Source organism: Pygocentrus nattereri, chromosome 12, assembly GCF_015220715.1.
Source record: "Pygocentrus nattereri isolate fPygNat1 chromosome 12, fPygNat1.pri, whole genome shotgun sequence".
Taxonomy (NCBI): Eukaryota; Metazoa; Chordata; class Actinopteri; order Characiformes; family Serrasalmidae; genus Pygocentrus; species Pygocentrus nattereri.
In genome coordinates, this window is record NC_051222.1 from 9,909,636 (window position 1) to 9,967,259 (window position 57,624).

The 57,624-nt window shown below is 41.8% G+C and overlaps 1 protein-coding gene across 4 annotated transcripts; it reads right to left on the minus strand.

Annotated features, from left to right (window-relative positions):
• Positions 1-32,862: 32,862 nt before the first annotated feature.
• On the minus strand, positions 32,863-51,765 carry LOC108439084 (Golgi apparatus membrane protein TVP23 homolog A). 4 transcript variants are annotated; one of them, XM_037543732.1, is made up of 7 exons: positions 51,588-51,765; positions 50,904-50,983; positions 42,729-42,873; positions 40,706-40,795; positions 39,980-40,102; positions 35,733-35,861; positions 32,863-34,197 (listed from the first exon to the last, which is right to left on the minus strand). In XM_037543732.1, exons 1-7 carry the CDS (start codon positions 51,627-51,629, stop codon positions 34,171-34,173), a joined length of 636 nt encoding a protein of 211 aa, XP_037399629.1. In that variant the 5' UTR covers positions 51,630-51,765; the 3' UTR covers positions 32,863-34,170. The 4 variants fall into 4 exon arrangements, with proteins under 4 accessions (XP_037399629.1, XP_017572768.1, XP_017572770.2 ...); XM_017717279.2 differs by having other exon boundaries at positions 50,904-50,986; XM_017717281.2 differs by lacking the exon at positions 51,588-51,765 and adding an exon at positions 51,092-51,198.
• Between the last annotated feature and the right edge of the window lie 5,859 nt (positions 51,766-57,624).

Consider the following 57,624-nt stretch of genomic DNA (forward strand, 5'->3'; position numbering starts at 1 on the left):
CCTCTTTCCCTCCCTCTTTCCCTCTCTCCCTCCTTCCCTCCCTCTTTCCCTCCCTCCCTCTCTCCCTCTTTCCCTCCCTCCTTCTCTCCCTCCCTCCCTCTCACTCTCCCTCTCTCCCTCCCTCTCAGTCTCCCTCTCCCTCCCTCTCAGTCTCCCTCTCTCTCTCCCTCCCTCTCTCTCAGTCTCCCTCTCTCTCTCTCTCCCTCTCTCTCTCTCCTTCTCCCTCTCTCCCTCCCTCTCAGTCTCCCTCTCTCTCTCCCTCCCTCTAAGTCTCCCTCTCCCTCCCTCTCCCTCTCTCCCTCTCAGTCTCCCTCTTTCCCTCTCTCCCTCTCAGTCTCCCTCTTTCCCTCTCTCCCTCTTTCCCTCCCTCTTTCCCTCTCTCCCTCCTTCCCTCCCTCTTTCCCTCCCTCCCTCTCTCCCTCCCAGTCTCCCTCTCTCTCTCCCTCCCTCTCTCCCTCTCTCTCAGTCTCCCTCTCTCTCTCCCTCTCTCTCTCTCTCTCTCTCTCTCTCTCTCTCTCCCTCCCTCTCTCTCCTTCTCCCTCTCTCCCTCCCTCTCAGTCTCCCTCTCTCTCTCCCTCCCTCTAAGTCTCCCACTCCCTCCTTCTCTCTCTGCCTCCCTTTCTCTCCCTCTCTGTGCCTCTCTCCCCCTTTCTCCCTCCCTCTCCCTCTTTCCCTCCCTCTTTCCCTCTCTCCCTCCTTCCCTCCCTCTTTCCCTCCCTCCCTCTCTCCCTCCCTCCCTCTCTCCCTCTCTCCCTCCCTCCTTCTCTCCTTCCGTCCCACCCTCCTTCTCTCCCTCCATCCCTCTCTCCCTCCCTCCTACCCTCCCTCCCACCCTCTCCCTCTCTCTCTCCCTCCCTCTCAGTCTCCCTGACTCTCTCTCCCTCCCTCTCAGTCTCCCTCTCCCTCCCTCTCTCTCTCTTTCTCTCCCTCTCTCTCCCTCTCCCTCTCTCTCTCTCCCTCCCTCTCTCCCTGCCTCTTAGTCTCCCTCTCTCTCTCCCTCCCTCTCTCTCGCTCTCCCTCTCTCCCTCCCTCTTAATCTCAGTCTCCCTGACTCTCTCTCCCTCCCTCTCCCTCTCTCTCCCGTTCCCTCCCTCTCTCTCTCTCTTTCTCTCCCTCTCTCTCTCTCTCCCTCCCTCTCAGTCTCCCTCTCTCTCCCTCCCTCTCTCTCGCTCTCCCTCTCTCTCGCTCTCCCTCTCTCCCTCCCTCTGTCTCCCTCTCCCTCCCTCTCTCTCCCCTACCCTCCCTCCCTCCCTCTCTCTCTCTCTCTCTCTTTCTCTCCCTCTCTCTCCCTCCCTCCCTCTCCCTGCCTCTCAGTCTCCCTCTCTCTCTCCCTCCCTCTCTCTCGCTCTCCCTCTCTCCCTCCATCTCAGTCTCCCTGACTCTCTCTCTCTCCCTCTCTTCCTCAGTCAGGGCTCTGTCTCTCTTTCTCTCCCTCCCTCTCTCCTTCCCCCCTCTCTCTCTTCCTCCCTCTCTCCCTTTCAGTCTCCCTCCCTCTCTTTCTCCCTCTCTCTCTCCCTGCCTCTCTCCCTGCCTCTCCCTCCCTCCCTCTCTCTCTCTCTCTCCCCCTCTCAGTGTCCCTCTCCCTCTCTCTCTCCCTCCATTTCTCCCTCTCTCCCTCCCTGCCGGCCTCTCTCCCCCTCTCTACCTCCCTCCCTGCCTCTCTCCCTCTCTCTCCCTCCCTCCCTCTCTTTCCCTCTCTCCCCCTCACCCCACCTCTCTCTCTCTCTCTCTCTCTCTCTCTCCCTGCCTCTCTTCCTGCCTCCCTCTCTCCCTTTCTCTCTCCCTATCTCTCCCTCCCTCCCTCTCTCTCCCTCCCTCTCTCCCTCTTTCTTCCTCCCTCGCTCCCTCTCTCTATTTTTGTCTTATTCCTCTCTCTTTTTTATCTCCCTCCCTCGCTTTCTCTCTCTTTCTCCTCTTTCTCTTCTCACTCTTGCTTACCCTCTTTCTCTCTCATATTCTTTCTTGTTCTTTCTCACTCTCTATCTGTCTCTATTTCTCTGTCTTTCTCTTCCTTCTCTCTCGCTCTCTAGCTCTCAATCTCTTTTGCTCTTCCTCTTTCTCTCTGTCTCTTATTCTCTTCTCTGTCTTGCTTTTTTTGACTCTCTCTCTATCTTATTATCTTTTTCTCTATCTCTCTACCTCTGTATTTCTCCCTTGTGGGGTCTCTCCTTTGACTCTTCTATTACTGTAGTCAAACACTGCTCTGTCCACACCAGCCACAAGTCCCCATAATGTTATCCTGTTTTCCATCATTTTGGGGATGTCTGGTCCCAACAAAGCACTAAATACAAACACCCACACACAGGCTTGTATTCCTAGGACTTTTTCCATTGCCTTCAGCATTACAGCCAGAGAGCACTGCTGATCCACACACTTAACCCCCACCTAACCTCAACCTCAGCCACCCTTTGGGCCCTTTTACATCTGTTACTCCTTCACTGTTTATATGGTGTTGAAATAGGCTAACAGAAGACCAGTATGGACCACTCAACAACCCCACAATGTTATCCTGTCCTCCAATCTGGGGACACTTTGTCCACCCAGAGCCGAATGCACGTCCACACTCACGCATGCATTGCAGGCTCAAATAATCATGAATCCCATAAACATTTCCGTGCACTCGGTGAGCGTGTGGAAAGTGTGCAAAGTATCGGAACGTAAAGCAGCACAGTAAATCAGAATCGCTCGACGCCCCAGTAAACAAATCATCTTCCAGCGCGACGTTGCAAGCGATAAGCCTTGCAGCATGGTTTGAGGGAGCAAAATAGTTCAATCAACCGTATCCCGTCTGTCTGAGTGATCACAGTCGAATCAGCCTACTCCGTTTGAGCTGATAATTGGTGGTTTACTGATATGACTCACACGCTCCCAGCTGTGTAGTGTAAGTCTCAAGATATGCTCGAGAGTGATTCCCCAAATCATACAATTAAGCTAGTTTAGATTCCTAATTGCTTAATCAGATGTAATGAGATCAATCAGCACTTCGGGGACAAAAAGAGCCACGTGCAGCATGTGCACCTCTCTTTCCTTCTGTCTGCAGAGCCAGACCAGAGACACCGGCAGTGTCACCTACGCGCATGTTTCATCAAGGTCAAATTATAGATGCATGTCATGGATCTGCCACTGTGCTCTTACAGGACAAAACAAACAAGAGTATAAATCAGGTGGATTGGCTCACTGCAATTGTCTGATTAGATGTTAGGAATTCAGCCCATAAAAACAATAATAAAGTACATACAATATGAAATATGCTTTCTCTGAGAGGACTGTGGAAGGGTATTGTACTGTCATGGATCTGAGGCTATGCTATGATGGAGAGCCCTGATGTTGTTTTTCATTGTTTGTATGATTGCATGTCTACTGAACAACATCACCTGAGTTAGAATTACAGATCGCAAAGTAATTAATTACTAGAGCATCACATGAAACCAAGGAGTCAATTCGAATAAATATATGCTATGTACGTATGTAAATATACACTAATGATTGAGTTCAGGTGTATAAAATCAAGCACATGGCTGTGCAATCTTCAATGGCCATGAAATAGGTCATACTCAAGAGCACAAAGACTTTAACGTGGCATTATCAAAGGATGCCCGTGTATATTCTGCCTTGCTAGAGCTGCCCTAGACAACAGTAAGTGCTAAGTGCTTGATTTTAGACACTGCAACTGGACTCTTGGATAGTGGAAACATTCTTTGGAGGGATGAATCAGACTGATGGACAAATCTGGGTTTGGTGGAAGCCAGGAGAACACTATATACTGGAATTCATGGTGATGACACTAAAGTTTGGTGGAGGAGGGATAATGCGCTGGGGCTGTTTTTCAGGGTTTGGACCCCTTAGTTCCAGTGAAGGGTGATGGTAATGCTACAGCGCACAAAGACATTTTAGACAAGCTTCCAAATTTGTGGCAACAGTTTGTTGAAGGCCCTTCCTTGTTCCTACACACCAAGCAAGGTCCATAAAGACATGGTTTGACTAGTTTGGTATGAAAGAACTCCAGTGGCCTGCACAGATCCCTGATCTCAATCCCACTGAACACCCTTGGGATGAACCGTGAGCCAGACCTTCTTGTCCAACATCAGTGCTTGACCTCATTAATGCACTTTTAACTGAACTTTTAGATGCTGTTTTAGCTGTAAAGGGTGGAGGCAAATCCATATTAATGCCTATGGTTTTGGAATGGGATGTCCATGAAGGTGATCTACATGTGATGGTCCACATATTTGCCATGACTGGCTCACATCAAGCAATAGGTACACCTAGTGTGGCACTTCAAAATGGCAACACTTTGGGCCAGTTTTGTGGATTATGTCTTGGTCTAAACCACAGTGTCATTGGTGCTTTAACATTAAAATCCCTTTTAGTCTAGGATTAGGCTTAATCTAGGTCTGAAAAACCAGCTCTTAATGCACTTGCATATCAATCTGAAATAGATAACATGAATAATGTAGAATGTCTTGTATTCCCAGTTGTGTGATCATTACTGGTCTTACAACCTTAGTCAGGTTTCGGTGGTCCTGACAAACTAACAGAAAAATCTACATTCCCCCTGTTCATGCCTTATTGTTTGATTCCAGAGAAATGAATGATTGACCAGATTCCATCATGGTGTCAGTGTCTGTTAGGCAGTGTCACAGCCTTGAGATAAATCTTGATGTCAGATTGCTGACCTGGAAACTTTCCAGTGTAAGCTCCCATTTTCTAATCCTGCTAAAACATATGGGGGAATAACATTTCTGCATGATTTCACCCTGTAAATCAGCACAATTTATTTTTAAGCCAATTCAAAGCTGACATCGTCCTTCACTGCATGTGAGCGTGTTCATAATTTGCTGCAAATGTGTCAAGGCTCAGTGAACTCTCCTCTGTATGAGCCAATATAGGGACATTTTTGAGACTATTTTTACAAATAGGGAAGGTGCATGACAAGTAATTACAGCTTCAAAACAGGTCTTACCAGGTGTCTGACTGCTGTGCAAATCAAGTGGCAGCGGGACCGCTTTGTGATTCTCAAGTCAGAGCGTGTACCTTCAAAACCGTAATGGTTCAAAACACAACCATTCTCACAGATCTTCAAATGGGATTCGCGGATTGACCTGTGCACTCACAGCAACGCACATCAAACATTTGATACTGCCGTCTGCTGTTTAATACCTGATTGTGATGCATTACGCCACTGCAAATTCTACAAATCATACATGTGTACCAAACATAGAAGCCAAAATCCCCAGTTCTGAGGAAAGCAGCCCCTGCTATTTTATATCTGAGTGCATAACAACACCCCTCACTGCATAAACTACCATCACTGCACGTCATGAGCCATGAATTACATGACATTTTACCACAGAAACGGCTCTCTTGAACTTATCCCATCTAATTACAGCAAAGTCAGAACATAATTTTGTACTAATTTTCCATCCGTTCACATTTTAGTCAATTATTATCTTACATAACATTGTAAACTAGTAGTAGTCTAGTATACTAGACAATCATGCGATTATGTTCTATAATTCCATCAGAGAGCCATCATGATTTCCACTTCAGTTTTTGTACAGTACATTTACATTTATGGCATTTGGCTGACGCTCTTATCCAGAGCGACTTACAATTTGATCATTTAACACAGGTAGGCCAAGGTGGTGTTAGGAGTCTTGCCCAAGGACCCTTATTGGTATAGTGTAGGGTGTTTTGCCCAGGTGGGGATTGAACCCCAGTCTACAGTGTAGAAGGCAGAGGTGTTAACCACCACACTAACCAACCACCACAGTACAACAGTACAACACCACAGTGACACAGTATAATTTTAGGCGTAGCTTTTCTATAAAAGCCCTAATTTAACCAGTAGTAACAACCACTTCCATTGAACCTACAAAGATTAAATGGAATTACTTACCACAGTACCTACAAAATCCCACATAATCACTGTTATTCCACTTACCAGGTGAAAGTTTGACTATTCTTATATCTACGTATCTTATATAGATAAGAATTTTGAAGAAATATACATAAATAAGCACCTGGTTGATTTCAAATCACAGCATTGACAGCTAGATAGCTAGATAGTAGGCATTCCCTAAAGAAAATGTAGAGTGATTACACAGCTTTAGTAGTTCCCAGGTGGTTGCTAGTGTGTTGGCAAACAGCTACTATTGTATTTTAGATGGTTGCAAAGGTGTGGAAAATTGGTGGTATCCCAGATGTTTGCAAGGGTCTTGCTAGGTGGTTGCTACATTATCTCAGGTGGTTGCTATCGTGTTGCTAGCAACCAAGTAGCGACACCCTAGAAACCTATTGGAATTTAATAGCAAGCACCTAGCAACACCCAGGTTGGAAGTGTGTTGCTAAGTGGTTGTTATGGTATCCCAGGTGGTTGCTAGGATGTTGCTAGGTGGTTGCTATGGTCAGACTGAACATTCTGGAGTTTGAATGGTTTTGATAACTGTGGGAAGAGTTAGTCTGCAGTGGTACTACCCTTTAATTTACCTTTTGCTGCAATGAGGTCTTACTAAATTACTTAAAATGTCGAAAGGCTCAATTAAGAGCGCCTCTGGCATTAACATTAGCACAAAAACTGTCCACCAGGACGTTCATGGCATGGATTTCCATGACCAAACAGTTGCTTCCAAGCCCTATATCACCATGCACAATGCCAAGTGTCGGATGGAGTGGTGTAAAACATGCCACCACTGGACTCTGGAGCAGTGGAAACGTATTCTGTGGAGTGATGAATCACACTTCTCTATCTGTCAGTCTGATGGACGAGTCTGGGTTTGGCGATGCACAATATTACCTGTCTTACTGTAAAGTTTGGTGTAGGAGGGATAATGATATGGGGTTCTCTTCAGGGGCTGAATAGAAAAAGAGAGAACAAAAAGCTAGAACCCTTAGTTCCAGTGAAGGGAAATCTTAATGTTTCAGCTCAACAAGACATTTTGAGCAATTTTACGCTTCCATTCTTGTGGGAACAGTTCGGGGAAGACTCTTTTCTGTTCCAGCATGACTGAGGCCCAGTGCACAAAATAAGATATGTAAAGGCCTGGCTGAGTGAGTTTGGTGTGGAAGAACTTGACTGGCCCTCACAGAGCCCTGACCTCAACCCCATACAACACCTTTGGGATGAAATATAACGGAGACTGAGAGCCAGGCCCTCTCGTCCAACATCAGTGTCTGACCTCACAAATGCTCTTCTGGATCAATGGACTAAAATTCCCACTCTACAAAATCTTGTAGAAAGCTTTCCAGAAGAGTGGAAGCTGTTAGAGCTGCAAAGGGACCAACTCCATATTAAGGCCTATGGATTTAGAATGGGATGATATAAAAGCTCCAGTAGATGAAATTTGATTTCTGGCAGAATTATCATTTTCACGCACTAATTTATTCCTTCATTACATAGCCTGCCCTTTTCATTGTATGAGCTCCACTTCCTCTACATTAGCCTTTGTTATACGAGCTCATGTTCTCATATTCATACATAACCTCAGCACATACATACACTCTTTTATCTCTGAGTGCTCAGCAACGTTACTGATATTATTGCCATAACTCTTCAGACAGAAAACAGAGCTCTGTCCATAAACCTCTCTCCATGAAAGCTGATAGAACGAACCACCCTTGATATTTCTGCAAGCCCCACCAGGCTGTTGTACTGATGAAAGCTCAGAGGAAAGTCATCTTCTTTTACAGGTTCACGAACAATGTTTTACTGAACATCCACCGCCAGTCGAAATGGCCTTTGGAAAGAAAGGAATATGAAAGGTTCCTTTGGTTGATGCTGATTAAAAATGTATAAAGAGGAAGAACGCTTTGTGAAAAGATGATTAGACTGTCCACGGCAGGTTTGTGGAGAAATATCTTTTTTTTTTTCCTCAGCTGACTCTTTTTATAATGAGAATGGTGCACGAACCCATGCAAAAAAGTAATACAGTGAAAATACATTGCCTTTGGAGCGCGATGCCAAAGTCAGAGACCAGCCTTCATTTATTTAAATGCTATTAAATATGTTATTAAGTGATTCCTTTTTGAGGATATGTTTCTGAGGAAATTACATATAAGATAGTCCACTTTGTGCAAGGAAGGGGAAATCAAAGGTAAACAAGTAGCAAAACAAGATAGTCCAAAGCTGGAGCACAAAATAATTGATAAAAAGCTACAGGAAAAAATGGGGCTCCTAACAACCACCTGGAACACCTGGTAGACACCTAAACTGTCTCCATCAGATCAACAGCACTTTTTGTTTTTGCTTCAGATGTGAAAGAAATCCACAGTTGCAAATAAAACAAAGAAGCTGCTGGACTTCTCAGAACACTGGACTGACCACCCCAGAGTCCAGACCTCAACATCACTGAATGTGTTTATTTGGATGGAGAGAAGAAGGAAATACAACCAACTTCTTGGACTGAACTTACAGGTGTGGCTGCAGATTTCTTAAGAAATCTAAAAGTGAGTCTCCTGAAAAGAATGGAACCTGTAATAAAGGTGAAGAATGGATGGACTTAATATTTAAAAATGACATTATTATTTAGTTGTTGAGGTCTCTGTATGATTTTCTGTAAAATAAAATATTTTTTCCCGCATATTTTGGAAAATGAATCATTTGTACCTTTGGCTGTTTTGGCCGGAAATGAATGAAATAAAGTCTCCGGGTTGCTTTTGGTCTCAGTGGACGTTTGTAAAGCTTTCGTGTATATAACACATAACAATACGTTTAATTTTCATAGTTAGAAGACAATTCATAATAGTATTTCTAAAGAGCACTGTCTTTAGAGTTCTTAAAGTAATACACATTTTATTTGCCACTAAAAAAGGAATCTATTAATTTGAAAATGTGGTCAGCCGCCACAACAGGAAGCTAAAGCTTACATGCAACAATTCAAACGTAGATACTTATATTGATATCTCATTCTTTACATGTCAGTGTTAACATAAAAAAGCCATAATATTATTGTCAGGAATAATAATGTATAATAACAATAATATAACAAACTTCAAAACAATGGGTTCTAACAGCACACCATGTGGCTATGAGGGACAGGGATGTAGCCTCACTTCCTGTTGTTTTACTGGGGGACTCTAGTTTGGACTAATTCAGTACATTGGTCCATACAATAGTTCATGTCTGACAGCTCTTAATGCAACTCAGCTACATCTCATAACCCCCAAAATCATCTTGCAATTCAAAAGAAGTGCCCCACCCTGTCCCCCCCACACTGAAATCAGTGGAAATAACACCTTTGGTTTGGTATTTATTTATGGTAGGGCTGGGAAATTATGAAAATAGATATATTACGTCACAATATGCTGTTCTGAGCATGTCATGGTTAACACCAATACATAAAAACACTGAAAAAACTGCATGATTGATTATGAAGAGAGCATAATTCATTCTGTTTAGTTGGATTTGGAGCAGCACAGTGTGTGACATGTTCTGCTGAGCCTCAGGGTCTTGAATCATACTTGTATTTAAACTCTGCAAGTATTGCAGTACACCTCTTGTTTCAATTGTTAAGTTTAGGATAGAAAAAAGGGTTAAATTCTTGACGCGTCCAGTGGAAAATTGGCCAAACAGTAGTTGTTTTTCACTGTGGTTTCTATGACATAGCTAAGTGAGTTCTCCTATTGGTCAGGACTTCAGGAGCTGAAGAGAAGGCCTAACATGTTAGATTTACCATCAGTATAATCACAAAGTGACAGAGGAATAAACTAATCATGTTTAGTCTCCAATAGATGGGACCAACTTTGTAAGAAAATCCACCTCTCTAGGCCTTCTGGAGCTTCTAGATACTCCAGCTGCAGACTTTTATCAGCAGATTTATACCAGCCTCTCTGAAAGTCACTGTGAAATGGCAGAAGTGTGTCAGAAGCTTGTCAGAAGCTTCAAGTAAAACATAGAACGTCTTTTAGATGCTTATCCTTGTTTCATTTAGAATTGCATTTTTTAATCGTCCATTCCACCTTAAATGGTAACATTCTGATTGTAACTTCAGTCTCAACAGAACGCGTTCATGTGAATCCATCTTCCATTATGTTAGAGCTAATAAATGACTAGAATCCTGAGGATGCTAGCACAAGTTAGCATTATCTTTAAGATGTTTTTTTTCCCATGTTTTGAATGAATTTTGACATTATTCGGTCAAATTGAAGGCCTAGCTCTAACAGACTTGGTCATGGACCATCACTGGAAATGCTCGATTCATCAATTTTGGTAAATGTTCTTTTTTTTTATGAAAATAAAAATAGAAAAAAAAAAAAAATTAAAAATACTTCTACCAGTATATGACATTTTTGCCATACCGCCCAGCTCTAATCTACATTGAAGGAAAAAGCGTTAAATTCTTGAAATGTCCAGCGAAAAACCGGCCGATCAGTAGTTGTTTTCCCCGTGGTGTCTGTATTGACATAGCTAAGTGGGCTCTCCTATTGGCTAGGACTTCAGGAGCTGAAGAGAAGGCCTAAGGTGTTAGATTGGGGACTTCCACAGTTTTTCATGTTTCATCATTTGGCCAACCTAAAAAAGAAATGATGCAAACGTAACACGGACGCTGTGAATGTTCTAAGCCCTTCTCCTTTAGTAGGGCTCCTCATAAAGCTTTAAAGAAACCGCAGGAAGCAGAAGGAACCCCCTATTCGTCCGTGACGAAAGCACCGCGTGTGGGCGTATGTGTGCATGTGCAGGCGTGGGTGTGCGTGGCTGTCCGTGAACGTGTGTGTGCGAGTCTGAGAAGAGAGAGAAAGAGAGAGAGTGTGTGTGTGGGTGTCTGGTTCTAAGTTCTGTGCTGCTTCAAAAGCCCCGAAGTATGTTTAATTCACAGTCATTAAAATAAAGAATGTTTTATTTACAGTGCCGGTATCATGGATGTGAATATGTGCTCTGAAAATGTAACGCTCATGAAAATCACACGCGCGCTGCCCACACGCGAGCCTCGCTCTACGGGCCATTTTCCGTGCCCAAGTATAAGGCACACAATCCAAGATTAGCTCCAGCGAATGGTATCTGTAGTAGTGTCGACGGAGTGGTGAAGAAACTGACCCGAGCCAGCTTTGTACCTTTCTCCGAGACGCAAGTTCAGCCCAGCCATGACTTGGAGGAGCTGTATTATGTAATAAATCAGTGAAGGCCTATTACGCAACGCCGCTGAGATTGAAAACCAACAAATGAATTTTAATTACGTTTCTTTTGAAGAGAGGGTGATCTATTCACACACACACACACACACACACACACACACACACACATACACACAAGCACGCAGCCTCTGCTTAGTTTTGCAAACTCATATGTGATGACCCATGTGTAACACTAATGAGTACCAGAAAGACCCCCACACACAAATAAAGAACCCCATTACGATGACCTCATGTTACGCAACTAATTCATCACACAGTGTCGGCGATTACGAAACCAGCCTTTCGGGTTCTTTCATCTTAAACGCAGATGAAACGAAGGAAGGAAAACCGGTAAGCAAATTGTGTGAGGAGCGCTAAATAAATGAACAAAGGAGCGAGTGAATGAATGAAGGAGAAAAAGGAAGCGAGGCTTGCCTCAGTGTTCCGACAAAAAAGGGAAAAAAAAATGATGTGGGAAATTTCTGTCTCCATGGAAACCCACTTTTCAGAGTGTCACCACTTTTGTTATCAAACAGGCCTCGCTGCATTACATAAAACACACCCATGCTTACACGTCCATCCTTCTATACAAAACGCAACGGCGTGAAAATGTGTGCACACATGATTATACCCATATGGGAGCTCATGCGATTACGCGCGCCGCCACGCTAAACTTAATCGTACATAGCAGCCTGGCTCGCTCACGCACACAGGTGCACACACACACACATCCAGTGCACATTAATATCAGCGTACAGGCTTAATCCTCAGTGACAGTACACCGTCTCAAAACAGAGGTTGGCTTATTTTGGTCCCAAACTGACCTACACTGAGCGTAACGCATGACCACTGTGGCATGTACTACCATTGTGTTACTAATGGACTTGTTTATGCAATAGCAGTGCAATGAGGTGATGATGCAGATATGCACTCGTGGTCGGACGTTTCTATACACTCATAGACATGAATCCCTGCTGAAAAAACCATAGAAACCAAGTGTTTTTCAGTTCATATGGTTTTATAATGTGTTTTGGCTTTTTTTAATGGGTTGATACCACAATGTAAAGGATCCTAATGGTTTAACAGGTGACCAGAGGCTGATCCTAAGTGCATTTGCTGGTTTCCTAACGTGTTATAAAGACGTTTAACAGGGAACTAGAGATCTCTGTCGCTATCATTCGGTCAATTCCAATTAGAAAGCAAAACTGACTACCTTAGGTTTTAATCCTAATAATTTCCAATGGCCCTTTTTAACAGGGACGTCAATTTTGGGCTTTCAGTGTTTACTTTGGGCAAGAATGTGGTCCACAAGTCATCTGAAATATAAACATGGTCATAATTTGCATACAGAGTCAAAAATACACATACACACACTTGGATTATTAATTCAGTGGTGCTGAAAGTTCCGAAATGTCTTGACATGCCAAGGTCAAGGCTTCTTAACTTTCTGTTAGCGGGCATAACTGACCACAGCTGGTAGCTTCTCTGTGCCCACATAAAAGTGGTTTCTTTAGCAGCCTGAATTGGATTGACCAACACACAGTGCAATGGGAAAGTCTTAGGAGCTTGGTGCATATCTGGGAAAGATGATCGATGATTTACCAAAGTCAAGAAAGTCTCTTGGAGCCATTTCTAGACAACAGAAGATTCCAACATCATCAGTTCAAACGACAGGAAGGAGTAGCTACTTTGCCAAGATCTGGAGGAAGACACAAAATGTCACCCTCAGCTGAGAGGAAAATGGTTTGGATGGTCAGGAACAACCCAAGAACTATCAAGGCACAGGGCTACCATGAGTGGGAAGCTGCTGGAACACCAGTCAAGTGAGATTAACTTCCCCATAGAATGAGAAGCTGCCATCCAAGAAAGAAGTCCTTGCTCCACAAATGACACCTTCAAGCTTGCAGCTGAAAAGGCTTTATGACCAGATGAGACAAATATTCCATTAATGACCAGATGTATGTTTGGAGGAGTAAAGGTGAGGCATTCAACCCCAAGAATACTGCACATGCTGTAAAGCATGGTGGTGCTAGTATAATGCTCTGGCCAAATGCTTGTGGCCAGTGGAACTTCATTGCACAAAGTGGATGGAATAACGAAGAAGGACTACTTCGGAATTCTTCAGCATAACCTTAAACAGTTCAAACTTGGACACAATTGTACCAACAGGACAATGACGCCAAACTCATATATCAAAGCTGGTTGTGGAATGGATAAAGCCTGTGGAACAGATAAAGTCCTGACTTCAGCCTTATAGAAAATATATGGACTCATGGAATATATGGACTCATATATGGAATATATGGCTTAAAAGTCAGTTCTGTGCCAGGAAACCAACAAATGTAACTGAACTCCACGAATTCCGCCAAGAAAAGTGGTCAAATATCCAACCAGAATTCTTCCAGAAGCTTGCTGATGGCTACCAAAAGCATCAAGGACAGGTACATTTTCCTCAAAGACATTTAAGCAAATATTAAATACGCTGTATGTACTTTTTTTAACCTGTATCTATATTGATTTCAGAAAACCCAAAAACCCAAATTCTCACTGTGTCCACTTAGTGTCCACTCTATTCCATCATCCTACTTTGTTGGTCCGCATTGTAGAGGCAGTTGCTCATTGCTGCACAGCTTGTCAGTCATTCTCTAGTCTTTCATCAGTGGTCACAGGACGCTGCCCACAGGACGCTGTTGGCTGGATATAACTCCAGCAGCACTGCTGTGTCTGATCCACTCAGACCAGCGCAGCACACACTAACACACCACCACCACCACCACATCAAGTGCTGAGAATGATCCACCACCCAAATAGTACCTGCTCTGTAAGTGCAGAACTACAACATGCACCTATGTAGTAAGTGGAGCTGATAAAATGGACAATGAGTGTAGAAACAAGGAGGTGCTCATAACGTTATGCCTGATTGGTGTATATATGTACATGTACACATACCGAATACACTGAGGAGTGCTCACTTTGTTCCCTCAAACATTTCACGAATCTCAGAGCTGAATTTTCCGCTGAGAGTTACTTTGGTCACACATAAAACTCATTTATGAGTCATCGTCTACTGATTTATTTAAACGAGTCATTATTAGACAGCAATTTCTTTAAGCAAGCTAGCACGCTTGGCTGTAGCAGATGCAATTCATCACCGATTCGGAGCACTGAGGATGGCATAATGATTCCCAATTGTGTAATTTTTCAACTTACTAGCATAGACAACAACTTCAAAACCCCAGCAAGATAAAAGTCTCAAGGAGCAACCAAAGCTTTCTGTGATAGAACTCAACAGTGCCTCGATCAGCATCTGAAACACAGCGAAACTCAGAGTCTTTGATGCCAGAACCACACAAAGACAAGAGGAAAAGCTACAGAGGGCACGAGGGACGAATCCAATATTCTCTTCAAATGTCTTCGTTGGTGCCTGTGGGACTCAACAACACATTCTGAAAGATTCACTTGTCTGCTAATGTGGTCAAGAAGTGAATTACACATGTAAAGCTGCGTCAGAGATTGTAACTGGCTTACTGAAATGACTGAATCGTGCCACGCTCATTTCCATAACCATCTTTGATAAACATGCTGCAGAGGCAGAGCAACGTGGCGGCGAGACTTTTACTGCCTGCTTGCTCTATTACTGCCCTCTTGTTCAATATGACTCCCAAGATCCAACAGCTGCCCCAACAAAATGATACTTCTAAAGCAAGACCATATTAACCCATTGGGCTGAGGAGTCCTGGGGTCACCTGTCTGGCCACTAGGGGTCACTACAAGCAGGACTGCAAATGGAATCATATTAAAATGAACTGAAAAAAAAATTTGGTAACCCTTTACTGTAGGGTGCTGTTCATAAGGCTACATGACACGTACATAAGCTTGTCAAGACAACTGACATAACCCTACATAAATGTTTATAAATACTTATTCCAATAGGCATAATTCTCTATAAAGGGTACGTTTGCCAATTTTCATCAAAGTTAGTTAAAGTAGCCTTTATGAGAGATGATGCCTGTTGGAACAAGCATTTATAAACAGTTATGTAGGGTTATGTCAGCTGCCATTGCAAGCTTGTGTAGGTGTCATGTAGTCTTATGAATAGCACCCTAGAGTAAAAGATTTGTATTTTCAAAATATCCATCAACCGTACAACTTGCATATAATTAACATAATACAGTACATAGTTTCTGCCCTGCTAGATCTGCCCTAGACAACTGTAAGTGCTATTATCAGTGGCTGAACAGCTGCACACAAGTCTAAGATCACTATGTGCAATGCCAAGTGTCGGCTAGAGTGGTGTAAAGCACACTACCACTGGATTCTGGAGCAGTAGACACATGTTGTGTGGAGTAATGAATTATACCTCACTATCTGACAGTCTGATGAATGAATCTGGGTTTGGAGGATGTCAGGTGAATAGTACTTACTGTAATGCATAGTGCCAACAGTAAAGTTTGGTGGAGGAGAGATAATGGGCTGGGGCAGTTTTCCGGGGTTTGAGTTAGGCCCCTTTGTTTTGATTGGTAGTCAGTTTGAGCGAACTAAAATGCAACTAAAATGTGCTAAAGCATACTTTAAAACTCATTACTTTAAAAATATTTCTAAAAATTACACACAAGTAGATGACAATGTAATATACATTTGTTGCAGTATCAGCACATTAAGGAGTGGATTTCCCCACAGCACAGTAAAGTATAATTTAAGTGTGTTGCTTCAAAAATATTTTCCAAAAAAAATATACACCGATCAGGCATTATGACCACCTCATTGTTTCTACACTCATTGTCTATTTTATCAGCTCCTCTTACTGTATAGCTGCACTTTCTAGTTCTACATTTACAGACTGTAGTCCATCTGTTTCTCTGATACTCTGTTAGCCCCCTTTTACCCTGTTCTTCAGTGGTCAGGACCCTCGCAAAACAGGTACTATTAGGGTGGTGTATCGTTCTCAGCACTGCACTGCAGTAACACTGACGTGATGGTGGTGTGTTAGTGTGTGCTGTGCTGGTATGAGTGGATCAGACGCAGCAGTGCTGCTGGAGTTTTTAAACACCTCAGTGTCTCTGGTGAACTGAGAATATGCCACCAACCAAAAATATCCAGCCAACAGCGTCCTGTGACCACTAGGACTAGAGGATGACCAACACAAACTGTGCAGCAGCAGATGAGCTGTCGTCTCTGACTTTACATCTACAAGGTGGACTGAGGTAGGAATATCTAATAGAGTGGACAGTGAGTGGACAGCTCTGCTGTGTCTGATCTACTTGCACCAGCAAGTTACACACTAACACACCACCACCACGTCAGTGTTACTGCAGTGCCAAGAATGATCCACCACTCAAATAGTACCTCCTCTGTGAGGATCCATGGGGGTCCTGAGCACTGAAGAACAGGGTAACAGAGTATCAGAGAAACAGATGGACTACAGTCTGTAACTGTAGAACTACAAAGTGCAGCTATACAGTAAGTGGAGCTGATAAACTGGACAATGAGTGTAGAAACAAGGAGGTGGTCATAATGTTACACCTGATCGGTGTAGAAAAGTATATATTAAATGTCATTTTCAATTTCATAATTTAATACACAATATTCAAGTAAACTATTGGTGTTATTTCAAAATCAAGCAAAATGTGCATTTTCCTGATATGGATCCTTTAAATAGCAATGCTTTGGTGATATTAGGGTGTTTTTATTCAGTACTTCAATCAGCATTTCTCTTTCATAATGAATATGTAGGTGCTGCTGTGATAGAGATCTCAAGATAGAGTAACCTCAATGCCCTAGAAGACCTGAAAGTAAAGTTTACACATTTTAAAAAACTTAGTTCAGTTGTTGAGAAGTAAACAGTCTTCTAGAAATCTGCTGAGTCTTTACAGTGGTGGTGAAAGGAATCAGGGGTTGTCTACAGTTTAGAGTATTTATATGTAATGCTGCTTATGATAAACTAGTGGTTAGTCTGAAAAAAAAATCTGCAAAGCTTTTCTTTGGGGTCCATTTTTCCTTATAATGTCTGTCATGAAGCCACCTGGCGTGAATACATGAATACACTCTCACAAAACTTTGTCTCAGACGTCAGGCTGCATATTCATAACCATTTCATGCATTAAACTCTTCAGACATCTGGCTCCCATCAACGCAACTGTGAACAATTCTGTCTCTAGAATGGAGCATTTCACCCCAAACCCCTCTGAATGGCTTTGTTTACACCTTGTTATACAGTAATGTTGAAAAATCTGAAGAATTCCCCATTTTAACAGAATAGAGGGTGCAAAGTTCTCAAACTTCAGCCGCACCACTACCTTGATAAATACTGAAGGATGCCACCTGACAGCTTTGGGCCACCGCGAAGCTCACAACAGTGCTGGAAAAAGCTTGTTAAATCGGCCCCTCAGACCGAATCGTTGAGGTGTGGGACACTGACTCGAATGATTTACAGCCTCCAAATTCGCGGCGAAAAAGGAGGTGAGGACAGTGGCATTTATAACAGTCAGCCCGTTCATTAAGATTAGCCACAGACATTGTTCTATCGGTCAGTGATTTATTAGGCAATACATGTGTGTGTGTCGGGGGGGGGGGTGGTGGTGGTGGTGGGGGGTGCATGTGAAGAGGGCTGGTGCAGTTATGTGCTTGGTATGAGAGCATGCATCTATAGTGAGTTAGGGCCAAATAGAATTTACCAAGTTTTTCCTTCAATTTCACATTTGTTCGATCAGCAAAGACCCTCCTGGTATTTATTAAGCCTTAAACTGCAGGCTTATTATCATTATTAATAGTAGTAGTAGTATTAGTTTTATTATACTTAATATTTATTATTTAGCAAATACTATGGAAATTATGCTTGGATTGTTAGAAGCAGGAAATGCAACCAACTTGTAAGACTGAATTTTGTAGATGTGAAAAATCCAATAATAAACAACAAAATCCTGTTTAGTTGTTGAAGCTTCTGTGTAAAATCTATTGATTAGGTTTTCTGCTTTTATTCATGATGCTAAATGGAGCAACTTAAATGTTTTAATGGCTGTTTTGACAAAGAAAAGACAATGAAAGGTGGTCAATATTTGCACAGTGCTTTAGTTATGTTGGTCAACATACAGACGCATGCAGTTTAATAGGTTAAATAATGGAAACGTTGGCCATTATTGCAAAATGCAAAACTTGCAAAACTGCATACCTAAATCCACGCTTATTTCAATCTGAGGCCTCATCCACATGTATTCCAGATATTTTTATAAACAGGTTTTTTCACTCCGTTTTCCATAAAAGACCTCATCCAATCCAGCAGCACTTCTGAACATCTTTACGTCCACACAACAATGCAAAATGACCTGAAAATGCTCGCATGAGCATACCAGCCCAACAGGGGGCGATGATACACCACAAAATTTGATGTCCTACATCTCAAGAAGAACATGTGCATGCGCTGCGAAGCTAAAGCAGAGATTTTCTCAAATGTGACATCTTACAAAAACTGTAGACTTTGCCCTGCAGGCCATCAGATCGATTCCTGCCAGAAAACAAAAGCTTAAACTAGTGAAAGAAAACCTGCTGTTTGCTGTGCCATGACTACATTGTCGTCTCTGAAACATCAACATGCTTTTCACCCCATTTAAATTCTGGATTTATGTAGAATCTTTTGTTGTCATAAAGGGTCAGAAAGCACATAAACTATCATCAGGAGATTGCGAAGAAAATTGGAAAAAAAAAATTTTAAGTTTTTTTAAAAATTAAAAAAATTTGGGAAGAAAATTGGAAAAAAAATAAAAGCACATAAGTCTATCTGAGGTTACTATAAAGGTCCAGCCCAATGTTTAGGTCTCAAATAGAAAAAAAATCAACACTATACTGATGAAGATATGATGACAATAGTAGATCATTCACTCACATCTTTCAACTCGTTTGCAAATCAGATTCATCCACTCAGGGAAGGGGTCTGAAGAACAATCCATTACAAAGTGCATGTTGCGTGCAATTACACATTTCCACCAGGGAGGTCTCCAAATCCCAAAATCTTGCATAGTGTAGCTTGAACATCAGTACACAAGCTTCCATTCCTTGCTAGCTACATTAGCCTTGCAGCCCCAATGAAAAGCTAAAGAAACAGCCTTCAGACTCCAAACATGTCTTTGGCTGTTCAGCTACTTTAAGAGTAAGAGGAAAATTGTATAACCTTGATTCTTGCCCAGATCATCGCCGTAGGTGTGTAAATGCATGCATAACTATGTAAGTGTGTCTCTGGGTTTGGTGAGCTGAGTGTGACCTAGTAGCTGCAGGATGTTGGTGCAGGTTTTGTGGAGCTCTGTGCAGCTGTGCTGGTCAATGTGGAGTGCCTGAGCTTTGCTCTGCTGCTCCTCTTCCAACACACTCTTATTCTGAGCTGGCGTCTGGAGCAACGCGTGGGCCTCACACACACGCTGACGCAACACACACATGGTGTCCTGGATACAACGCACCTCCGCCAACAGCCTGGGAGAGGAAAGCAGCACACACACGCAAACTGATTAACACATTCAGATCACTTAACAATTACACTGCTATTCACTCTCATCCATGGTAGCGATTCCACACCTATATATAGAGATATATATATATATATATATATACACACTGACTGGCCACTGCCTTTAGTCCACCTATGTTTCTATCAGCTCCACTTACCATATAGGAGCACTTTGCACTGCTGTGTCTGATCCTCTCAGAGGATCAGTGCTGCTGGAGTCCACTCACTGTCCACTTTATTAGACACTCCTACCTTGTTGGTCCACCTTGTAGATGTAAAGTCAGAGACAATAGCTCAGCTGCTGCTGCACAGTTTGTATTGGTCATCCTCTAATCCTTCATCAGTGGTCACAGGATGTGGTGGTTTTTGGTTGGTGGACTACTCTCAATCCAGCAATTACAATGTGACAGTGTCTGATCCACTTGCACCAGCACAACACACACCAACACACCACCACCACGTCAGTGTCACTGCAGTGCTGAGAATGACCCACCACCCAAATAATACTTGCATTATGAGGGTCCATGGGGGTCCTGACCACTGAAGAACAGGGCAACAAAGTATGAATAGCAACAGATTACGAGATGTGAGATTATTACAAGACAGTGAGGCAAAACTTTGAGGAAATAACTCATAATTATTTTGAGAAAACAAGTCTTTCTTGAAAATTCTAAGAAATTCTGAGCCTTTACTTCTCCATAATAAGCCATTATTTCAAAAATGTAAGACAGTATTTTAACACAGTAGGTCTATCGTCTAAGAAAAAATCAAAAGTCAAAATTTGAGAAAATGAGCCCTCATTTTGACATACCACTGACCAGAAAGAGAAAAAGGACATATTTTTCTTCTCTAGCTGCTGAGAATGGCCTTCTATACCTTAAGACTGTTTCCTTGTTTGGTCGGAATACAAACCTGGCTCTGTGCAGATAAGATGAGGTTCCCCAGGTACTGAGCATGAAGCCCATCCCTCCTATGCAACCCATCCAAAGCCCCTAGCAACCACACCACTTTCAGCTGAGCGGATTTTTGTGGTTTTCCCTTCAAGCACAGTGGCTAAACATCATATATGTAATTCTTTTTGACTGCCAGTATATGCCTGTGTCTGTGTAAGAAAAACTGCCGACATACCATCACGTTACACAGTTCGATTGCACACAAGGGTGGCGCATGTTTGTAATGTACCCAGTGTGTGGCGGCTTGCAGCCGAGCTCCACTCAGGGTCTCTTGGCGCTCTCTCTCGCAGCCGTCTCTGCTCCACTCGGAGCTGGATCTGCCTCTCCTTCAATGCTGCCTCCAGCTGGGCGATGCTTCTCTCTGTCTCGCACATCTCTTTCAATGTCTGAGCAACAAAGCCAAACAAAGCTGTGCTCGACACGTAACAACAAATACACATCAAATTCACACACGTGTGCTGCGTCAGGCACAAACAACAAAATCTGTCCCCTTTCTCAATTCACACCTTGGCAAATACAGGCTCGCAGAAGATGCTATGTATGTGGACAAAACTATTGGGACACCTACACATCCCATTCTAAATCCATAGGCCTTAATATGGAGCTGTTCCCATTTTGCGGCTGTAACATCTTCCACTCTTCTGGGAAGCTTTCTACAAGATTTTGTAGAAATGGCCTGTCAAGTTTTTCCACACCAAACTCACTCAGCCGGGCCTTTATGGACCTTGCTTTGTGCACTGAGACACAGTCACTCTGAAACAGAAAAGAGTCTTCCCCATCTCCCTAACTCCGACAAAGTTTGAAGCACAGAATTGTCCAAAATGTTGTGGTTCTGCTGAAGCATTAAGAATTCTCTACGCCAACCCCTGACAAACAACCCCATCATCCCTCCTCCACCAAGCATTAGAGTTTGAGAGCACAAGATACTGAAGCATGATTTATCTGGCACGTTTTCACTGCTCCAGAGTCCAATGCTGGCACTTTACAACACTCCAGACAACACTTGGCATTTCACACAGTGATCATAGGCTTGTGTGTAGCTGCTCGGCTATGGAAACCCATTTCGTGATTCGGTTCTTTTGCTGATGTTGCGTCCAGAGGTAGTTTGAAACACCCTTCAGTACTTGACAGTCTGCTACTTCATGGGTGAGCTGCTGTTGCTCCTAGGCAGTCACACTCCACTTCACAAGTGTAACACTTACTGTTGACTAGGGCAGATCTAGCAAGACAGACATTTCATGAACTGACTTGTGGTGGCATCTCATGATAGTGCCACATTTAAAGCCACTCAGGTCTTCAAGACGACCCATTCTGAGCCACACAGAACACACAACAGACATGTACACACATCTCTATGATATACAAACCCACTCACATACCTTACTGAGCTGCTGCTGGAGAGCGTTCCTGTTGTAGGTAGTCTGAGAGCTGTGGGCGATCAAGGTAGTGTTAACCCGGCCATACTGCCCACGTTTCCCCCGCTGTGACTCTAACGCCCGCTCCGCTTCATCCTGCAGGCCGTGCACCGCCCCCCTCTCCACACAACAGCGTTTGAGCTTATCCTCTAAGTGCTGACCCCACCATTGGAGCTCCAACTCACTAGAGAGAGAGAGACAGGCAAAGCAGATTGGGTACTCCTCTAGGATGAAACTACCTTCATAAAGGGTTTATGAGTGCTGTAAAATTTTATTAATTAGGTCATGAGCACCTTAGCATTAAAAAGCAGTTACATCTAGAAAAAAAGTGACCTAGTTTGCATAATAGTGAGCTCACGTTCATTTAAAGCTTAAAACAAATCTCACTATCATTCATTATACATAATATTACACATATTTACATTATATAATATACATCACGAATATTATATTTATAATATATTCAGAACATTACATAATACATAGCTTCAAATATCCTTCTTCTTCTGCTTATATTATTATTATTATTATTATTATTATTATCGTCTTAGTCCAACTTTGCATTGTAATTTTTGGAACGAATAAATTATATCAAGTTAAGCCATCATGGAAATATCAAATAGATCCTCAACTGGCAGCAGAACATGTGGGGCAAGGGTCTCAAGCTCAAATTACCTGGGTCCACTAGCCAGGTAGTGTTCCCCAAGGGGGTCTGATTGTTTCCATTGTTTTGTAACACTTGAATGAAATAGTTACATTTAATAGTAGGATCGAAAGGGACTCTTATTATGAAAACACTGGTGCTTCTGCTGAATGAAGTTTTTGCGAGTGTTGGCGAAATGGAGAGCAGTTCATTCTACATTCTCAGTGGATTTATTCATCCATCCTTCCATTTTCTAAGCCGCTTCTCCGTCAGGGTCACGGGGGTGCTGGAGCCTATCCCAGCAGTCATCAGGTGGAAGGCAGGATGCGACCTGTCCAGGGTGTATTGCAGTCCATCGCAGGGCAGACAGACAGACAGACACAGACAGTCACTCACACCTAGGAGCAATTTAGCTGGATGTCTTTGGACTGTGGGAGGAAACCGGAGAACCCGGAGGAAACCCATACAGACACGGGGAGAACATGCAAACTCCACACAGAGAGGACCTAGTCACCCGGCTGGGGAATCGAACCCAGGCCCTCCTTGCTGTGAGGCGACAGCGCTACACACCATGCCCCCGTGCCGCGGATTTATTCGTAGTTCTACGCTGAAAGCCATGATGTCGATCAGGGGTGTTGAATCAACCACTAAAAGGGCCGTATTTAAAAGTCTCAGCTGTGTTTTTATTTCAGTTTTACTTGACATTGTGTCACGACCCAAACTGGCCATTGTTTATTGAAAAACGTCAATTCAAAAATTGCAACAAAATAGGCCCTGAATACTTGAACTATTCAAAGATCATTTTAAACTAAAACATTGTTTTATATAAAACAACAGGCTGTATTAGTAACAGATACCTGTTGAACTTCTTTAATGTCCTCCAGAGGTCCTTTTCTTAAAATGCATTTGCTTGAAATAGACACCAGGCATCTTTTATTCCTGCATAGTCTGAGCGCACACTGTGTTGCAGTGCATGCTGGGAACTGTAGTGCAGCTCATGGTGAAACAGGCTAATATTAATAGAAAATTTCAATCATTTCACGGGCTGAATAGGAATGTGATCATTACTTGCTTTTTGTGATAATAATGATCATCATCTTTTATTACATGATGTCGAGGGATTGTTGGAAATTGGTTAATTTGATACCTTTTATATGATAATATATAATATTCTTTCTATCAGTCATACTCTCTCTCAGGGCCTCTTAGGTCATAGTAGAATGGCATCAAATCCAATTGAAAATTCGCAAGCAAGAAAGGCCGCGAGGACACTCGCACGTCAATTGCACGCGAGAGTAGTTTTCCTCACGCGAGAATGATGAATTGGATTTGACACCATAATCTTAGAATGTTCTGAACTCTTCTGTCTGCAACACAAATGACGCCACCAGTGGACCTACACTTGTCTTTTGAGCTTTTCTATGTAAAGCTGATGGGCCTATTCTGCCTTACAGCACTCACTTACTGTCTTTGCGTTGAAAGGAAGTACATAGTAGGACAGAACCTACTTACAGAACTTCAGAACTACCCAGAAATAATGTGACAGACACCAGGAAACACATTCAGAGCAATTTTGTGTAATAACTTTCTGTTAGGCAGCTTTTAGAGGTCTTAGACTTCAGAGGTCTGGGTCTGTCACCAACGCTGTGAACAATTCTGACTCAATAGAACTGAGCACTTCACATCAAACCACTCTGAATGACTCTGTTTACCTTTTCTTGGTCCTGGTTGTCTCTAGTTTTCCCACAAAGTCGGGACATTTTTGACCTGAAAATGTAGGAAAACACACACACACACACAAACACACACACGACAATGATGGGTTGTCAAGATGTCCGAGGTTTGGAGAGACGCTGAGGGGGGTGCTGCTGTTGTGAAGAATGTGACATCCCTCATCGATTTGGAAAGCCTGCAGCTTATAGCTCAGCTCTTCCTCAAGAGCACAGTGCACCCTTCTGTTAACCCGGATAACACACACACACAAACACACAGAGATACACACACACACACACACACAAACACACACACACAAACACACACACAAACACACAGAGATACACACACACACACACACACACACAAACACACAGAGATACACACACACACACCAATCAGCCAAACTATTGAAACTACCTCCTTGTATCTACATTCATTGTCCATTTTACTGACTCCACTGACCATATAGGAGCACTTTATAGCCCTACAGTTACAGACTTCAAAGGTCAGGACCCCCGTAGTACCCTCACAGAGCAGATATTATTTGGGTGGTGGATCATTCTGCAGTAACATTGACGTGGTGGTGGTGTGTTAGAGTGTGTTGCGCTGGTCTGAGTGGATCAGACACAGCAGTGCTGCTGGAGTTTTTAAATCACCACTGCTGGACTGAGAATCGTCCACCAACCTAAAATATCCAGCCAACAGCGTCCTGTGGGCAGCGTCCTGTGACCACTGATGAAGGACTAGAGGATGACCAACACAAACGGTGCAGCAGCAGATGAGCTGTCGTCGCTGACTTTACATCTACAAGGTGGACCGACAAGGTAGGAGTGTCTAATAGAGTGGACAGTGAGTGGACACAGTGTTTAAAAACTCCAGCAGCGCTGCTGCGTCTGATCCACTCGCACCAGAGCATCACACACGGCAGCGTCACTGCAGTGCTGGGAATAATCCACAGTGTTGTCCTGTACTATGAAGTCCTTCTGAGGATAGCAGGACAAGCACACACACACACACACACACACACACACACACATTCTTAAGAAGTGCATGCTGAATGAAAACTTGAGATTTGGTCAAAATGACAGCAATACAGTCACTCACACAAACACATTGATCATTATCGTCATCTGTAATTTCGAGGTATTGGGTGATTCCATGCCAGCTCACCCGGGACCTCTGGAGTGTCTCTGTAAGCGATTCTCTGTATAATCCATCCAGCAACAAACAGAAAACTATATTTCTTCTCCTAAAAGAACACAGATATTCTGGAGTATTATGAAGGTCAGATTGTGAATACAATGTTTATCTTTATTTATTTTGTTATTTTCTCTTATTGAGCTTGATAGTCAAAATCCCTTCAACCCAAGTTATTCATTTCAAGAGATGGTAACCTGCTTGCATAAAGAATGAGGAAAACTGGAGTAAAATAAACTGGCAGACCACCAAAAATACAAAATTTTTCCCATTCCACTTTAAATGATGCAGCAGTTGTGACGCCTGAGGTAATAAAAACGGTTGCACCATTTAGGGTGGAATGGAAAAATCTAAACGAGAAGCTGGAGAACAGGAATCCAACTTCATTCTGGTGTACTTGCTTGTCTACTGCGATGTACGAGCACCTGCTATTCGGGATGATGGACCACCAGGAAAGGCAAAACTACTATATTTGTCTGTTTTTACATTTATTGAATTACTATTCGTAAAAAGAGCTTTTTAAAATCTGTTGTCCTTGTAGCTGTTAACCCCACCCATTATTAAAGCCATCTGCCTGCTGCCTGAGAATTCCCTTTGAAGAAGTGCTTGAGAAACGTTAACGCCAGAATCTGGGCTTATTCTATGGTGACTGTCGGTGCCAATGTGTGTGTTCATGTATGTTGGGATATTCATCTCCGCATTTAACCCATTCGTGAAGTGAAACACCACACACACTAGGGGGCAGTGAGCATACTTGCCCGGAGCAGTGGGCAGCCCAATCCGCAGTGCCCAAGGAGCTGTTGGGGATTAGGTGTCTTGCTCAAGGACACCTCAGTCATGTGCTGTCGGCTCTGGGGATTGAACCGGCGTCCTTCCGGTCACAAGGCTGGTTCTCCAACCTCCAGCCCACGACTGCCCCCTTGATATGTACCTTGTCTAATTATTTTATGACTGGCAATGTTGTAAGCCCATTTCTTTGTGTAAGGAAACTTTTTTTAGGAAAAGTAATGGTTTAGATTAATCAACTAATCGGTAAAATTGGTTGACTAATCGGAATAATAGTCAATGGATTAATCGACAGAAAAATAGTCGTCAGGGGCAGCCCTAGAGGACACTGTGGAGAAATTTTATCTGTGCCTTATTGTGCATCACACTGTAAAGTACAATTGCGGGGAAACACTGTGAGCATTGATGTTGGGGGGTGCAGCTAACTTGACAGTAAGCAAACGTATCAGTGGACAAGGCATAATAAGGTGGATTGCTAGCTATTGCACTCTTGTAAATGAAGTTAATCGCTTATAGTAGCATCCTGCAACAGGTTGCTAACACAAGTAGGAAGTAGCGTCTAGCTATGCTATACATGGTAACAAGTGCTGTTAACACATTTACAAAAGCTTAACTTTTCAGCCGCTGTGGCGGTTGGCCAGTCAGCACAGAGTGGGTGAGCTGACCAATCAGAGCACTCTGGGCTCATCAGGAGGCGGGGCTTAAAGACACAGGAGCTCTAACAGAGTGTTTCGGATTGAGGGTGAATGGCTTGCTGCGAGTTTCCACCAAAAAATGTCAACTCAAAGATCTCTGGATATTCACTGCCATCACAAAATGTCGTGGAGAAATGATTCCAAAAACACCAGAATAAGAAACCATTTTCATCTTGTAGCTCATCTAGTGGGCATTACATAGTGTTGCTTAATTGTGGACCAGATAATGTGAAGGAAATCTAATCCACATCATCTAATCCAAATTGAAATACTTCAACAATATGCTTAAACAGGAAATCAATATCATCAAATAGCAATCCAGTGCCACGATTACTGTACACAAATGTTTCTTTTCTGCTCAGTATTTCCACAAGAACCTCCATCACCGTGCTCGAATTGTGAAATGATTGTGTAGAGCCCTAAAGCACTCTGCTTCATTAAAGTGTGATCGAATACAGTCAAGGGTTTGGAGGATTCTTGGACATGTTCACTAGGGGGCGCTATAGCCTTAAAGTTTCTGGTTTTTATAACATTCTGGTTACAGAGACAGCTGCTTGTTTGGAAGTTAACACAAAGTTCAGGGTTATTTACAAGACAAACATGCTGTCAATAGCTTTTATTCAAATTAGCTTCAAAGAAAACAGACAGCTTTACTTAAACAAGTTTAAAAGAGCTCTAGATGGTTAGCTTTGGCTGCACTCAGCCACAGGCAAGCCAGAAAGGCCTACACAGGCCATTCCACCAAAATCCAAATTACAGTGTTTATGTTATGGTCTGTTTAAATCCAAGGTATTAGTTGAGATAGTAATCAACTGAATATATTCAAAATCATCATTTATAGGATACTTTGTATTGTTTCTAAACTCTAACCCCTAAATTTGCACCTGTAAAAATAATGCTTTTTCAGTGTTTTAATATCTTTTTGTTGTCTTTGAAAGTGAAACAAAGATTTAAAGTTTAATTTTGAAATGTAAAAAAGATGTATTTAAACAGTACTGCCCTACGTTTTCATGTCACTATCAAAACACAGGGGTTTTTAGTATATGGGTGGAGCCTTATTTTAGCCACACCCCTGCATTTAAGAGCAGAAAGTGAGGCTGCATCCCTGGCCCTCATGGCCAAATGGTGAATGGTGATAAACCATTGTTCTGAAGAAGTAAACGTGTCCTAAAGTCTGAAAATCAGTGCGGATTTTCTGCAATTAAGGCCATTTTTTGTGTTTTAATGGAAAAACTGTGCTAGTCAATTACTTGATGTTACTAGTGTTTTTTAGTTCTGCTCAAAATTAGCTAAAATTGTCACTACTGAAACTTTCATTAAAGTTTTAGAAATGTTATGGTTTATTTTAGTATGCTAAACATAATTAAGGCATGGGGTCACTCAAAGCAAAAGGATTTTAGCGTAAGGTCAGAAAAAATTCAATGTCCAAATCCTCCAATCCTGCAGAATGGTCCATATCATTACTAGTCTGATAAGTACTTGGTTGCTTGAAGTTCAATTGCACTTAGTTTGTATAATGTAAAGTCTCCTGCAAAGGTTGCATCTCAACTTTGTGAATCAACAAGAACATGGTGGAAAATCTAGACGCTAAAATCGATAGAATGCTACTGGATGAATAATGACGTCAATTCAAAGATGGCATCACATTGCAAGATACACTGATCAGGTGTAACATCATGACCACCTCCTTGTTTCTACACTCACTGTTCATTTTATCAGCTCCACTTACTGTATAGCTGCACTTTGTAGTTCTACAGTTACAGACTGTAGTCCATCTGTTTCTCTGATACTCTGTTACCCTGTTCTTCAGTGGTCAGGACCCCCATGGACCCTCACAGAGCAGGTACTATTGGGATGGTGGATCATTCTTGGCACTGCAATAACATTGACGTGGTGGTGGTGTGTTGGTGTGTGTTGCGCTGGTCTGAGTGGATCACACACAGCAGTGCTGCTGGAGTTTTTAAACACCTCAGTGTCACTGCTGGACTGAGAATCGTCCACCAACCAAAAATATCCAGCCAACAGTGTCCTGTGACCACTGATGAAGGACTAGAGGATGACCAACACAAACTGTGCAGCAGCAGATGAGCTGTCGTCTCTGACTTTACATCTACAAGGTGGACTGACAAGGTAGGAGTGTCTAATAGAGTGGACAGTGAGTGGACACAACTGCTGTGTCTGATCCACTCGTACCAGCACAAAACACACTAACATACCACCACCACGTCAGTGTTCCTGCTTTGCTGAGAGTGATTCACCACCCAAATAGTACCTGCTCTGTGAGGGTCCGTGGGGGTTCTTTTTTATTGTAGTATGGAAATTGCACAGTAAAGGGTTAATAGGTTCCCACCATGTCTTATTATAGATACACTCATAAAGTTCAGCAACTTTGTGGCCTCAGATGGTAACGTGAACTATAAATAAGTACATTTAAAGGATTATGCAGTAGCATTAAAATTCACCAAAACCCTCTTGGAATATCATGCAATATCCTCAAAATATGATGAAATAACCTTTTGATGTGAACCTCACTCACTCCGACTGTCTTGTCTCGCTGTCTTTGACCCTCTCTAACAGCTTCAGACAAGATTTAATCACTGAGACCCCCTGGAAACACATACATTAAAAAGACATTTGAATGTCTTCGAGCCGTGTTTCTCCGTACTAAGAATGCAAAGAACGTTCTTGTGTTCCTGGGAGCCCAGGTACTTTGCTGAAACATCAAAAAGATCATCACACCTCTAGACTCATATTTAGGCTGAAACTACATTTGAAAAAAGTAATCCATGTCCATCAACTTCAATTCACCGCATGAAAGTGTGTACAGAAGTGGCTACTCGTAGACGAAGTGAAGAAGTGGATTTTTTCGGAATGCATTGCCCTCGGCTGGGTTACCGTCAGTGAGCTAAGAGGCCAACCACGCAAACTCGCAATGGTTTTTTGGTATGTAGGTTTTAACAAAATGCACATAAAGTTTTCTTTAGAGCCACAGGGTAAAGCCTTTCTTTCTGTTGTTGTTAACTGTTTAGCCTTTAGCATGCTAACTAGCCAACTATCAGTAAATTGATCAAGTTGTATCAGCGGTCGTGTATCATGGACAGAGTAGTAACCTAAAGCCAAGCAAATCAAAAGTACTCATTTTGCAATATTAAGCTTATCAATATTAAGTTTTTAAGCTTTCAGGCTTAAAAACAGATGTGTAATTTCTTTGGGGATTTGAGAAAAGACATGCTTTAAGTTACATGATTTCTGGGCAACTTTTGCTGCTCTCAAATCTTTTGCTCCTCTGAGGGCTCAGCTACTTCATTTGAAGTAATACAGTCATGGAACAGCGTCTGGGATTTCCCCAAGGGTTAATGGCATGGCCAATCATGAAAGCAGGAAAGGTCCATAGCTAGCCATTTGGACAAAAGATGGAACAAATGTTTGTGTAAATTCCAAGCTAAAAACTACACTTCTGGGCCTGACTTGCCTCTTCCACCATCTCAGGGTTGCAAAGAATATTGAGATATTCTACTGATTCTCATTGGTGCATCACCAATAGTTGCATGCTTGGCATTCAGGTTGAATGAACGCTTCCAGGGTGCTTTAACTTGTCAACTGGCAGCCCCATTTTTGCATTAAAAGTAAAAGAAACAAATTCCACATACTTTGGACTAAAGTCACGATCTTGGTCTAAACTGATCTCTGACTCTTTTTAGAGTTATCAGACCTCATGTTTTGGAGTATGTCTCTATGGAGAGCAGCAAGACTTTGAAGGTAATGACCCACACTCGTCGACCAATCAGAGGCTGCGTTCCTGACCCGTCGAATAATCAGGGGCTGCGTTCCTAACACGTCAACCAAAGGTTGTGTTCCTGACTCGTCAACCAATCAGAGACTGTGTTCCTAACTCGTCAACCAATCGTAGGATGCGTTCCTGACGCGACGACCAATCAGAGGCTGTGCTCCTGACTCGTGGACCAATCAGAGACTGTGTTCCTGACCTTTCAACCAGTCACAGGCTGTGCTCCTGATTCATCGCCAGAAGACCTCAATCCTTCTGGGCAGAATGAAAGTATGTCTCTAGCATGCAGTGTCAACAAAATACGTTTTCTTTTATCTACAACATCCTTTGATGTTGGACCTGAAATTAGGCAGTAGAAGATGACGTCAATGCAAAAATACAATATTTAGAAGCCCCCTTGTTTAGAGGGTGACTGGCAAGTTGACAGGCCTTCAGTAGTTGACAGGCCTTATCCTCTATGTCACTGACCTACCTATTCCCCAGACATTTGTCGTCTGCTTCAGACAGTCTCGGGTCATCTATCTTTTACACTGTTTTTATTACCAATGCTGCTTGTTACTCTCTCTCCATCTCTAGTGCAGCTTCATCCAGTTGCACTTTCAGAGAATCCCCTCAGGTTCTCTTTGCCCTTCAAGAGTTGCTCAAGCTCATAACTGACTTCACTCCTTTGGTATGAAACTGCTGTGAGTTACTCACTGAGCCTCCAAGAGCTCAGATTCTTATGCTTAATTAGGTCTTCTTTCTTTGTCAAATGAGACGTGACCATAAAGGAATTTTCCATATTTTTATGGTTGTCAAGTGTAGCAAAGGCATGAGGCCAGACGTCTGGAGTCATGTCATGTAGCTTCGCAGGAAAAGCATGGACTTTATGTTTCGATTGGATCCTGGAGTGTGGGAGCCCAGAAATGTCTTAAATTAATGTCACACTGGTGGTAGGCATAGGGTGGCAGGTTGTCATACCAAGGAACAAAACATGTTTCCCACTGCACAAATTCCCACCACCAGAACACTGGAATTATGCTTTTTTCCCTTTTCCACATGCCTTCAGTCCAGTTCCAAAGGTTCCAGTTTTATGTTATCGGGCATATGTTTAAGGTACCAAAGAGTAGTTTTACAAGGTAAACTAGTTATGAAGCCTCTATAGCAGTATTTTCTCTCCAATTTTCACACTTGATTGGTTGGTTGGTTCTGCAAATGATTATAGAATTTTAGAGGACAGAAACAAGCAGTGTACAGTTTCATATTAGCCGGTAGCCTATGCTAGATATGACTGGCATGGAAAAAGTAGCTTACTAGCCAAATTAGATGCTTTAGAGTGTCATAAAATGACCAAATAGAGAAGATGGTTGTTAATTATGGTAATAATGGTTACAGGAATATCTCTAGTAGGTGCAAAATGAACAAAATTTTGAACCCCAGATTCTGTTGGATCCCGTTCTTGTTTCTGAATGTGCAGTAATAGTCAATGGAACAACAGCCACCATTTGCTTTATACTGGATTCCTTATGACGTTACTAGACTATTCTGATTACAGTCCAAACACAGTTCAGTTAGCTTGAAAAAGGGAGGTCTAGTCATCGGGTTAGCAAAAAATACTAGCCACAGTGTGGAGGATATCAGGATTCAGTTATTATTGAGTTATGATTTAGGTAATATGGACAGTGAGGTGCCATGGCAAGTTTGTGCAAAAGCCTCTGATGAGCAGATCAAATCCATTTGACCTGTTTGTCGAAAGGCCTTAACATGGTCAATTTCACAAATTTGCTTCAATAGTGACCTAGACACTTTGCAGCAACTGGAATATGTCTTCTTCATTCTGATTGTCGCAACTTTTCTTTGTTTAAAATTCTAAAGATTCTAAAACTTTCTGTTGTTTATTTCCAGGTTTAAATACCAAAGTGACTAGATTTTCATTGCATATTTTTGGATTCTGGACATAAGCGAAAATATTGGGGGGGGTTGAGAGGTATTAAGTACAGAACTTCCTTCCCACCCTTTGCTAGGAACTAAAGACTTGCTAATGGTAGTTTTCTTTACAATAAAGAACAAAACACTCAAGCCAGTGAATTTTCTGTCAACGAAAATGAGGAATGATTTATTACATCAACAAACAACCTTTCCTGAATCAGCTCTGATAAGCAATATGAAGCAATATTGTACCAGAAAGGTCAAAAAAGTGATAAGCAGGGTGTTTTGTCCTTAGAATCCAGACTCTTTCCTCGTCTTTGCTACATTGGCTACATTGGTTGAGTTTCTGGTGGCGAGCTACTCCTACTCCAACTGAGAAACCACAGAGTGAGGGAGAGAGATGGAGCCAAGCAAATTCACCCCTCCTACTCTCTGAAACCTGTTGAAATCACAGAGTACACAAGCTGACACTGAAATCTCTCGTTTCTGTCCTTCAGGGATGCACATTTGCATACTGATTAGCATTTGCATGAGGACGGCATAGCTGTCTCTCATTGAAACCGAAGTTCATAGCGTGTTAGCGCTTGGGTTTGCAATTAAATCTGGATGTCTGCTAGCCGTTAGCGTAGCAAATAGGGAGTTTTCTCATGCAAAATTCATATGAAGACAGTTCAGGTTGGTGTGACACTAAAATCAAGTGACTTTGGTTCCTAAAAAGGAGAGAAATCGGTTTTTGGCCACTTACTAGGTAACATGCTAATGCTAATTTTAGTAGCTTTTTTGCAGGGGTGCTCAATCTTCTGGAGATCTACCACCCTGCCGAGTTTAGCTCCAACTCTAACACGCCTGATCTGCACATAGAAGGCCTTCAAGAGCATCTGAACTCTAGGGTTGTGGATTTCCAGGACCAGGACCAAGACCAGGCCTGAGCACCTCTGCTTTAGTGCACGTCCTGTCAAGGACAAAATATTCCAAGATGTACAAGATTTGTGGAAAATTTTCTGAGGGCGAACTTTTGAAACAAAGGATTCCAACCAGGCAAAGTGGCTAAAATAAGAACCGACATGCAATGTTCCTCACAGCCTTCCTTCATTTTTCTGCAGACCTTCTGTTTCTCAGGTTACAGAGATACGTTCCAAATCTTTAAGGAGGTGGCGACATCTAGTGGAAGCAGACAGCAAGGTCAACAATCACGAAAGGCACCTTTCATAAATCCTGAATGTTCTAAAAAGCACTTTAGCTGGGCTCACCTCTTAGCTGATATGCTTCTGTATGTATGATACATTTATATACTTAGGCATACAATTAATACACATCACAAGCAGATTATGTGCTTAGCTGGCTTTTTGCCAAGATGTTTCAACAAACACCGTATCATGGTTTGGTTTAATCAATATGTGGCATGAGCAACAGGTACGATTTCCTGCTTAGGCTATGTGCACTGGAAAGCACAGCATTCCTCTTCTGTTACAGTATTCCGAATATGATATCAGGCTGAAACGAATGAGAGAAATACAGCAATTGATTACATGGAAACATCACGTTGCATTTCTCAAACTAACATCCATCTTCTGTATCTAATCTCTATCTGCTGCATACAGTCAATTACCACAAATAATAATAATGATAACAGTAATAATAATAATTTTGGTAAAAACATGCAGAAAAATTAATTGAATGCCGTATCATGCAAAAGTCAGAGACCACCCATCATTTAGAACAACTTATTCATTCTTTAGCATCGGAAAAATAGCATGAAAACACAAAAACTACAACTAAATATACATTTTCTCAGTATATCATGTGCCTTCCTTTTACCTTTTTAACAGGTTCCATTCTTTTCGGGCGACTTGCTTTCAGTCTTTCTGCAAGGATTTTTTTTCAGTCTTAGGCTTGATACACATATGCTACCTCTGCATGGTGCGAGTGTGTGCTGGCCTCTCAAACATACAGCGTTTAAGCTGTGGAGCCGAGCAGCATGAAAGTTAGACATTCCTTTTTCCAGACTCTGCTCATTTAAAAAAGCACACAATATATTTGTTTATCCTCAGCAGCATTCTGACTTGTAATTAGGCAAAAGTTTAACCCCAGTACAGCAACTGGGAAACTGGTCTGCAGCACAGAATGTTAAACCAGTATTACATAATGAATGAAATGATATTTAAAAAATAACATTTTCATACAGTTTTCATTTTCATTGATTTTCAAGGCTTACTTCACTGTATTTTGTGCAGAAAAAAAAAAAATCGGCGCTAGGTCTTTTATCTAAATACTGCGGTGTCTGGGATGCTCTGCCGCTTCACATGCACAGCCTGTGTGAAAGCACGAACCATTAAACATTTGCGCCAAGACGATAAGCAAGATGTCGCTCACGTCACGCACAAGTAGTATGTGTGAATCAGTCCTGAGAAGTTGGTAGCACTTTTTTGGCTTCTGTCCATCCAAGTAAACCCAAACACTTTCAATGATGTTGTTGCTCAGTTCATTGTTCTGAGAACACAAGCATTTGCAAATGTTCTTCTTTTTGTTATCAGTAAGAGCTTCTTGAACAGTTATACATCCTTTCAGGCCCACAGCGCTGAGCGGTCTTCTCACAGTGGAAGGATGGACAGAAACACCTATGGATGTTTTCAGATCTGAAGCAGCTTGATTTCCTCCTCTCTCTCAGAGATGAAAGTGTAAATGGCTGTTTATCTGCTGGGGACAGTGTCTCCCAGGTCTTCCAGGTGGTTGTTAGGAGGAGCATTTTCTTTGTATCGTCCAATAATTCTTTAAACTCCACCTGCACTGCCTCATGCAAGTCGATTATCTTGTCATATTCCCTTCAGAATTACCTTGCAAAAATGTGTATATAATAGCCGTATTGACAAACAAAGGAAGGGTGGCCTCCGATTGTTGCACTGTAGCTCATGTTCTCTAATCAATATTAAATATTTTATCACATTGCAAATGACGTTATTTGAAATATTGCATTACAGCGATACAAAGTTTTGACCACATCATGCGAACCTATAGTATGTGTATTCTACCTTTTGAATGAACTGCTGCCCCAGGTATTGGGATGCTGATTTGGGGAGGGTCTCCTGTTCCCCAGCCTTGCAGCGCAAGTAGCCATAAAGATTTGCAGCCTGGAGAGAAAAACCTGCTACAACCAAAGCCTGAAGAGACACATGCAGAGAATATAGCAGAAATGAATCAGTGTTTTCTCTGTGGCGTGTCAGGGCAAGATTACAATATGTCATTGCTATCATGTGGTGCAGTACTTCTGGAATACTGAGCAAATGAATGTATCATAAATAAGACGGAGCAATTACAGACCCGTGTATAGTAACTGTACAAATGGCACAGCAACAAGTAGGAGAGACAGTAGGAGAGACAGCAACAAGTAGGAGCACAGCCCAACACATTTTGTTTTATGGTTAAATTATTATGGTTAAAATATTCATATTTTCAATGCTCATTGCACAGTTTATCAGCTCCACTTACTGTATAGCTGCACTGTGTAGTTCTACAGTTACAGACTGTAGTCCATCTGTTTCTCTGATACTCTGTTACCCTGTTCTTCAGTGGTCAGGACCCACATGGACCCTCACAGAGCAGGTACTATTTGGGTGATGGATCATTCTCAGCACTGCAGTAACACTGATGTCGTGGTAAAATGTTAGTGTGTGTTGCGCTGGTCTGAGTGGATCAGACACAGCAGTGGTGCTGGAGTTTTTAAACACCTCAGTGTCACTGCTGGACTGAGAATTGTCAACTAGCCAAAAAACATCCAGCCTATGGACAGCTTCCTGTGACCACTGATGAAGGACTAGAGGATGACCAACACAAATTGTGCAGCAGCAGATGAGCTGTCGTCTCTGACTTTACATCTACAAGGTGGACCGAGAAGGTAGGAGTGTCTAATAGAGTGGACAGTGAGTGGACGCAGTGTTCAAAAACCCCAACAGCACTGCTGTGTCTGATCCACTCGCATCAGTGCAACACACACTAACACATCACCACCACGTCAATGTTAATGCAGTGCTGAGAATGATCCACCACCCTAATAGTATCTGCTCTGTGAGGGTCCATGGGGGTCCTGACCACTGAAGAACAGGGTAGCAGAGTACCAGAGAAACAGATGGACTACAGTCTGTAACTGTAGAACTACAGAGTGCAGCTATACAGTAAGTGGAGCTGATAAACTGGACAAGGAGCGCAGAAACAAGAAGGTGATAATCCCATGAGTTTTACCGGTGTGAGCCACCAGAGGGCGCACAGGAGCAATGAAGAGAGACTTTAAACAGCTGCCTTGACTTGATTTACCAACAGCACTACGGCATGCCCCGTCAAAATCCTGATGCTTTTTATCATTCCTAAACAACTGCTTCATTCTTGATCCAATCACTGCAACTGTTTCACTACGTGCTATTTGGCACACAGTTTGGCAGGAAACCAAAGTTTGTGTAACTGTGAAACCTGTGAGTGTAGTTTCAATTTGGACCACCGGATATTAAAGATGCCTGGGGAGCGAAACCCAATACACTGACAGCGTAGAGGATGACCATTTCCAAAAATGTCAGAGTTTAAAAAAAAATAATAATAATCTAAAAAATAATACTGCATTGCTGTAAGCAGCGGTGGTCTGTGCCACTTCCCAATCAAAACAACGACACTGAAACAGTTGAAACTGCTGTTAAAATACACATAGAAGCCAAAAGTAGTGATAGATTAAAGAAAATCTCTCTACAGTGTAAATATTATTTAGCTTTCTATTTATAATTGTTTATGTTGTTAACTCCTCATACAAACCAGTAGCTCATGTGCAAAACTCCATGTGAATTTGGGGCAAAATACAAATACCCTCACAGTGTAAATATATTAGCTTTTTATTTATTTATAATTCAACGGAAGGATAGAGTTCATATTTTATTATCTATATATTATATAATCGCTGCTGTTGGAACAAAAGTTTGTATCTCCAAAACGTGAACTTTACAGGAGAAGGAAAAAACAGACTTTACTTTTAATGTAAGTCAATGGAGCCAGATGTTTTTCCAAGCCATTCTGGGCCATTTCTTTTGGTCATGATTTACAAACAATGTAAAGGACAACAGGCATTTTGAAATTACGCCAAAAACTGAAAAATGTTCCAACGGCAACGACATATATAGCTTTATTATGATTTTATTCATTTGTTTTTTACTTTTAGTATTATATATCGTCTATATAGTAACAGGTAACATTTTGTAAAAAACCTTGCTAAGTTACTTAACAAAGTTAATTACTTGCTTGTTACTTTCTCATTACTTCTCTTTTTCTTGAGTGCCCTGCTGCTTTGCTGTATTTTCCCTGTATTTTCCTGGACTAAAATAATGATCTCATCTCATAAACCTCCTTTGACCCATAATTAAACTAAAAATAAAAGCTTAATTTGAAACAGAAGGCTGCAACATGGTCCAAACAGGGGCTATTTAAGACTAGGAGCATTGTGTGCGAAACGTTTCAAAAACATCTGAAACAGGTGATGTGATCATGCACAAGATTTTTTCCAAATCATTTTAGGCTGTTTCTTTTAGTCCATTCATCATGAAATTTACATACAATGTAAAAAGTAAACCGTGTTTTCAAATTATGTCAAAAAACTGAAAAATGTAAAAAAAATGGGCTTCCCAATGAAAATGAGTGCCTCATTAAGCGAATACAACAACAAAGGCCTTTTATGCTTGCACAGCTGAAAAGCTGTGTAACTGAAGGATGACAAAAAAATCTTTTATTTTTTGTCTTCAAAAGATGCTCCTGTCCCAACATTTTTGGAACGTGTTGCAGGCATCAAATCTGGAATGAGCGTACATTTACAAAATCAAGTCCACAAGCTAAAATATAAAAAAGAGACACAAGATATAACAAAGGCATTAGTGCTGCGGCAGTACGCTTTAGCCTGGACTGAGCTGGGATAGTCTGATTTTTAAGTTTGCTGGTGTTCTTCCTTGTCTTTGATGTCAAATCTATGAGGCAGTTTTGAATCTGTACTTTCTACTTCCTATTGTCTTTCTTCAACCAGGGAAAGTCAGCACAGTCCAGACTAAATGGATGAGAAGATATCATCTAATAATACCACACAAGGTGCATGACTTAGCTTAGATTTTAAAGTCTATATGTGTTGGATAGTACAGGTTTCAACACAGTTAAAACGCTATTTAAAACAGATAACAAATGGTCCAAGATAGGGCTCCACCAAACATTTGTGCCCAGGGGTTTAGATTTTTTGATCCAGTCATGACTCTGGGTCTACCTGTAACATAAACTAGAAAACTGAAGTCTGCAAAACATTCATTTAATGCAGTTCCATGTTGTTTGAACCAGATAAACGTTCCAACCTAAAACACATAAAAATAGTCATTAAAAAATATGAACAGTGGGGGCTCCCGAGTGGCGCCACCGTCTAAGCGTTGGCCCTATCATCAGGAGATTACGAGTTTGATCCCTGGTGATGCTACAGCCATCTATAGCCGGGAATCCAAGAGAGCACAATTGGCCTCTCTCCTTGGGTGGATAGGACAGCCCTCCTTCCCCAGGTTTCTCAGAGGAAGCCTGTGCTAGCCTTCCTAGCATTGGTAGTATCATGTGACTGGAGGAGTCCTAACTAATGGGTGGAATTGGAAACAACTAAATTGTGGAGAAATCTGGCAAAAAAAAAAAAAAAATATATATATATATATATATATATATATATATATATGAACATAGTAGAAGACAAATATCAGTATGATAGAACAGAAATATACTTTAAAAATGTATTTGAAGTGTATTTTTGCATGTTTTAAATGGGTCTGTTCATAAACAATTTCAGAATACAATGAGTTGTTGTAAATTGATATTGAGGAATGAACTTCATTCATTGTCTCATGTGGAGGCTTTCGTTTAACACTGAGCTAAAACTAACTCTGCCTTGTGGAGGCTGTGTTTTAGCCTTGCTAGCTCCCAAGGTCAGTTATTTAACGGCTTCAAAATGATGCCAAATACTCACAGATGGCAATGCTAAGGGAATATGAGAAGATCATATGTACTACTTGACCCGGTTTAACTATAAAACGACTCCGTCCTACATGTCCCCCTTGCTAAGTTGCACTCCACTCGCCTCTAGCTGACTGGATGTCCATCCATTAAGCAATTTTCTTCTTTCGTTCATTTATTCTCAACATCTGATTTACAATTATTACATTTTCATATTCCTATTCTTTCTTAAACGGCTTGTTTTCTTGTGTGTGTGTGTGTGTGTGTGTGGCATTACCAGCCATTTCATCTTGAAGGAGAAGAGCGTTGTGAAGAAGAAGGTAGTCCAAACAAGAGGGCAGACGATCAAACCCAACCAGAAAATCTGAGCCTCTGCTTCTGTGCCACTACAGTTCCGACCCTGCATACACACGTGCACACACACACACACACACACACACACACAATAAATACTGCTGTTGCTCCTAGTTATGTTTATATATTGTGCTGTAAACTACCTCAAACCATTTAGTGCAAATCTTGCTCTCATGTAAATACAACAATCTGTTGTATATGCTACAGAAATATGCTAATAAATATACCTTTATTCCTAATCTCTCATATTTTACTCTAATTTATGTCTATTGCATTTCTGCCTGATTTTTTTTTTATTATTATTCTACCAAATTAATGTCTTTTTTAAATCTGGCCTTTTTTAAATTTGTCCTTTTTATTCTGCCTAATTTATGTCTATTCTTTTATTCTTTAATTCTGCCAATGTTTTTTATTCTGCATAATTTAGCCTTTTTTTAATGCCATCTAATTTGTATTTTTTTAATCCTGCCTAATTTATTTATTTATTTATTTTTGTGAGAGCAACCAAACTAAGATTTATTTGAATATTCTCCCAGGTTTATGCTCTTTAATGTTATCTATATTCTGTACAGTAGCTAAGAAACAGAGAGAAGTAGTGCGTCATGAAGTTGACAGGACAGGGCAGCGTTTAGAAGTTTCTCTCACTTGCCTTCTTGGCCTCAAACATCCAGTGGCTCCGCCCGTCTTCATCGATCTGATTCCACCAGCGCAGACCAACCAGCAGCCTGCCAGTCACATTCTAAGCACCAAGCACAAGAAGCCGGCGAGGCACAGGAGCAATAGAGTTAAGAACAAAAGAATAAATTCCACAAGCAAATGATTAAATATCTGAACATTAAACTACACAATAGAAATAATGATAAGTACAATTTTTTAAAAACATTCACCGCTTACATTTTTCGCTTGTGATACATACAGACCCATTTCCAAAAAGCTGTAACATCGTGCAACTTGTAAATATGTGTAAAAAATTGCAATGACATGTAAATCATGTAAACCTTATATTTAATTGGAAATAGTACAAATACAACCTATCAGATGATAAAACTGAGAAATACACTACTCACAAAAAGTCAGGGATATTTGGCTTTCGGGTGAAATTTCAGGATGACCCTAAAATGCACTCTAACCTTTACAGATGAACTTAATGGGAGCTTAACGGCAAGGTGGTGGTGGTGGTGTTAGTGTACAGAACTGCCCAATACTTACAGTGACGAGCCCATACGACTGAATACCATCATTAATCCAGTCATTGTGCCTCTGCATGAACAGCACAGGCCTAATTTCATCTTCATGGACGACGATGCTCCAGCTCTTTGTGGTCGCATCGTTAGGGAATGGATGCTGGAGACTGGGGTACCTCAAATAGAGTGGCCTGCACTTTCTCAAGACCTGGATCCCTTAGAAAACCTATAGGATCAGCTGAATAGCCGTGTAGAGGCTCGTAACTCTGTATGAAATATAAATTTCACCAGAAAATCTAATATCCCTAACTTTTTGTGAGTAGTGTATATGTGCATTCTGAAGTTGATGCCAACAACATGTCCCAAAAGTTGGGGCAGGGACATGTTTACAACACCAATAAGAGGTGTTTCATCACCTCTTATTTTAACAGCACTCTGTAAGCACTTGGGAACTGAGGAGACACTGCTGTAGTTTTGAAAGTGAAATGTCTTCTCGTTCTTGTTTGATACAGGATTTAAGCCGCTCAACAGTTTACAGCAAATGTTTTCAGTGGTGACAGGTCCGGACTGCAGGCAGACCAGTTTAGCACCTGGACTCTTTAAGTATGGACACAACCTATTTGGTTGTAATATGCGCAGAAAAAGTGGTTTGTGATTGTCTTGCTGAAATAATCAAGGCCTTCCTTGAAAAAGACGTTGTCTGGATGGCAGCATATATTGCTACAACCTGTATATATTGCTCAGCATTAATGGTGCCTTCACAGACATACACGTTCCCCATGCCATATGCACTAATGCACCCTTATACCATCATGGATGCTGGCTTTTGAAATATGCACTGATAACAAGCTCGATGTTCTTTAGCCTGGAGGATTCCTGTCCATGATTTTCCAAAAAGAAGTTTACATTTTAATTTGTTGTTCTATGGAACACTTTCCATTTTGCCCCAGTCCAACATAAATGAGTTCAGGCCCAAAGAAGGCGGCAGTGTTTCTGGGTCCTGTTCATATCTAATTTCATCTTTGCACTGTAAAGTTCTGATTTGCATTTATGGATGCAGTGATGAACTGTTTTCACAGACAGAGGTTTTCAGAAGTGTTTGAGCCCATGCAGTGATTTCCACTAGAGAAGCATGTCTGTTTTTAATGAAGTGCCGCATGAAGGCCTGAAAATCACAGCCATGCGAAACTAGATTCTGGCCTTGTCCCTCGCATAGAGATTTTTCTAGATTCTCTGAATCTTCTAATGTTATGATGTACCAAAGATAATGAAAAACAAAAGTTCTTTGCTTGTCTTTATTTACATTTTGCACAGCACCCCAACTTTTTTGGCAACAGGGTTTAACTTTTTTGCCCCAAAGTTTCATGTACCCTACAACAGAATGGTGCTGATATGCAGATTCCTTCTTTCTTCTCTGAATTCCTTCCCCACAAAGTCATTCCACTCAACTGTTTATTAAAAAGATCTATTATTCTGTCTTATATTTACCTTCACAGACCAGAAGTCACATGAGAGCAAAGTGATGACCATGAGAAAGCACATGACGAAACTCCTGCTGAACCAGTCGCAGCACAGATAGGCAATGATGGCACTAACACGGAAAAACAAGTGGAAGAATGTGGCCAGTGGATGCCTGGAAAATGAGAAACAGAGTGAGAACAAAGAACCACAGAACACTCACTGGAACAGTGACACTAAAGAATCTCACGTGGTTCCTTCAAGGACCTTTCAAAGAAAGGCACTTTGAAAACCCAACTGAAAAGAAGTTCATCTACACCATCAGAAAATCACTGAGCAGGCACAATTTCATTCATCAAGGTACAATGTAGACCGATCAGGCATGACATCATGACCACCTCCATGTTTCTACGCTCATTGTCCATTTTATCAGCCCCACTTACTGTATAGCTGCACTTTGTAGTTCTACAGTTACAGACTGTAGTCCATCTGTTTCTCTGATACTCTGTTATCCCCTTTTACCCTGTTCTTCAGTGGTCAGGACCCCATGGACCCTCACAGAGCACAGTGTGTGTGTGTTGTGCTGGTACAAGCGGATCAGACACAGCAGTGCTGCTAGAGTTTTTAAACAACTCAGTGTCACTGCTGGACTGAGAATAGTCCACCAACCAAACATAACCAGCCAACAGCGTCCTGTGAGCACTGATGAAGGACTAGAGGATGACCAACACAAACTGTTTAAAAACACTGTGTTTAGCAACTCTTTTGCAACAATTCTTTGGTTTAAACTCTTCATCTCCCAGTGATTCTGGTTGGTACTCAAAGCAGCATTTACTTAATGTTCAAAAAACTTTCTCCGATTAGTGCCACAGACTGACGATGCAACAAGTGTACAAGTCTGGGGAAGATACTTGGTTTGGCTAATTAATATTTGATTATGTTAAATCTCGTGTGCTGTTGATGAAATTTAAGTCCAAGGCATCCAAAGCGATGCAACTGTCTAAGTGTTGGCCCCATCATCAAGATATCACGAGCTGTATCTCCGGTACAGCCATCCATGGCCAGGAGAGGGTAGGATGGGTGGGCAGAATGACCTCTCCTCTCCACCATCACTCAGCATGATGCTAGCTGGCGATGCTAACAAAACCGGCAGTCAGTATTCTCCTCCACTGTCCAGACCAGTGTTGTAGCGTTAGCAGCAGCTCAAAATGATGTGGTGGTACTTTCCTTCACCCTCCTAGCACTGCTGGTATTGTATGCAGGTGGACTTCACTAGTGGGTGGAATTCAATGTAATCAAATTGGTGAGAAAATTGGAAAAAAGGCCCAAAAAATGAAATTGAGTAAGTCCATATGATGGCTGGGGTCATCTAGGAGAAATCTGGAGTCAAACTTTGTTTTTCCAAACTCAGAAGATATCAATTAGTTTTTAGATTGCTAACTTTGTTCATTTTTATATACAATACAACACAAAAGAGTTCAACACAAAACATTCTTAGATGCCATGGACTTTTGCACAGTCCTGTACGTGGGAATGTGGACTTACTAGGTTATTTGGAACAAGCTGAGTCAGAAAGTTTTAATCCAGCCCAACAGCTCATGAATGCAGAACTCAAAATAGGGGCGATAGCACCCTTGTCACAGACAACAAACAAGACGCTCATTATAATAACAACACAATGTCTCCAGATGAGTGGCAACCCAATAGTAAAAAAATCATGTAAGTATCTCTTAAACATTACAAACCTACAATTTCGGGGAATTGCTGGCTGATGGATAGTCAGAGGTGAATGAAAACACTCTGGATGGTGAGGGCAGAGTCTGATGAGTGACCTGATGTGTGAATCATGTTGCTGTTTTCACCCTTTGTTTGAATATGAAGGCCAAACAGCAGAGCGACAGAACCAGGATTTTAGATGATTTACTCACTGATGCTTGCACCACAGCTCAATGACGTTGTGCTTGCTAGTTAGGGGCAGGTCTGCTGTATGTCATGATATGTGGATCTTGTTTGTATATTAAACCGTTCTGAAGTTATGAAGACTAGAAGCGACCTACCAAGGGTGAATGCACCACTTTCAACGTAAAAAGGTTCTAGCTTCAATAAAGCTTTCAGTTTTCTGTATGTTTATATTTTCACATTTTTCAGTTGAGTTCCATTCTTTGTGTGCTGTATAATTTTCCTCCCTTTTCATTTGCAAAATAGCCCAGAATTAACTGGAAGTAGGCATTTCTTTAATTACTGACGTATTCAAAACACTGACACACTGAAAGAACCATCAGACTCAGGAAATAACAGAACAGTTCAAAAGTTGAATTTTCTTTGGTGAACTTCCTCCTTAACGGTAAAAATCTATGGAATGTGGTATGGTGATGAATCAAAAAGGCCCTCAATGGAGCTGGAGAAAAGGAGGAAATGCTCTTCTACTGGGGCCAAAGCTGCACCATCTGCTGGCAGTTAGCCAGTGTTGGGTGACCCATGTCTAACTGAGATAACAACCTGCAGAAACACTAATTTCCAGGTTAACTGTTTTCACACTATAAACACAAATTTTAAATGAATTACAGATTGTTACAGTTGGCCCTGTTTTATATGTCAGATTTAAATTGTGTTTATGTATACCAGGCTAAATGGCGCAATGAAAGTAACTTAAAATATCCAAGAATTCAACTGTTTGTACATCACAGGAGGCTAAACCATCTTGATACTGATTTTTTATTTTTTTTGGCAAGGGTAGTAGGTGCAAAGTGTATGCCCTAAGTTCTCTGGCAGCTCTGATAGGGGCTACATTTGAACAAACGTGAATTTTGGAGCTATTTTTAAGTCAGCTTGGTCAAATTATTAATCTGCACTTTTATTGATACCGTCAACAACTTAGCAACCACCTGGGATACCATGCCAATGGTCTAGTAGCACCTTAGAAACCACCTGCGATACCATACCAGTGGTCTAGTAGCACCTTAGCAACCACCTGGAATACCATACCAATGGTCTAGTAGCATCTTAGCAACCACCTGGAATACCATGTCAATGATCTAGTAACACCTTATCAACCACTTAGAATAAGTTAAGTGATACTTTTTTGATCCCACAACCGGGGAAATTCCACCTCCGCATTTAACCCATCCATGAAGTGAAACACCACATACACACTAGTGAACACACAAACACTAGGGGGCAGTGAGCACATTTGCCCGGAGCGGTGGGCAGCCCTATCCACGGCGCCCGGGGAGCAGTTGGGGGTTAGGTGTCTTGCTCAAGGACACCACAGTTATGAACTGTCGGCCCTGGGGATCAAACCGGCGACCTTCCGGTTACAGGGCCAGCTCCCTAACCTCCAGCCCACGACTGGCCCCACGACTGCTGAATACCATATCAATGATCTAGTAACACCTTAGCAACCACCTAGAACACCATATCAATGGTATAGCAGCATATCAGAAACCACCTTGGATATTATACCAATGGTCTAGAAGCACATTAGAAACCACCTAGGATACCATATCATTGGTCTAATAACACCTAAGCAACTACCTGGGCTTACTGTATATACTGTATAAACTCAGTTAAGATTTCAAAAACAATCAACAGCTATCTATGACTTTGTCACGCCAACCTAAAATTCGTTCACAAACTTTCCTCTACTAGTGATTATTACTTTTAGTGGTGGTACTAGTAGTATAAGTTGTAGTAACAGTGGTAGTGTTATAATTTATCCCAGCCAAATCATCTAACAGTCATCATAATATTAATTAATTCTGCCCAGTGCACTCTACTTGTTAACCTCTATACCAGTGTTTCTCAGCACTGGTCCTGGAGGCCCATTAGTGCTTTTCCTGCTTTAACACATCCACTTTACAGCCACTCAATAATGGGCTGCTAATGAGCTGATTAACTGCTTCAGGTGTGCTGGGAGCAGGAAAACACTAAAACCTGCATGGCAGTGGGCCTCCAGGGAGATGTGCTTAGCAGAGAAACACTACTCCTTTCTCATCCCTGCTGAAAAAGCATTATTACAACATTCAAAACCTAAAAGTATTGCTTTCCAGTGGGAAATGGATTAATAGCTACCATCAGAGACCACTTGTTTCCTGTAGGACACATTTAGATCCTATTGGGAAATTGATCGGGTTCACTTTTTAAACAGAATCCTGTAAACTGTGAAATCAACCCATCAGGACAAACACAAAACAAGGTTAACCCATTTCTTATGAGAGACAGGATGGACATCAGGTACCATCAAAACAAACACGTTCTGTTTGGGATGCTGGTACTCTGGTCCCTCAACAGGTTCATGCAGGGTGACCAGCTAAACCAGCACCAGACAAGCACATAACATCTTAATGAGTGCTAGTCTCTACTGTTTATTTAGCAAGGAACATGATATTAAACAGTATTTTATCAGAGATAAGAGGGAGAGGGTGAGGCGAAACAGGATTTTATCAGAGATAAGAGGGAGAAGGCGAGGTTAAACGGGCTTTTATCAGAGATAAGAGGGAGAAGGCGAGGTTAAACGGGATTTTATCAGAGATAAGATGGAGAAGGCGAGGCTAAATGGGATTTTATCAGAGATAAGAGGGAGAAGGCGAGGCTAAAAGGGATTTTATCAGAGATAAGAGGGAGAAGGCGAGGCTAAAAGGGATTTTATCAGAGATAAGAGGGAGAAGGCGAGGTTAAACGGGATTTTATCAGAGATAAGAGGGAGAAGGCGAGGTTAAACGGGCTTTTATCAGAGATAAGAGGGAGAAGGCGAGGTTAAACGGGATTTTATCAGAGATAAGAGGGAGAAGGCGAGGTTAAACGGGCTTTTATCAGAGATAAGAGGGAGATGGCGAGGTTAAACGGGATTTTATCAGAGATAAGAGGGAGAAGGCGAGGTTAAACGAGATTTTATCAGAGATAAGAGGGAGAAGGCGAGGTTAAACGGGATTTTATCAGAGATAAGAGGGAGAAGGCGAGGCTAAATGGGATTTTATCAGAGATAAGAGGGAGAAGGCGAGGCTAAAAGGGATTTTATCAGAGATAAGAGGGAGAAGGCGAGGCTAAAAGGGATTTTATCAGAGATAAGAGGGAGAAGGCGAGGTTAAACGGGATTTTATCAGAGATAAGAGGGAGAAGGCGAGGCTAAATGGGATTTTATCAGAGATAAGAGGGAGAAGGCGAGGCTAAAAGGGATTTTATCAGAGATAAGAGGGAGAAGGCGAGGCTAAAAGGGATTTTATCAGAGATAAGAGGGAGAAGGCGAGGTTAAACGGGATTTTATCAGAGATAAGAGGGAGAAGGCGAGGTTAAACGGGATTTTATCAGAGATAAGAGGGAGAAGGCGAGGTTAAACGGGCTTTTATCAGAGATAAGAGGGAGAAGGCGAGGTTAAACGGGATTTTATCAGAGATAAGAGGGAGAAGGCGAGGTTAAACGGGATTTTATCAGAGATAAGAGGGAGAAGGCGAGGTTAAACGGGATTTTATCAGAGATAAGAGGGAGAAGGCGAGGTTAAACGGGATTTTATCAGAGATAAGAGGGAGAAGGCGAGGTTAACCGGGATTTTATCAGAGATAAGAGGGAGATGGCGAGGTTAAACGGGATTTTATCAGAGATAAGAGGGAGAAGGCGAGGCTAAACGGGATTTTATCAGAGATAAGAGGGAGAAGGCGAGGTTAAACGGGATTTTATCAGAGATAAGAGGGAGAAGGCGAGGCTAAACGGGATTTTATCAGAGATAAGAGGGAGAAGGCGAGGTTAAACGGGATTTTATCAGAGATAAGAGGGAGAAGGCGAGGTTAAACGGGATTTTATCAGAGATAAGAGGGAGAAGGCGAGGTTAAACGGGCTTTTATCAGAGATAAGAGGGAGAAGGCGAGGTTAAACGGGCTTTTATCAGAGATAAGAGGGAGAAGGCGAGGTTAAACGGGATTTTATCAGAGATAAGAGGGAGAAGGCGAGGTTAAACGGGATTTTATCAGAGATAAGAGGGAGAAGGCGAGGTTAAACGGGATTTTATCAGAGATAAGAGGGAGAAGGCGAGGTTAAACGGGATTTTATCAGAGATAAGAGGGAGAAGGCGAGGTTAAAAGGGATTTTATCAGAGATAAGAGGGAGAAGGCGAGGCTAAACGGGATTTTATCAGAGATAAGAGGGAGAAGGCGAGGTTAAACGGGATTTTATCAGAGATAAGAGGGAGAAGGCGAGGTTAAACGGGATTTTATCAGAGATAAGAGGGAGAAGGCGAGGTTAAACGGGCTTTTATCAGAGATAAGAGGGAGAAGGCGAGGTTAAACGGGCTTTTATCAGAGATAAGAGGGAGAAGGCGAGGCTAAACGGGATTTTATCAGAGATAAGAGGGAGAAGGCGAGGCTAAACGGGATTTTATCAGAGATAAGAGGGAGAAGGCGAGGTTAAACGGGATTTTATCAGAGATAAGAGGGAGAAGGCGAGGTTAAACGGGATTTTATCAGAGATAAGAGGGAGATGGCGAGGTTAAACGGGATTTTATCAGAGATAAGAGGGAGAAGGCGAGGTTAAACGGGATTTTATCAGAGATAAGAGGGAGAAGGCGAGGTTAAACGGGCTTTTATCAGAGATAAGAGGGAGAAGGCGAGGTTAAACGGGCTTTTATCAGAGATAAGAGGGAGAAGGCGAGGTTAAACGGGATTTTATCAGAGATAAGAGGGAGAAGGCGAGGTTAAACGGGATTTTATCAGAGATAAGAGGGAGAAGGCGAGGTTAAACGGGATTTTATCAGAGATAAGAGGGAGAAGGCGAGGTTAAACGGGATTTTATCAGAGATAAGAGGGAGAAGGCGAGGTTAAACGGGATTTTATCAGAGATAAGAGGGAGATGGCGAGGTTAAACGGGATTTTATCAGAGATAAGAGGGAGAAGGCGAGGCTAAACGGGATTTTATCAGAGATAAGAGGGAGAAGGCGAGGTTAAACGGGATTTTATCAGAGATAAGAGGGAGAAGGCGAGGTTAAACGGGATTTTATCAGAGATAAGAGGGAGAAGGCGAGGCTAAACGGGATTTTATCAGAGATAAGAGGGAGAAGGCGAGGTTAAACGGGATTTTATCAGAGATAAGAGGGAGAAGGCGAGGTTAAACGGGATTTTATCAGAGATAAGAGGAGAAGGCGAGGTTAAACGGGATTTTATCAGAGATAAGAGGGAGAAGGCGAGGTTAAACGGGATTTTATCAGAGATAAGAGGGAGAAGGCGAGGTTAAACGGGATTTTATCAGAGATAAGAGGGAGAAGGCGAGGTTAAACGGGATTTTATCAGAGATAAGAGGGAGAAGGCGAGGTTAAACGGGATTTTATCAGAGATAAGAGGGAGATGGCGAGGTTAAACGGGATTTTATCAGAGATAAGAGGGAGAAGGCGAGGCTAAACGGGATTTTATCAGAGATAAGAGGGAGAAGGCGAGGTTTAAACGGGATTTTATCAGAGATAAGAGGGAGAAGGCGAGGCTAAACGGGATTTTATCAGAGATAAGAGGGAGAAGGCGAGGTTAAACGGGATTTTATCAGAGATAAGAGGGAGAAGGCGAGGTTAAACGGGATTTTATCAGAGATAAGAGGGAGAAGGCGAGGTTAAACGGGCTTTTATCAGAGATAAGAGGGAGAAGGCGAGGTTAAACGGGATTTTATCAGAGATAAGAGGGAGAAGGCGAGGTTAAACGGGATTTTATCAGAGATAAGAGGGAGAAGGCGAGGTTAAACGGGATTTTATCAGAGATAAGAGGGAGAAGGCGAGGTTAAACGGGATTTTATCAGAGATAAGAGGGAGAAGGCGAGGTTAAACGGGATTTTATCAGAGATAAGAGGGAGAAGGCGAGGTTAAAAGGGATTTTATTAGAGATAAGAGGGAGAAGGCGAGGCTAAACGGGATTTTATCAGAGATAAGAGGGAGAAGGCGAGGTTAACCGGGATTTTATCAGAGATAAGAGGGAGAAGGCGAGGCTAAACGGGATTTTATCAGAGATAAGAGGGAGAAGGTGAGGCTAAAAGGGATTTTATCAGAGATAAGAGGGAGAAGGCGAGGTTAACCGGGATTTTATCAGAGATAAGAGGGAGAAGGCGAGGCTAAACGGGATTTTATCAGAGATAAGAGGGAGAAGGCGAGGCTAAACGGGATTTTATCAGAGATAAGAGGGAGAAGGTGAGGCTAAACGGGATTTTATCAGAGATAAGAGGGAGAAGGCGAGGTTAAACCGTATTTTTCTGGTCCGTCGAGCTCGGTCCTCCTCCGCTACGAAATCCAGCGACACGTCCACGATTTCCCCAGAAAGCGACTGCTAAAACAAGACAACAAATCAGACACACGTGAACACAAAAATGGCGAAAACAACGCATATCCTCTACTGCTGTACCACTACAGCTGGGGCTGTGTGACAGACTACCTCAGCCATCCCTCTTTCCAACGAGGCTGCAGTCAGCTGCTCATTGGAATTTCCCCGTTCCACCTTAAATGGTGCAGCAGTCATTATAACGCCTCAGGCGCCAGAATGGAAGTGCAGCACCATTTAAGGTAGAACGGGAAAATTCCAATAAGCAGCTGACTTCGGCTTCGCCACTTTCCACCCACGTTCACTCCTTATATAATTCATTTAATATTCCTGCAGCATCTCGTTTAAATCTCGGTTATTGTGGCAGGTGCTTACATGAAATGGCTCCGATGTTTTGTTGTCGGAACGTTAGTGCTGGGATACAGTTTTTTTTCACACCCGTTTTCCGACGAGACCAGATTCCCTGAGCTAGCACCGTCTACTTCGTTGTTATACTAGCGTATTGCTTGAGAATATAAATTACTAGCCAAGCCGAATGAATGAATGAATGAATGAATGAATGCATGAATGAATGCATGAATGAATGAATAGGACAAGAGGCCGGGCTTACCGGAATATGGGTGGGGGGAAAACTCCACGCATTAACACGCATCTCTCCAACTTTGTCATCTTAGCAAAGCCACCCAGGGTTTTTAGAGGCAGACTAGGCCACATAGGCTGTATCGTGATGAATAAATATTGCTTTCTTTGATTTTGTTTCAACAAAGTAAGCCAGAAGCTGGTTTATGCTGGTCTGGTGCTGGTTCAGTCACCCAGCATAGTCATGCTGGTTGACCAGAATACCAGCATCCAAAGCAAAATACATGCCGTTTGTTTCTGGTGATCAGCCTAATAGCTCCTGTTGCTGCTGAGCAGCACACTAGCATCCAAAACACAACCTGTGCTGATTTTGCTGGTGCTGTGTTTATCTAGTAGGACTGTAAGACCATGGATATAAAATATATCAGTATACCCTGGGTTCACGTGGCTACCAGATCAAGTTACCACATCCAGAGAGAAGAAGGATATCAAAATTATCATGACTCAGATGCCTGATCTAATTTTAAACACCCCTCAGATTCTGTGGCGCCGAGTGAGCCCAACTGATATTTAAATGAATCAATGCTCCCATCACACTACACAGTTCTGTGAGTTTGCCTGTAACCTTGATTTCAGGTTCTCCAATATCACTCTAAGCTGCTGTAGAACTGCTGTGCATGGTAAAAGCTTTTGCCGCACACCCCCTGGTAAACACCTCGTTTGGAAACTAAGGGCTGACTCTTTGTTATTACATGATTCTAAGGAATCTGACATGTTTTGAAAAGGCATTTATTTATCTTTAATATCTATCATTGTTAAGTATGTTAAGCTTTGTTGTGCACTTGGCTAGATAACCCCTTTGGCTTTAGAGGTTGATTTGAAGGGTGGTCTATCTGGAGTCTCCGCAAACATCAGTAGTCAATTTCCTGTTAAAATTTTCCTTTTGTCCATATATGACTAAAAGTCATGTGAATCCATCAGTGTTGAATCATAATTCTACTTTGTATCATATCTCCCCTATCTGGTGCCGAAGGATGGCTTCCCCTTTTTGAGTCTTGGTTCCGCTCAGTGCTTCTTCCTCATGCTCTTAGGGAGTTTTTTCCATCAAAGTCACCCTCAACTTGCTCATTATGAATTAGGATTTCTGTAATTGCTTTATGACAATGTGGGTAAATCAAATTGGATATTGGTTTGTTATTCTGACAAAAGCAATAAGAGGTGTGTTACATACTTTTCCTAACCTGCTAGAGTTGCCCTGGTCAACTGTAAGTGTAGTTATTAAGACTTTGAAACATCTAGGAACAGTAACAGTTTAGCCACAAAGTAATGGGCCTCTGAAGCTCACTAATTGCCAAGTGCTGAAGCATGCAATGCATCAATAACATCTATCTTCTCCTGCAGAGGTATGCAATATATGGCTCTGGAGCCACATGCCATTTGAGCAGTAGCTGGCTAATGAGAAACTGACTTCAGCCTTAAACATTTTCAAAGAACCCTCTACTTTTGTGGAAAAGTTACTTGCTGGAGTCTGGAGATGTGGAAAAAGTGACTATAACTGAGCTAAAGCTTAAGCATAGCAAAGTAAGTCTGCATTTTTGTTTATATGGCATTAATTTATAGAACTAGTACATTAGGACACATAACGAGACATAATTACAGCTGTTACAAGATGGTAACATGGACTTAAAGCATTGTGGCATCCAACGTGGTTTGATTTTTATTGAAAGAACAAAATGGCTCTTCTTAAGATTTGAGATCTCAACTCCTGCTTTGATGGATTAAACAATGCCAAGTTCCAAACTGTCTGTGGAAGCAACGTCAGCACAATAACATTTGATCACCATGCCATTAGACTGTAAAGCAGTGGAAAGGCACTGTCTAAAGTGATGAGTCAGGTTTCATCATCTGGCAGTCTGACAGACAAATCTAGGCTTGGCAGATGCTAAGAGACGGTACCTGCCCAAATATCTGTAAAGTTTGGTGGAGGAGGGATAACGGTCTGGACCCATTTTTCATGATTTGAGACTTCCAGTGAAGGACAACCTAGTGTTACAGCATGCAGTGACATTCTAGGTAACCATGTTATCTCAACTTTGTGGACAAGTTTTCAATCAATGCTTTGCCAGCTTTGGTGTGGAAGAACTTGACTGGAAATTGGACATGAAGATAAAGATGGCCATATGGCTTTAGCTAACTTTACTTAGATGCTAATGTTAGCCCTTACCAAGTATGTAGCTCTAGCAATGCCATGCTTAATTATAGCTACTAGCATGTACTACGTTAACATTAAATGCATCTATCTAACTCAAAACAAGTGCAGGGATGGTCAACAACAGTCATTAATCTGCACTGATACAGTGGGGCAAAAAAGTGTTGAAAAAAAACCAGGAAATCACATTGTAGGATTTTTAAAGAATTTATTTGTAAATATATAATTATGGCGGAAAATAAATATTTGGTCACCCACAAACAAGCAAGATTTCTTCACAGACCTGTAACTTCTTCTTTAAGAAGCTCCTCTGTCCTCCACTCTTTACCTGTATTAATGGCACCTGTTTGACCTTGTTATCTGTATAAAAGTCACCTGTCCGCAGCCTCAAACAGTCAGACTCTAAACTCAACCATGGCCAAGACTAAAGAGCTGTCGAGGGACACCAGGAAGAAAATTGTAGACCTGCACCAGGCTGGGAAGAGTGAATCTACAATAGGCAAGCAGGTTGGTCGGAATAAATCAACTGTGGGAGCAATTGTAAGAAAATGGAAGTCATACAAGACCATTGATAATCTCCCTCGATCTGGGGCTCCACGCAAGATCTCATCCCATGGGGTCAAAATGATCATGAGAACGGTGAGCAAAAATCCCAGAACTACACAGAGGGACCTGATGAATGATCTGCAGAGAGCTGGGACCAAAGTAACAAAGGCTACCATCAGTAACACACGACGCCGAGAGGGACTCAGATCCTGCAGTGCCAGGCGTGTCCCCCTGCTTAAGCCAGTACATGTCCAGGCCTGTCTGAAGTTTACCAGAGAGCATATGGATGATCCAGAAGAGGATTGGGAGAATATCATGTGGTCAGATGAAACCAAAATAGAACTCTTTGGTAAAAAATCAACTCGTCGTGTTTGGAGGAAGAAGAATGCTGAGTTGCATCCCAAGAACACCATACCTACTGTGAAGCATGGGGTTAGAAACATCAGGCTTTGGGGCTGTTTTTCTGCAAAGGGGACAGGACGACTGATCCGTGTTAAGGGAAGAATGAACGGGGCCGTGTATCGTGAGATTTTAAGCCAAAACCTCCTTCCATCAGTGAGAGCATTGAAGATGGGACGTGGCTGGGTCTTCCAACATGACAATGATCCCAAACACACCGCTCGGGCAATGAAGGAGTGGCTCCGTAAAGGGCATTTCAAGGTCCTGGAGTGGCCTAGCCAGTCTCCAGACCTCAACCCCACAGAAAATTTGTGGAGGGATTTGAAAGTCCGTGTTGCCCAGCGACAGCCCCAAAACATCACTGCTCTAGAGGAGATCTGCAGGAGGAATGGGCCAAAATACCAGCTACAGTGTGCAAACCTGGTGAAGACTTGCAGGAAACGTTTGACCTCTGTCATTGCCAACAAAGGTTATGTTACAAAGTATTGAGTTGAACTTTTGTTATTGACCAAATACTTATTTTCCACCATAATTTACAAATAAATTCTTTACAAATCCTACAATGTGATTTCCTGGATTTATTTTCTCATTTTGTCTCTCATAGTTGAAGTGTAGCTATGATGAAAATTACAGACCTCTCTCATCTTTCTAAGTTGGAGAACTTGCACAATCAGTGGGTGACTAAATACTTTTTTGCCCCACTGTATATTCCAAGGCTTTCCAATGAAGTGTGGAGCCAAAAATATGAGTAAAATGCAAAGTATGGACTTTTATTCCTACTTGGATAAAGTTTGTACATCCCCAGTGAATTTTTTATTTAACAAATTCTCTACAGGGATCAAACTTAAAATGGCATTTTTCCACAAATGTAAAACGTGTATTCATTTGCTCTAAACACACTTTTTCTTCAAGGTTCTTCAAGGATTCTTAAGTAAAGTAAATGGTTCTATATAGGACCATAGGCACTCAAAGAACCTCTTGCATGATTAAATGTTTTTTTGCATTGTTTAATTGGTCGTCAGATGGAGAATGTGTTTTATATGGTTCCATGTAGACCGTTTTTGAAAAGGATTGTATATAGCACCAAAAAGGGCTCTTCTATTGTTACAAGCTTTATACAAATACAAGAACCCCTTTTTGGTGCTATACAGAACCCTTTTCAAAAAAGATTCTATATACCACCAGCACATTCTCCATCAATCTGAAGAAGCATTTAACGATGCAAAGAACCCTTTAGAATCAGAATCAAGGTTAATTGGCCAGGTACGTTTACACGCACAAGGAATTTGGTGTTGGTTACAGGAGCTCACACAGTATCAGACAAACATTTACATGTAGTAAATAAAATTAAATAAAAACAAAACATACATTTAATCATGCAAAGGGTTCTTTGAATGTTCATGGTCCTACACAGAACCATTTTCTTTACTAAAGGACTCTTGAAAAAACATCATTTTTAATAGTGTATAAAATACTTATAAAATATAACAATTAAGCAAAATTAAATTAAGCAAATAAACATTCAAATGTTCACGTGTGTGGTCTCTGTAGAGGATTTGGTGACCTATTTTCACTTAGAGTAACATGAAATCTGACCGGAGGCACCAAAACGTTTGCACACACCTGTAAAAGTAAAAGTGAAAGAGTTTAAGACTGTGTGACCTGATCTAACGCATCCATCTGTATTATGTCTTTTCAGCCAATTCAGGGTGTGACTAATGTGTGGTCCTGTTTCTTACACAAACATGAGAATTACTGTGTTGGGCAGTTTCATTTAACAGTAATTATTATTTTTATAAAATTCAATGTGTGGGAAAAAATGAACAGAAAAACCTCCTGGCCTTTTGGGTTCGTAACAAGCACGGTTAAACGTAAAATTGTGAAATGTAATTACATTTCTAAATTGAACTGAATTGAGTATTTTGTTTCAACTAGAAGCAGAACGTTTATGAACAAACCTTAAATTAGACTGAAAAAACTGTTGCTATTGTGTCCCAGGTGGTTGCTAAGATGTTCCTAGGCCATTATTATGGTGTCCCAGGTGGTTGCTAATGTGTTGTTAGGTTTTTGCCATGGTATCACAGGTGGTTGTTAAGGTGTTGCTAGACTGTTGCCATGGTATCCCAGGCAGTTCTTAAGTTATTGCTAGGCCATTGTTATGGTGTTCCAGGTAGTCACTAAGGTGATGCTAGGCTGTTGCCGTGGTACTGCAGGTGGTTGCTAAGGTGTTGCTAGACTGTTTCCGCGGTATCCCAGGTGGTTGCTAAGGTGTTTCTAGGCTGTTCCTGTTATTTCAGACGGTTACTAAGATGTTGCTAAGCCATTGTTATGGTCTCCCAGGTGGTTGCTAAAGTGTTGCTAGGCTGTTTCTGTGGTTCCAGGATGTTGCTAGGCCATTGTTTAAGTTTCCTAAGTGGTTGCTGAGCTGCTGCTAGGCTGTTGCCATGGTAAACCCAGGTGGTTGCTGCAGTGTTGCCAAGTTGTTCCTATGTTTCCAAGTGGTTGCTAATATTTGTGAATGTGTGCCAGTATGTATGTGAGTCTGTATTCAATGTCAATAAAAGTGCTAAGGTGTTTCTAGAGCATTGCTATGGTATTCCAGGTGGTTGCCAAGGTGTTTTTAGACTGTTGCTGTGTTATTCTAGTCGGTTGCTATGGTGTGCCAGGTAGTTGCTAACATGTGAGTGTAACTGCAGTATCCGTGAGGGTCAGTGTGAATGATGTTCTTTGGGTTATGATTTGCGGCAGTTAGATTTAAACTTTCTCAACATTTCATTTCCTATGGGGAAAAGAATTGCATCTGAATGAAGGTTGTATGAAAACCAAAGGTGCAAATGATCTTAAAAGCATATCTCCATATACGGTCTGCATAGGTTTTGTTGTTCTAGCTCGAAAACTGAGTCACGAAAACCAG

What these genes read in the sequence shown, in the direction of transcription:
- LOC108439084 (XM_017717280.2), bottom strand. Translation starts at nt 51,175, where the DNA reads ATGACTGCTGCACCATTTAAGGTGGAACGGGGAAATTCCAATGAGCAG. An exon ending in CCTTCAAGATGAAATGGCTG is followed by an intron (nt 35,862 to 39,979) that starts GTAATGCCACAC and finishes GTGTCTCTTCAG; the next exon opens with GCTTTGGTTGTAGCAGGTTT. An exon ending in GGCAGCAGTTCATTCAAAAG is followed by an intron (nt 34,198 to 35,732) that starts GTAGAATACACA and finishes CATTCGTTTCAG; the next exon opens with CCTGATATCATATTCGGAAT.